This window comes from Miniopterus natalensis, chromosome 1 (genome assembly GCF_054644295.1).
Source record: "Miniopterus natalensis isolate mMinNat1 chromosome 1, mMinNat1.hap1, whole genome shotgun sequence".
In the NCBI taxonomy this organism is placed as follows: Eukaryota; Metazoa; Chordata; class Mammalia; order Chiroptera; family Miniopteridae; genus Miniopterus; species Miniopterus natalensis.
In genome coordinates, this window is record NC_142081.1 from 196978181 (window position 1) to 197049758 (window position 71578).

Here is a 71578-nt window from a genome sequence, read left to right on the forward strand (position 1 = left end):
ACGGAGCCCCTGGGGACAGGGCTCCACGCCTGACTTCTCCCAGGCCCCGGTCTCCCCGGGCTCAGCAGGTACTATTTTCAACCCTACCTGTCGTCCAGACTCCTCACAGTCTAGATGCAGCGATGGAGAATGTCTGTCCTTGTCTCTGGTGCCTGCCCTCTCAGGGCCAGCCTCCTGTGCTCCATGTCACCTCTCCTCCAAGTACTTGGAAGTGATTGGCTTTCCTCTCTGGCCTTTCATCTCTTTATGGACTTTCACAAAACAGCATGGCCACCTCGTCTGAAATCAAGTCTGGAAGCTGCCATTGGTTAACAGCATAAATTAGATCTAGCATTTAACCCTTCTGGGTTTCTGTTTTTCTGTTGGTAAAATTGGGGGTCTGAATGAGTAGTTAGCTTAGTCCCATTTCTGATCTCTCCATAATTCTAGGGCCTCCCATGGGTGTGATCCAAGTTGCTCGTAGCATACGTTTTGCCTCAGCAATAATGCATTAAGGGAAATGGCCTGAACCGAAAAGGTCAAGTCTAAGAGGAGGGCCCATGTCCCTAAACTCAAAGGTCCTTTTGATTTTAAAGAACCAGCCTGAGTGAGTGGGACCTAAGCTCCTGGATTCTCTATATGTATATGCATAGCATTTAAAGTACATTAAGATGAAGGGACTCTAGGAGCCCTTTCGGTCTCTGGCCAGCTCAGCTGCATGTAAAAATAGCATGACTGTAAAACACAAAGGCCGAGTCATCAGCTTCTCCCTCAGGCACCAGCGTCCAATCTCTGACATCGGAAATGACAAGCAGGATTGACGCTAGTCTCATGACATCAAGCACTTTCCCGGGAACTACAAACCATGGCCTGGGGTCATCCACCAATGGGCCATCAGTACATGTATGCAGGTGACTCTTAGTCACTGGTACTTACAAGTTTCTTTTTATATGTGCAGATGAGCACAGAATTTTAATATGATGATGGCAAGGCTGGTGCTAGGAAAGGAAAAGAGCCCTAGTGGAAAAAACCTAATGCCTGGGGTGACCCCACTGACATCACCAATATCTATTATTGTGTTGAAGGTCACACTACTGGCTGCAGGTCTCCATTAAGGGGCCTAGGACATTAGATGCTTCTCCTTTGGCGGGAGGTCTGGGAGAACCAGGCCTGGAAGATACAGGTGTAACAGAACCAAGGCGGAAATGCCTCCCAATGAGAGTGAGGGAGAGATCAAGACTTGGAACCCTGATCAATAGAGAATCAGAATTCGGACACTGGGAGGGCAGGAACCAAACACTCAGGCCTGGTTACAGAACCAAGGGAGCCAAAGGGTAGGTAAAGAAGAGACCCGGACCATTGAATGAGGTAGGTGAGAAGGTCATGCTGCGCAAATACTAGAGAAAAATCTCTATTGTCTGAGGTTGGATATTAGGTGGCCTTTCACATCCTGGTATTGTGGTACATGGGATTCATCTAAGGTTCTATAAGTTGACTCAACCTGCCAAAAAGAGACAATGGGTGTGTTTTCTGGGCTTCATGATGTCATGGGCTTCCAGCTGAATTTGGTTTCTATCACCTGATTTCATGGAATATTAGTTTCATATTGCTGAGTAACAATCTGCAACAAACTTAGCTGCTTATGAAACACACATTTATCATAACACAGTTTCCGTGGATTAGGAGTCCAGGCCTGAATTGTTGGGCTCTCTGCTTCAGAGTCTCATCTGAAAACTGCAATCAAGGGGTTGGCCAGGGCTGCAGTCTCACTTCAAGGTTCAACTGGGGAAGGACCCCCCTCCAGGCCCATGTGACTGTTGGCAGCATCCACTCTCTCAGGCTGTTAGACTGAGGACCTCAGTGTCTTGCTGACTGTCACTTAGAAGCTGCCCTCAGTTCCTTTCTTTCCTCCACAGGGCTGCTCCCAACACACATCCTTCTTCATAGCCAGCGAGGGAGAGTCTCCTAGCCCAACAATGTTACAGCCTCATGTGATATAATCATGGACATGCAATCACATCTATCACTTTTGCCATATTCTAGGAGTTTGATGCAAGTTAGAGGACACAGCCACACTCAAGCAAAGGAACTTAGCAACAGCATGAATACTAGGAGGTGGAGATCATGGGAGCCGAGTGTCACACATAAATAAAAGATGCTTGTTGGTGCTAGATCTCAATGCTACCCTTCTGTTCTCCTGAATATAAATAAAGACACCGTAGTATGTGATTCAGTCAAGTACAGGCTCCTGGACCAGATGATGGGGTCCCTAGTCATGCCAGAGTTGATGGGACCTGGTAATTCTCCTGTGTGGTGGCTCGTAGCTGAATGCCCAATCTCAGAAATAAAGCCTTTCTTTTCCCAAACAGACAGGACCTATGAACCAAGTAAAATGAGGTGGAAAATTTAATAAAGAAAAGCGTTAGGATGTACATTTGGGTTCCCTAAACCCACTGCACAAGTTGAGGCAGAGCTTGGCAATAAAGGCTTGTAAATAAGGCTTAAGGGATTGGGTTGACTCCATATGAGTCAGCATCGAGAAGTGGCTGCCAAATACAGCAAAGGCTCTGTTAGCCTGTGTAATTAGTCCAGATAGAGGGCTGGCCCAGAGGAGGTGACCCTTTCTCACTTGTGGTGCTCTGACTCCACACGGGGGCTGAGGCTAATTCCATACCCCACATCCTAGGAGAGACATGGGTAGGTTAGAGCACCTGCCAAGGGGCGTCCCCAGGAGGTGGAGGGGGCTGGACTCGTGGAAGACAATGAAACAATGATGACAGAAATAGTCCATCGGTAACTGCAAACTCCCGAAGTGGGTAGTAGCATTGTCTTAAAACTCCAGAAGGCTGTACTACAGATGAGGCATTGGAATTTTTACATGAACCCAAGGAACAGGGCCAGTGCCCGTAATGGAAGGCCCGGAGGATCGGATTTCTGCTCAGGGTGATAATCTCCCAGCGGGCAGAGCTGCCACAGTGAAGGACAGATACTCATCCCTGGAGGTCTTCACTGAGTCCTTTGTCACTCAACAAACATTTATCAGTTCCGCCGCCTGCCAAGCACCTAACTAGACAGATGCTCACCAAAGAAGGTGCCTTCCCTGTCTTCAAGAAACATCCCTTCAATAAGACGAGTGAACAAAACAGTTTCAAGGAAAGACTGGATGTGACAGCAGGTCCCCACCCTCAGACACTTGGTTCTTGCTGGTGTCCCACGCAGCCTCCTTTCCAGCTGAGTCCCCGTGGCTCCACGTGGTCTCATCCTGGGAACCGGGGTGAAGGAACTTGAAATGGAAGAAGAGAAAGAAAGCTGGAAATGGTTTGCCTTAGAAAGCTCCCCCGCAGGCGAGTTAGCCTGCTCACGTCTCACGGAAGCACGTCACGTCGCCGGCCCCCAACACCAGTGGGCAGCGAGGCACCGTCTCGCCAGGGGGTAGAGACACACAGTAGGCGCCAGTGCATAACCCCCACAGCGAGGCCAGAGCAAACAGCAGAAAGACACAGTAGTTTCCTACGAGACCCTGGGAGACATTCCGTGGGAGCCGAGAGGACAAGATTTTGTGAAAGACACGACTCTTTCAAAGGAGCCTCCATCAAGGATGGGGGAGACCATTTGGGGGACACTCTTGGGCCAACCACTCTCCCTCTCTCAAATCACTCTAATCACACACTCAGGGGTGGGCAAAAGTAGGTTGGCAGCTGTAATACAAATAAATAATACAATAATAAAGAACAATACAAGAATAAACGCTGCGTTTTGCGTGCTCACAGCGCTATACCTTGTGTCCACGCCTGGACACTCTTAATAGTGTCGCACGTTCCGGGGCGCAGGTTGGTGGGCCAGTGAGCTCTGATCTGCCTGGGCCGCTTTTCTTGCCCAGAGAGACAAGTGAAAAAATATAGAAACTTTGCACTGCGGGAGGGAACTCTACAGCCATTGAAATGAGGCGAAGGGAATTTAACAGCTGAGAGGCTGCCCCTGGGAAGGGCCAGGTCATCCGGGGGGAGAGGGTGAGTCCAGAGAGAAGCGCGAGACAAGACGCTGAATTTCATTGGGGGGCCAGGGGGACGGTGACAGCAGCTATTCTCCGTGAGAAACAACAAACGGAAGGTTGTCATTTTGGGTTGTAAAAGACGAAATTATGGTTCTCCTCACGCTCCCCTCCTCAAAAGAGAATTTATTTAATGTATTTGTGAAAATTTCACACATGCAGGCAGAAAAGCAGGCTGATTAGAGTTTGTTTGTTTGCCATTAAGAAATGCTCTCTGCCTTGGCCGCGGGAGCAGAGCCCTTCCCTTCCCGACGGGGAACAAGAGGAATTGTCCCCATTTCCCCGAGCACGGCTGCTGGGCAGAGGGGAGCTGGATGGGGCAGAGAGGGACACGTAGCCTAAAAGGCTTCACTGATCACACTGCACATCCTTTAATTTTTAATGCACTTTATGTCTGAGTTCGGGGAGGCGTTGTGTTTGTTCACCTACTGGTTCAACATCATTCGGCTGAAACTTTGGGAATTAATATGCCAAACGCCAGCTGCACTGTGCAGTGCGTGAGGTGAATGCGGCTTCGGTAATTTTCAACTTGAATCGCACCTTGCTCTCCTCAGAGGAAAAGAACAGGGTTTTTGTTTGGTTTGGTTTTTTTAATAGTTTTAAATTGATTTTAGAGAGGAGAGGAAGAGAGCGGGGTAGAGAAACAGAAGCATAGATGAGAGAGAACATGGACTGGCTGCTTCCTGCACGCCCTTACTGGGCATTGAGCCCTCAGCCTGGGCATGTGCCCTGACCTCTTGCTTCATGGGTTGACACTCAACCACTGAGCCACACCGGCCAGACACGAACAGGTTTAATACCTTAAAAGTAGCGTGGGGATTGTAAGAAAATGACAGCAGCGATTCTTTGTAAAGCTACCCCTGGAGCCCCAGGTGGACACCATTAAGGGTGACTGTGGTGAGTTCCTGTCCTTCTGGAAGGGTAAAGTCACTTTGTCCTAGACGAAGGCAGGTAAATGGAAGTTAAAAGGCCTCTTGCGAGTCCTGTGTCCACAACCTGCCAGCACTGTGATCTTGGCAATCACCACAGTAAACGTCTGTTGAGCACTTAACCTACGCACCCAATGGTTCTAAGCTATTACGTGTATTGACTCATATGATCCTTATAACAACATTATGTGAGATAGGCATTATTAGTCTTCCCATTTCATAGATAAGAAAATGGAGATACAGGGACTTGCCCTAATATATAAAGGTCTTCTATAAATCAATAACAAAAAGATAAACAACATAATACAAAAATGGGCAAAAGACATAAACAGGCACTTCATAAAACAGGATATCCCAGTAGTCATCAAACATAGGAAACTGTGCTCAACTTCATTTGCACAAAAGTCCAAATTAAAACCAAATGACACAGTACTGCATACTTAACAGAATAACTAAAATTAAACACAATGCTTCCCAGGGCTGGGAGGAAGCAGAGTGATGGAAACTCACATGCTACTGCTGGGAGTGAGTGGGTTTAACTTCTTTGGAAAACATTCTGGCATCAACCACTCAAACTGGGCAGGTAACAAGCCACTCCCAGGTGTAGAGTGAGTGCAAATATCTCCACCTGTGAACCAAAAACCATGCACAAGGGTGATCGCGGGAGCCCGACTTGGGAAAGTCCTAAGCTGGAAACAACCCAAATGCCATCCACAGTGGGAAGCCTGAGGGCATTTAGGGAACTCATAGAACATCATGCCACTCGGAACAAGGCGCTCGGACTCCATGCCGTGAGTGACCGGATTTCATACACAATACTGAACGAAAGGACGGAGCAGAGTGTACTGATTGGTTGCATTTAAATAAAGTACCAGAGTTAGCGAAACTAAACAAGCTAGCCATCTTTACATTAGTTTACAATAATGTAAAGTTTACAATAGTGATACTTGATCACTTTAAATATAAAATGCTATTATTTTTTCATTTACGGGCTACGTTGTCTGAGCGTCAGTGCATTCTGTGAAATACGTATTACTACCATAAAGTAGAAAAGCTACATACGGCTAGCTCCTGCGAGTGTCATTGCAAACCCTTGCATAAGAAACGTGTATCAAAAATGGGGAAAGAGAGACTTCTCAGAGCTTTGGCTTTATTTTAAATCTGGAATTGAACCAAGACTTAGAAAGGGGGAGGCAGCACTGTCGATTGTCAAGGACAACAGTGAGTGCCACACTCTAGAGGACTTCAGTGGGGACTCCAAGAAAAGTCTCATGTGGCTTGAAGCTGAGAGTTCAGGGTAGACGTGAGAGTGTGAAAACCACAGTACAGACGCTCCTCGGACCTTCTTAGTGTGCAGAGGGCAAGGAGCTCATGGTGATTATTAGACTGAATGGTAACTTTTCTGTTCTTGCATGTCTGTGAGCTCTTTCAGGTAAGGGATTACATTTTATTAAATTTAATAAAATAAATAACTTTATATATTCAATTTATTTTTATAAATCTTTGCCCATATACCTACCACAGGGCTGCTACATAAGACACACCCAGTGTTTCAACGAAAGTGACTGGGCTGGAGCTGGAGAGAGAAAAAGCTCTCTCTCTCCTCTCTCTCTCTCTTAATTCTGCAAAGAGTTTGAACCTCCCAGTATCCTTGAAAAATGCCTAAAAGAGAAAAGCATCAAGACCTGCTCATCAAAGCGTCAGTCAGCTTTAGTCCCAGCAAACCTAGAATCAAAGGGTGCCCCCAATTTCCCATGGTCCTGAGGAATTCCAGGGGGGGGCAGGGTCCAATGCCGTGCACAAGGGGGCCACTTCGGGCCTGCAGTATTGCAGTTCTTTGGGCAAACTCAGGCACAGGATCAGAAATCAAAGCCGTGTGTTGTCTAGAGTTGTTTATCCAACACAAGAAAGGGGCTATGAGGCTGGGTGTGAAACTGCATTTTTATCATCTCGCCTCACCTGATTCAATGAGACATTCATCCTCTGCAACGTCTCACCTACGAGGGGCCGACCTCGCCATCAGATGACACAGGAGCCCAAGGTCCCTTCAGGGCCTTTCCAAAATGCTTTCATTTCTTTTGAAATCAGAAGAAAAATTAGCTTCTAGGTGGCCGAAAATATTTAAATAAATAAGAATAATATGCTCATCTTTACACCAATGCAGTCATAATATGTAATTTTTAGCTAATTTATTTATTTTGTTGAAGGATAGGTCCCACAAGGACAAAAGTTATAATTCCACCCAGTAACCACATGTGCCAGGAGTAGATGGGTGTCATAAAAGGGAGAAAAATCCTGTGTTCAGAAAAAACATCAATCTGTTAATCATAGGTGGCCGGATTGTTCTCAAGGACATACAGGTAAAGGCGGGGGAGTGGGGTGGGGCTGGAGGGGGGAGTCATGTGATGGCTGAGCTGAGTTGGGAGGAACCAGAATCCTTCACAAACCCCATGTTTGGGGGATATGACCCTCATTTCTCTCTTGCAAGCCCACTGCTCTGGCTAATTAGCAAGTAAAAGAAATAGAACTCTAGACCTCAGCACCATCAAGTTAGAGAAGTTATTTGAGGGTGCTACTTTTACACAGTGTAGTCACACCCTCTTTGTGTTGGCCAAAAGAGAGAAAAATATCTTTCAAACCCAACGCCCTCCTCTCTACCCAACAGCCCCAGGACAGTGGCGTTTCATAGCCGCTCTCATCTATTCTACACACCATCTCTTTTGTGCAGACAGGGACACACAATTACCACTGGACAACACCCATCAAGCTTCCCATACAAGAAGGACCTTTTAAAAACGCACTTGACTTTCAGGTGATTCAGCAGGAAGAGCCATTAGTGCACCATCTAAATCAGGACTTGGAAAGTTTCTTAAAATCGGATTTTTAACCTGATCCCAATCTCCTCTGCTTATAAAGGATCCCACTGGACTGCTTAATATTCGAGCTATTAACCTGAAAGATTGAAATGGCCGTTATGGGAGGAGAGGCTTTACAGGGGCGCCCCACGGACAGGAGTTACAGATAAAATCACATGGAGCCCAGGCAAGTAGGGGGGCTATGGATGCTGGCATCTGCCCCGGAGCAAGCTCTTCCCTCCCCCATCCCAGCTCCCCTCCTCCTGGCCTCCTCCGTCACACACCTGGGGAGAAGACAACCAAACATAAAAGAAAACAAGCAAACCACTCAATTAGTTTTCATGGGAAGGGCATCTACCTTGAATAAATCTCCTCCTTTGCTGGTGCCCTAATTACTCCCACTCACTGACGCCATGACTTTAAACTTCTGTGCTTTGTTTTTGTAAAATGAATAAATCATAGTTTCTAAGAAGGTTGGTGCAAAGACAAAATGGGCAACTCATGTAACCTGTCTGGCACAGTGCCTGGCACAAAAGCCTTGGATCCCTCTCAGCTGGTCTTATGACTGATTGTTGACCAGACTCACAGGTGAGTTGCTTTGTTTCCATTTCACTCCTTCAGCCTTCATCTTCTGCAGAACACAATTTGCAACTTAGCTGATATCAGCGAGTTTGGGTAGTAATAGGTCATGGGTGTTAGTCTTATCTCTCCTTGAGATATGATTTTCTGCTCCCTCAGGGCAGTGGTGATGTCTTAACTTTCCATAGTGCCTGGCCTAGTGTAGAACGTATACCAGGTGCTCAATAAAGACTTTGGTATGTTCTAATATAAACATCTACTAACACCCTCTGATTTTCCAGTTGGTGACACTGAGGAAGAGGGTCTCCAGCCATACATTGAAGAGTGATGGCGACTTTTCCAGTTGACCACCACTATGTCTCACATGAGCCCCAATTTGGACACTGACAGCTTTGAATTGAAATGGAGACATGTCTGACCTAAACCATGACTCCTTGAGGGAAGTTAAGTTTAGAAGCCCATCTCCACCCCCATTTTTTTGAGACTACACTGTGTTTCAGACACCATGCAAGATTTTGGGAGAGATAATTAAGTTATGGTCTCCATGCTCAAAGCCCTTCTAATCTAGTGGGGAAGACAGATCTCTAAGCAGATACTTTCACTAAAATGTTGATGTTATAGTGATATTCATATGCCTATTAGGAAATCTAATTCGTGCCCAGAAGAGGTCAAGGAAGGGGGCTTAGGAGAAATGACAAATGTATTGGCAGAGACATAAAACTAAATGAAAACAAAAGAGCCAATTAAAACTGTCTTATTTATCAAAACATAAGAACAGCGATCATTGATCAATGAATGTTGGCTGAAATGAAAAAATGAGAGAAGTTAAATTCCAGTCCTCAAATTCTTGTCACTTGCTAGATCTGCTTGGAGTCACTTCTTGCAAATGAAACTTCTAACAGAGACTCAGGGCTGGGACCTGCGTCCTAGTTCCTTTTGGGGACTTGCAGTGGGAGACTAAGCAGATCCTTTAACCTGCCTGTGGCTCCCTGGGTGCAAATCACACTGCCAGCCTCCCTTTGCACCTGGCAAATGAGCTGTGAGATTCAGACTCTGGGCACAAAAGCACTTTGAACTCTCATGGAAAAGTAATCTTAGCAACTTAGAACATCAAAGCCGCTCCTTATTTTGAAGAACTCATGATCTGCACTGGGCTTAGCTGCTGGTAGGAGCTTAAGGACACCAGTAATTGGGAAAGGTTTATCTTACACTACCTACCATTTGACCCACACAACCTCATGCATGGTTTTATACAGCTTCATAGAATGGGGGAAAAAGCACTTCTTTTAAAGCTAATGTAAATTTAAATGCTAAGGCTCTTTCGAGTGGAGCTTTAAATTGACTTTTTAAAAATTCATATAAATATATAAATATGTATATTTTATTTATTAAATATATATTTTAGACATGTCAACATTAGTCTAGCTCAAAGAAGTAGCCAAAGGCATTAAAACCCCTAAAGGCTTATTTTCCAAAATAAAGCTTGGCCCTGGCCTCAGATGTTTCTGGCCTTGGCTTTATCAGATGGCCAGAAAATGCTGGTCATTGCTTTGATTTCTGAAAGGGCAGCCAGCAGCATTAGCAGTAAAGAGGTCAATCTCCTATGGGAACCATTCCTAAGATGGGAGTGTTTTTAAACCCAGCAAAGTTAATGAAAGATTGGCAAAACTCAAGCGACGTATCTGAATTCTTCCAAATATTTATCTTCCAAATAGCTAAGATGTGGAAGATCTGCTGAAATCTCATCTTAAAGAATTAATGCACTTGGATGTTTCTTTGGCATTTATTAAAAACCAATGCGCTGGCCTGCCGTTGAGGTGACCTGCTTTGGCTGGGGTAGGCCGGTAAGCAGGCAGCCCAGCTTCCTAAGGCGACTCCAAACCCACGGCCCTACACATCTTAAACTTGAAGTTGCACTGCCTAAAGCTGGTGGGTTCTCACGCAAAACCTCCCGCCTACCCGACCTCGGGGAGGCGCAGGGAGGCCCCGCTTGGTTTCAGGGCTGGCGTTTGCAGTCCGTGGGCCCGCAAAGCACAGCTGGATTCCCCGCGCTGGCGGGGAGCTCGGCGCCCGGCGCCCGGCGCGCAGCCGAAGGGAGAGGGCGTGCGCATGGCGACCCGCAGCGCCGGGGCGCGGGCTCCGCGCGCGCCCCCGGGCCTCCCGCGCCCCGCCCGGCCCCGCCGCCTCCCCCTGCTTCCCGGCAGGTGCGGCTCCGGAGCATCCGAGGCTAAGGCGGGTCACCTGCTGGGAAGGCAACGCGGGGTGGGTGCGGACGCCCGAAGGAGGGGCGCAGGTCTCGGGGACCCTGAGGGACTGGAGAGCGGGGAAGAGGTGGCCTCGGGGTTCGGACCTGCCTTTTCCCAGCGGGAAGGGAGTGGACGCGACGCGCCAGGTCTGCGGCGGAGGCACAGTCACCTTCCCCAGACCGGCCCCGCCCTCCCTGCCGCGCTGGTCCCGCCCCCTTGTCCTGTCACCGGAGGAGTGGCGGCTCCTGTGGGCGGGGCGACCCCTCCCGTACCTGCGGGCGGTCCCGCGCCCGGCGGGCGGCGCGCGGCGGCGAGCGGAGCTCCCAGGGCCCCGGCGCAGCAGCGGAGCGCGCGGGCGGCAGTGGGCGCTCGCGGTCTTCCTGCGCCCGACGCGCTCCCCGCGGGCGGCCCCGCGGCCCCGCCTCCCGCCCCTCCCTCCGCGGGGCTGGTCTCCCCGCCTCCCGCCTGCAAAGTCGCTGGCGCGCTGGCAGCCACGAGCCGACGCCGCTCTCAGGGCTCTGGCTGCCCGCGCCCCTTCTCTGCCACCTGTCCCGGGGTGCCCCGAACCTCGCTCCGCCGGCCGCCGGGGCTCGACGGCGCTGCCCATGGCCCGGCCCGAGAGCCGACTCCTGGCGCCGGACGGGCAGGAGCGCAGCGCAGCTCAGGTGAGTGCGGAGCGTGCCCGGCTGGGGCCGCCCGGCTGCGGAGTGGCAAGACTTGGGGCGCTCGGGGGTGCCCCGACCTGGAGTCCGGGACTTAGGGCAAGCGCAGGGCCCAAGGTGAGTCGGGGCTGGAGCGAGTGTAGTGGGTGCAGGTTTCCCACCCGCCTCACCTCCTGCCTTGCGCCCCCCCCCAGCTCTGTGAGTCCGGAGGGACTGTTTCATTTTTGCCAGCAGGTGTCCGGGTTCCTGACTCTTCTGTTCTGGGTTTTTTTGCCCTGGCGGAGTGGGAGGCTCGATCCCGCCCGCCTCTGCTCCCCAGCACTGTCGGGGAAAGCGGGAGCGCAGGGCGCCGCGGAGCCCGGGTACCCCTTGAGCTGGGAGCTGGGGCGCGGCGGATGCCGTCAGCAGAAAGTCCTTCGGTCGGGAGAGCATCCAGGGTGGGGAACCGGGGTCTGGTTTGCTTCTGCCTTCGGTTGGAGTGGAGCAGACACGGGGCATCTCCCGAAGGGCGGGGATGCTCGTGAGCATAGAGATTCAGGCGACGGCCTGACCGCAAATAGGCCCCCCCCCATGGCACTCGTGCACGGTCCTGATTATTCCAGTTACTTTTTACCGCCCCCCCCCCGCACCCTTTCCTGCCTCTGTTTCTATTTCGAGCACCCTGGGTGGCGGCCGCGGCTGAGGGTGGGGGAGGCTGGGCGCCAGCCTGCTCAGAGCGGAGGGCGCCCCGAGGAGCCCGACGGCCCCGGTGCGCTCGCGGGCGGGGCGGCGGACCGCGCGCTGCTCCCCACCGGCCCCCCTGCTCCGAGACCTCGGGCAGAGCGGGTGCGGGGTGGGAAGCTGCGGATCGGGAGCCGGGGTGCGGGCGCCGGTGCGTGTGCTGGTCGCCGGTTTTGGGTGGCGCTGTAGGTCTCACCGCTCAAGGACTCGCGTCCGCGCTTCTGGCACACATGGGCCCCCCTCCCGAGGGGGCGCATCCCTCCTCCGCTCGCCCCCTACTTTGCGAGACCAGTGGCTCCCTCGCTTCGCCCTGCGCAGGTCTCGCTCCTCCCCCAGCGTTATCCGCCGGCTATTTTTATCCAGTACTTGTACCAAGACGCTTTGAGGGGGGTTTTGGGGAGCGGAATCCAAATCCACTGTCTTTTGAGTTGCGCTCCCAGAAGCGGTCCCCCTGCTTGCCGGGGACCTCGGAGCCCAGTGCGCCCGCTCCTCTGGCAGCCAGAGCGCTGGGAACCCGGTACCACCGGCTCCGCTGCGCCGCCCGCCGGGGAGCCGGCCCCGGACGCGTCCCCTGCGCCTGGGCGCCGGTGCCCTGGGGGCTTCGGTGGCCGCAGCCCGTGGGGCACGCAGGATGCTTCAGGTCTGACTTTTGCGTTCTCGCTTTGTAGCCAAATCTCACCTTAATTTGTTCAAACGCAATTACCAACTTCCACTCGAAGGTTAATTTCAGGAATTCCATCTTAAAAAAAAAAAAAAATGGGGGGGAGACAACCCAACTTCTGCCTCCCTGCGTTTGTCAAGCCCACCCTTCCGCGTTGGGGATTCTCACTCTGCTTTCTGCTCTCGGTAACAATTGGGAACAATTTACAAGAAGCCTGACCTGGTGAAATTCCAGATGAGCGCTTCAGTGGCCAGCCCCCGCCTTAAGCTCTGTATTTCCAGGGCTTAGATGCTTTCCTCCCTTAGGACTGCAGAAATAGTATATTGAAATGGACCATTCTGTTACATAAGGTTTCCCCAGGCTCTGGGCTGAGAAAGACCAACTTCGAAAGGAGCCTTCTGGAGTCAGTGGGTCCCTCTGACTCTATCAGCAGTTTGACAGAGGTGACAACTTTGGGACTAAGCACTCTCAAGTCAGCGGGTAATCATGACAGCAGCGTGAATGAGGATCCCTTACCGGTGATTCTTGAGCGTTTTTCCTCTGCTGCACATCCAGGCCAAGGCTGCCTGGTGAACAAGGCACTGTAGCTTTAAGATGGGAGGTTTTTTTTGTTTTGGCATGGAAAACGGGTGAGAAAGTGGTACCTTGAACTTGCAGATGGAATCAGGAACACCCCAAGGCCCTTAGCTGTGTTGGTGCGCCTGGTGTGAAGCCTCAGGTCCCACGGTCTGAAGCAGTGCTTTGCACAGTGTGGATGTCCAGGACCCTTCACTAGGCCTCTGCAGTCTAGCTGGGGCTTGTCCTTTCTTTGTCAAAAGAAGTTCTCTTACTGGAAAAGTCCCCAGAGCTCTTTGAAAGGAAAGGCCATGTGAAAGCTCCTTTTGAATTAAAATGTGATGGTGACTAGAGAGGGGCCAGGAAGATGGACTGGCTGGTGTAAAACTGCTTAATCAGTGCCCACTGCCTTTCCCAAACCACAGCATCCGCTCCAAGTGGCACATACGCACGTGAGCACTGAGTTCCCCCTGTTGGGGCTAGAGTTTGAGTTTGGAGGGCGGAACAGTCACATGTATTGATGTCCTGCTGGAACTGAGCCTGTACCCAGGGTCATAGCTCAGACACCAGGCTCCAGGCTGTGCCTCTCAGCTAGGGCCCCTGCATGAGACACAGTCCTGTCCTAGAAGAGTGAGGAGTTACAGCATTCTAGCTGCCGGGTGGGAAGAGCAGTAACTTTCCAGCCATTGTGGAGAGCCTCCATTTTCCCACTGGTATCGGAAAAGACCTGGGTGGTTCCCCATCACTCTGGCGTGAGTATTTTTCTTTCTTCAAATCCCACTAGTGACCCAGTGCTTTCTAGCCTGGCTGCCCTTTTCCAGTGGGGGGATGCAAGGGTGAGCTGGATTTGGAGGCAGCTTCTTTCCCCAGCACACCAGGCAAAAGATTTCTCTCTCTCTGAGCCTTGGGTTCTTCCTCTGCAACACAGACGGAAAGATTAGTATAAGGAAGTGAGAAAATGCATATGGAAAGCGTTTGGGCAGTTCTGAAGCACTGATGGGAATGTACAGGGTTACTTCACTAGCCTTTCCTACAAACTTTATTTTGTCTGGGTCATTGCTGATTGGAGCCTGTGTGGTGTCTGTATGAATTACAAAGGCTGAACGTTAAAGGAAGCAGATTTCATACAATAGGCCAGCGTCTCCTTGTGCACACTCGACCTGAAACCCACCAGCACCAGGCCTCACTGCTTCTCAGACCACTTGTTTCTTGTTTTAGGATCAGAGTAAAATGTTTTAAAGGAGTTTTTGTTTTGTTTTGTTCTTTTTAGCTTAATGCACTTCACATGTCTTAAGATAATATATTTTTGGAGGAAGGGGCCTGCTTGCTATTGATTAATCAAAAAAAGAAGGAAGGTTGCAGATGAGTGTATCCGTTTGGGGAAAGGTGACACAGAATCAGTTTCGGGTGATGACCTGGGTCTCCCTTGTCTAAGTCTGTCATCAGCATAAAGTACTGGCTCTCGATTGCATTTTCAGCGTTGTTCAGAGTCTGTGCCCAGGACAGAGCTAAGTGCCTGGCACCTAATAGATATCTGATGAGTATTTCTGAAATTGCGAACGGATCCCTGAACGGCATCATCACAGCCACCCTGGGCTGTGCTCAGGCAGATGGCATCCTTTCTATTTTAAAGATCCGGGATCTGCGGATGAGAAACGTTAATTAACTTTCTGAAGGTACAAGGGATTCTAGAGTGGTTCAGGTTGGTCCGTCATTCCGCTCCCTGTGCTGGCTTGCCTTCTCCCGCCCGCCTCCACCTAGAGTCCTCGAACCCACGTGGACTTCTGAGTTTTGGAAGGTGGCCAGCAACCAAACAGCGCTCTTAGGCAGGGGGCACTGCCGTCCTCTTGTGGAGAGACTTTTCAGTGGGAGGTGGGCTCTTGCTCCTGGTCTGTATCTCCAGGCCCTGAGCTGGGGCTTCATAGGGCTCCCGGGGGTCTTGAGGGACTAAAGAACACAAGGACAGTTGAGTGCTCACTGACCACCGTGGGCCATGAACGAAGTGGCACGTGCAGCCACGTGGATGTCCCAGGATATCCCAGGGGTGCAGTCCCCGTGGCATGATCTTGGCATGTTCCTTGGTGCCAAGGTTCCCTCCATCCTTGCCCCTTTCCAAGCCTGGCCTTTCATCTTCTCATTGATCCCTGGAGGTAATTGGACTCCCAGTAAACTCACTTTCTCTCTGAGTCAGCCTGATGTGCCGCCAGCAGACGCACAGCCTCTCACGATTCACCTCCAGGCCTGCCTCCCGCATGAGGCCTCCTCGGCTTCCTCTGCCTGCAGGGAATCCGCTCCCAGCTTTCTCAGGCCGTTAGAGTAACGCTTACTGGGCCATACTTTGTCAATAGTTATGTGGAACTGTGAGAGCTCTAGAAAAATGAATGCATTCTTCCAGGGAATGGCCTGAATGTAACGGAAATAGATCCCAGTGGGCATCTTTTACTTTTTTTCCCTCCACGTTGCATGTTTTTTGGTAGCTTTCCAGCAGGGGTCGCAGACTCTAGTGCATTTCAGCAGCACAAGTGTAACAGCCTTGGAAACAGGCTTGGGCCTGGGCCTGGGCCTGGGTGAGGGGGGTACTGTGGCTCAGACCCAGCTCAGGGGTCCCCAGGGGGGCCTCAGGCCCAGTATTACCAGATCTATTTTGTGTGTTTTTGTTTTTGTTTTCAGGATAGGCTGTAAGTTCACAATTTTATATAGAATCTACTGACTTTTAAGTACCAGCAGCTAATTCAATATTTTTAAAATAATACCACATGGGTCAAACAAAACGTCTCTGTAGGTAGGCCTCCTATTTGCCCACAGGCCCCCAACCTCTGGCCTCTGGTTTGGGGGGATAGAGAAGAAATTGGCTGCAATGTGTGACTTAGTGAAATCAGTTACGGAGAATGTCAAGGCCAGGATGTGTACCCAGAGTGCAGTGTAAGACTGTTCCCGTGAGTAGCCTTCACATTTACAGATGTTTGTGGTGTTCCTTTCCCTGCTCCAGTCAGTGGTTACAACGATCAACTTTATTCTTTTAACACGTGTTTATTGGGCTGCAACCATGTACCAAGTGATGTTCTACTCGCTGATGACACTACAGGGAGTAAAACAGATGGGAATCCGTGCCCTGGTGCTTATCTTCTAGTGGAGGAGACAGATACAAGCGAGATTAAGGAGTAAAATCTACCCCGTGTTAGGTAGTGATATGCTAAGGATAATTACAAATCTCTAGAGGGCCATATGGTGTCAGGGAACCGGGGTAAAAACAAGGATCTCAAAGTTTAGTCTCTGACTCACTATAACCAAAGTCAAGTTTCATGGTCCCACAGGCAAGATTTTTAGGTGGGGGAGTTTGGACCCTTGATTATATTCTGGGAGTTGCTATTGTGAGTAAACCCATGATAACAGACTATGTTCTTAATTTTAATGAAATTGACAATTGAGCACATTTATCGAGACCCCACCGTGTGCCAGTCACTGGGTTAAGTCTGGAAAGCATGAATGAACAAAGGTGGGCGAGGAGTGTGGGAAGGAGTCTTTACTGTTGAGTTTTGATGCTCTGAGCTCTGACGTTCAGCGTCTTCTCAGTCGAGCACCTGACTTGGGCCAGGAGCAGTTCAGGTCTGTGCTCCTCACCTAGAAGCCGGCACCCGATCATTAGCGAGGAATGTTTGAAGCCTTAATCCCTTTACCCGGGAAAGACATTTTGTATTACAAATTTTCCTTTTTGTATCACCAAAAAAACCGAAGTATTTAAAAAATGTGTTGTATGTGTGAAATGTACTTGTGCCCCTGAATTCTGATAGCCCCGGCTCGGACCTGCCCGGCGCTGCTGTTCAGTGCTGTTGCCAGGGAGGTGGTGCCCAAGGTGAAATGAGTTCTGGTTCTTGAAGACCCTGCAGCCTGGCGTGGCGGGCAGACACGGTAGCGGGTTTTACTAGGAGGGTAAAGGCATCGTGTCTGGGCCTCTGCCGGTGTCCTTCGCAGGCCCTCCCTGAGAACCCATCCCCTTGTCGCCCGTTGATTGCCTTCACTGCAATGCTTCCGTCCACTGCGGGCCTCTGTTACAGTTCTGTTTATCTCTCACTTCATGGGCTCCCCGCTCACTGCCTCCCCTTCAGAGTAGCGCCCCCTGAGAGCAGGATGTGGACGGGATGTTTCTCCCACAGCTTCTGCAGCACTGGCTGTGCTCGCGGTAGTTAGTTGCTGAGAAAATGACCAGGAGGGAGCATCCTTCCTGGGGGGATTTGGGAAGCTTGCAAGGGGGGAGGAATGTTTAAGGAAAGAGAGAGGCAAGGAGAGAAAAGCCAAAGGAGGGTGACCACAGAGTCAAAGTCGATGGAGCCCCGAGCCCTTATTGACACTCACTTGTCCGTTTCGGGGACTCCCATGTGGTCGGCCCGGGTGAATAGCTGCCCCTGAGTGCAGGCCTTCGCTGAGCCCGTTCTGGCCGGCCGTGCGAGAGCACTCTGCTATGAAAAGAGTGAAACCAAGTAAAGATCGATGGAAAAGATGAAACAAAAGAATAAGAAATATGAAAGTGGTAATTCTTTACTATTATATAGTGTGATGATACCCACCGCCTCCTTCGTCTCCTGTACCCAGCCCTTCAGGGGACATGGAAGCGCGTAGCATCTTCATTTCATGCTAAAGGGAGCTGAGGTCTGGAAGTCAAGCACCTATTCTCAGACCCTCAGAAAGAAAGGCTGCAGACCCTGGACCCCGGGCCGGGACTTCCCACCTGCCGCGAGTGGACGGCTCAAGGTGGAGACTCCTGAGGTCCCCGGAGGACCGAGTGGCCCACGTTTTCTATAAGGCAGAGAAATATATTTAGATTTAAAACATTTCCCTCCGTCTCCTTTATTCATCAGGAACTTCCATTTCAGCACTTTCCGGGCTGCATTTTGAGAATTGTTGCATCTCCCCTAGAATTCCCGCAGATTAGGTTCACCGTGCAGCGGATGGTTTTATGTAAATGCCCTCACTCTGTGCTTTGGAAGAGTAAATCGGAGCCCTGTCTCAGCAGTTAGGAGACAGTGGAGGAAGGTGGACTGCAGAGGCAGCTGAAATGAAACGGCGAGCTCGCCTGGCTGTGCTCAGAAAAAGAAACACTTCAGTGGCCCGGAGGGGAGGCGCGCCGGGCGCTTCCCCTAAAAACTTGCTTGCACTTGACTTAAGTTATGTCTTAAACCAGATTCTCTCCAGTGTCCTGGGTGGGAAAGGGAGAAGGCGTCAATGGCAGAGTTCCAGATTAGGTTTGGGAGCTATTCTTTCTGGGAAAGAGCATAGCTTTTGAAGGCACATCTGTCTGAATTTCTCATCTCCTGCTTACTCTGACTATCATCCTGAGAAGTAGACAGTTTTTCTGGGCCCCATTTTTTTCTTTAATCCTCCTTTAATGAGGATTAAAGGAGACCTCCAATATAAAATGGCTAGCATGATGCTCAAGAAAACTTATATTCTTCTCGTGTGGAGTTGCCAGAATTACCCAATAAATATAGGGGACACCCAGTAAAATCTCAATTTCAGATAAATGACATAGAGTGTTAGTATAGTTATATCCCAGACATTAAATATTAAGGAATTACTGTTTTTCTGTAATTTAAATTTAATAGGAAGTCCTGTATTTTATTAAATATCCGTATTCTTGTGGCGACAGTTCTGAGCGATTCCTGTGGCGAAAGCTCTAGAACCCTAAGAAGTTAAGAGAGGGGAGAGACCAGGAATCTTGAAGGGGAAGTGACTTAGCCAGGGTCTGGTCCAAGGAGAAAGGAAAGGAAGGGGCGTTTGCTCTGATGAGCTAAGGAACGGATCCGACCAAGGCAACCTTATCTTTCCCTGAAAGAAGCGAAAGACCTGTGGACCGAATCAGAATCTTCAGTGCTTTTCATAAGTGAGCCAGACTCTCTCCCGTGTCAGGAAGGCAAGCACGGGTTACTCCCAGCGCCCTTTGGGAAAAAGTATTTCAAACCCTTGAGGCCACCGGAGCAGCAGCGTTCAGCCCACTAAGGCAGCGCCCGTTCAACACAAACATTGCTGTGGGGCCGGGCGTGGGAGGACCGGGCACACACAAGGGCCCCACTGACTTCACTGAAGGGGTACTTTGTGCTTTGCAAACTCACACCTGCAACTGCTCCCTCCTCGGTGAACCCAAAGCTAATAAAACTGTTAGCAGGCCTTTCAGACCAGCTCCTCCCAGGGCGGGGACCTCAGGCTGTAAATTGAGTCCCAGATCTCCCCTAAGATGGCAGAAGTATGTTGTTCTGAGGGTGGCTGCGAAAATGGCATGTTTCCATTCCAGGTAGTAACCTGCGAACTAAGTTAACAAGACTTCTGTTGCTTGTGGACTTTTCCAAAGAAGAATTCCATGCTTTCTTCAGTAGTGAGATGCGGCTCATGCTGAAATAATCAGATTCTGTGGGGTATAATAGTACTAACTCCTCACACAGCCTGAGCTGCTTCCTAGCGGTGTATTCATGAGGGATACAGACCAGAAAGAAGGCGGAGCTGCCCAATAGTTAGCACACGGGCCTCACCAGCCAGAGAGACCCGGTTAGAGTCCACTGTGCTACTTCTCAGCCACGTACTAGGAGGTGAGTCACTTCTCATCTCTGAGCCTCAGGTTCCACATCTGCAATGGACATAATTAAAATTATAGCACAGGGTCGCTTAGTGCGCATTAAACCAAATAAGTTTTGCCAAACATTTGCACAGTGTCTGGCGCATAGTCAGCATTTAAAAAAAAAGACGCTATTAATGAGATGACGAAAGCAACGTGGGCCTCTAAGTTGCCCACTCGATGTCATGTCTCAAAGACCACAGGCTGAATCTCATGCATGGCATTCATCGAATTCCTGGAGAGTGTCTGAGTCCTTTGCCCTTTGTTTCTTTAGTCTTAATTTATATAATTCAAGCAAACCTCATGATTTTATTTCCTGGGCCAACAGAGTGGAAGCAGCAATATAGGAAAGGTGTGAGGCGTGAAAGACATAAAGTCCAGAGAGAGGGAAGGAGGGCGGGTGAGTCTGAGAAGAGAACAGGAGGGAAGACGGGGCAGGAGGCCGTCGCAAGCAGGCCAAAGCATCTGAGAGCGTGGAAATCAGCGGCATTTGGTAGCAGGGCAGTTTTCTGAAGTCCTTGATTAAATCCCCAGACATAAGCCCACAACCTCTCCCCTTCCCAAGGCTTCTCAGGACCCTGTCTTAATGCCCGTGACCTTGAGGGAAGGACACGAAGACTGGCGGTGAACTGGGAAGAATGCGGAATGCGATATAAGCAGTGTTCTTCGATGGCATAAAATCACAGTAAAAACCCAAGACAAGGGACCCGAGTGCCATCTTGTGGAGGGATCGGCCACGGTGGCCCTGTTGTGCTCCTCTGACTTCCAGAGGGTTGTTTCTTTTGGTTTGGTTTTAAATTTGCGTTTACGCATCAGCAGCTCTTACGAGGGAGAGTTTCAGGCTGGCATCTCTCCTGCCCCGACTCCTCCTGTGAAATGCTGACCCCCCTCCTCACCCCTAAGCCCCATCTTCACACGCATCCCAGGAAAGGACCGCGTCTGGGAGGCTGGAGCACGCGTGGGGCAGGAGCAGAGCAGGGTTCCTGGTGACTCAGCGCGGGAGAAACCCCCAGCCCCGCTCCCCAAGGGCGTGCGTGTGGCATTTGAGATATTAGACATGGGGGAAGTGATTTTGTTTTCCTGACTCTTGGTTCCTTATCTGCTGAATGGAATTATACTTCCCCGTGGACTTCTGCCGGGAGAACCACATTTTATAATGTATGTCAAACACCCATTCGAGAGCCTGGTAACGAGTTTCCATTACGCAGCCCTTAGGCCTCATGAGCTTTTCTCTCTGATAAGCCTGATTTCATTTGAAAAGCAGATAAAGAATGTCATCAAGGATCTAGCTGTGGAGCATCTTCCAGTCCCTCAGTCCATCTGGCTGATCTCTGTCCAGCCAGAGAGAGGGCCATGGTGGCCCCAGGCAGCCCCCCTCCTCTCTGTTCCAATGTGGGAAGAGAGCGAGGTTGGGGGGCTCTCTTCTTTCAATCAGGGGAGGAAATCTTTCTCAAAAGCCTGCAGAAGATTCCCCTGTAGGTCCCATTACCCAAAACTTGGTCACATGCCCACAAGCCAAAATCACAGAAGGGGAAACTGAGGCACACAGACATTTGAGGCAGTGGAAGAGCACTGTTAGTGGAACACAGCAACCCTGCATTGTTCCCTCTTGCCTTTGAGCAACAGTTGACATGCTTGTATGTTGCAATGTGGCTGCTCCTGCCCAGCTCTGTAAGGTCTGTTTTAGCACCACCCTCAGCTGAAATACAAACCTCGTGTTCTCTAGGCTTCGAATTTTTCCCCTCCCCGGCTCTGTAACTTCTGCAACCCTTTGCAATCTACAGTTCAGGGGTGGGCGAAAAGTAGGTTTACAGTTGTTCGTATGGAAAATAATACGATAATTGATCAATAAAAATGCAAGTATAAACTATGTTTCATGTACTCACAACAGTAAACCTACTTTCGCTCACCCTTATATTTCTGTTAATTTCTCCCCCTGACCTGAGCAAACTTTGCAAACTCTAATCAAGCCCCTGCCCTGTCCCCTGAAGCAGACTGTCCCACACCACGAACCCCCATTATTTACAGAATCAGGGCTCTTGGCCGCGAGAAGAGGCCTGAGCCCGGATACACCACTTCGCCGTATCCCCTTGGGAAAGGTTAGTCACCTGAACATCAGGCATTCCTCATGACTTTTCCTTGTGCATGTTTATACACTTGCTAATTTAATGTTTATCTGTTCAGTAGATTAAACTGTGGGAGAATGGGGGTGGATGCGAGAGCACCAAACCTGGGTCAGACCTGAACCCGGGCCCGGCACCAAGAAAGAACCGTTGGCTGGAAAAACGAAGGGCCCGGTGCCCTCCTTTCCAGAGTCCTCAGGACCCACCTCGGCGATTCCCGCAGCGCGCTGACCTGACCGTGGGCGGGTGCTCAGAGCAGGCCCTTCTTCGGCTGCTTTGTTTTTCAGGGTAAAAGTGATGGGATTCAAGCCCCCGCCCGGCAGCCACCTTCTCACGGTTCAGGCATCATCTCTTCCCATCTGCTCTGTACACACACCTCCTGTCCTGACCTCAGGGCCGCGCCCGTCGTTCCCAGATAAGTCAGGAATGTGGACTTTCCACCCCGTCCTCGCGCGGCTCCTGCGCCTCGAACCCCTGCACCTGTGCCCTCTCTCATCCCCTGCACCTGTGCCCTCTCTCGTCCCCTGCACCTGTGCCTCTCTCGTCCCCTGCACCTGTGCCCTCTCTCATCCCCTGCACCTGTGCCCTCTTTCGTCCCCTGCACCTGTGCCTCTCTCGTCCCCTGCACCTGTGCCCTCTCTCGTCCCCTGCACCTGTGCCTCTCTCGTCCCGTGCACCTGTGCCCTCTCTCGTCCCCTGCACCTGTGCCCTCTCTCGTCCCCTGCACCTGTGCCCTCTCTCGTCCCCTGCACCTGTGCCCTCTCTCGTCCCCTGCACCTGTGCCCTCTCTCGTCCGGCCCGACGTGGCCTGGACCTTACCACACACGTGCTTTCCTGATCCACCCGGCCCCGCCCCACAATAAGTAATGGTGTGCGCCCTGGCACTGGGACCTCTCCTCTGGGCGTGGCATGGGGCACTCTCCTTCCTGTCTGAAGGCCAGCGTGGCCCTGTGCCTCGCCCTGGGCCGTGGAAGCTCCGTGTCCCATCCAGCCTGGGGCTCTAGGAGTCCCTCCTGCTTTGTACAGGTTCTCGGCCCCTCCGGCCCGGTGACCCGCACCCTCCGCGTCAGCAGGTGCGCTGTGTGTCCGGGTCTCTGAGAGACTGGAGTGAGCAGAGTCCCGCCACCAACCCTTGAGGGACCAGCAGCCTAGGGCGGAGGCGCTGCGCTGTGGGTGTTTATCTCGGCTTAGCCTGGCACTGCGTTTTCCATGGTCCTGGAAGGCTACTTACCGCACAGGTGACATTGTCAGGACTGCAGGTAGGATTGGTTGTGTCCCTCGGGAAACAGCTCCCGCTCCAAAGCAGGAAGGAGGGTCAGGATCTCAACTTTATCTCTAATTCTCCAAAGGAAAAACCAGGACAAATCCGCATGATTGCCAAGTGAAATGTGGGTTTATGTGGTGGGAGGGGTGAAGGGCCTCGGGTCCTGGGAGTTCGGAAGTGAAAATACCATCATTATAGAGAGAAACACCCGTCTTCCATGACACGAGGAGGGTTTGGCTCAGGTTCCTTGAGCTCAGATGGGAAGCCATCCTTTGCCGCCCACACAGGAGTCAGAGTGACCCGAGAAACTGTTCTCTGGGCAAAGTCATTGTCAGCTGGTGTCTGTCCTTTCCGCAACAGTCAGGGTGGCTGTGTGTGCATCTTCCCTAGGCCTGCAGGCCCCTTTCCAGGGACATGTCTGCCCTTGTCATCTTTTTTGTTTAAATATACTTTTATTGATTTGAGAGAGAGAGGAAGGGAGAGGGAGATGATTGATAGATAGGTAGGTGATAGATAGACACATAGATACATAGAAACATCAATCAGTTGCTTCAGGTACCCACCCTGACCCAGTACCGAACCCACAGCCTGGACATGTGTCCTGGCCAGGAATCGAACCGATGACCTTTAAGTGCAGGTGATGATGCTCCAACAAGCTGGGCCACACCAGCCAGGGCTGCAGTTGTCATCTTGAAGGAGGCACCACCTTTACCTGTCTCTGACCCCCACCACTGTGCCTTCATGGCCCAGTGGGCTCTGGTTGGCATTGAGCCACTTGTTGGGACTCTGGTTCCACAGGCACCAGGCCCTGCCAAGTTGAACAGTCCCGAGTGTTTGGAATGGCCCTCACCTTCTGCCTTTTCTTACTCAAATGTTCTCTATGGGCCTCTACTAAAGAGGGTGCAAAGGCTTGTGCTCTCCTAATAGTTGTCCTTTGAAAACATTGGACTCAGAGCCACTTTATGCTTCCAGTCTGCTTTTTTTTTTTTTGGTCATCTCTGTCTCTCTCTCTCTCTGTCTCTCTCTCTGCATAACTCTTAAAACTCAATTTTTTCTCTTTTTCTTGAAGAGTGCTTTTTTTCTTACTTGTCAGCCACAGCAGTGAAAGATGGAGATCTGACATTGATGATGATGACATTTGGTGGCAGTTTTCTATATGCCAGGCTCTCTTCTTAGCACTTTACGTAGTAATATCTCCTTTAATTCTCACAATAATTCTAGGAAACGAACACTGTTACCATCCCTACATTTCAGGTGAGAAAACAAGGCACGCAGAGGTCATGTGACTTGCCCTTGGCCATTCAGAGGGAATAAGGGATGGAGCCAAGATTCAAATCCATGTTTTTAACCACCAGCCTCTCCCTTCTGAGCTCTTATCATTCATCTTGATGACCCTTCATGCCAGCTTGTTCCAAATAGTTTGTTATAATAAGTAAGTAATAGTTTAAAGTGTAAAATATAAATCATTCGGAAAGAGTAAATGATCATTCTGGATATGATTTAACTTAACATACAGTATTATGTTTAATCCGAAGGCATGAAAACTATACGAGGAGTTAACGAGATCTCAGGGATGGTTGTGTCAAGGGCAATGTTCAGGTGTCTGAACAGATCGAATGGCATTTAAAGATTTCAAGACCAGTAAGGTAAAAAGGCAGGCGGTCCCTGTGTAACGTTAATCCATTCGAGGTTCGTCCAAGTTTGAGTCAGAGGGAAATGAAATACAATTCGTTTTGCAGAACCTAGCACTTAAGAATTTAGGAATATTCAACTTAAATACTGGTTTTAAGATTTTTCAAGTAAGGGACAAATAGAAATCACAGTCGCGTGTGTACGTGTGGGGCGCAGAGGAAAAAGCCATGTTCTGTGGCTTTATCCAGGACTACGGCACGAACAGCAACGTTTTAACTCAGAAAAGGCAAGATTACTGGCAACGTGAAACCAGAGCCAGCTATGGCCCGCGTTTCCGTTGCTCCCACGCCTTTTTCATCAGCTCCTGGCAGGCAGGGGTGTGTCAGTCATTGTTCCATCCCCAGGCCGTCCTCAGTGCCAGTCAGTACCAAGGGCTCACGGAAATGTCTGTTTTTAAATGATCAGGTTAAACAAGGACATGCATGTCCAAAAGGAAAGACAAAAAAGCAAGCCCTTGGGCCAAACCTATGGTTTCATTTTCCGTTAACTTGCCCCAACTTGCAGCCTGTATGTGTGGCATTGCTGGGCGCCAGGCTCAGGACTTTGTGCTTGGTCCCTTTGCCAGGGTGTGTTTCCCTCCACTGTTTCTTTCCTTTTCACCCTGTTACTCAACTCCCCTTTGGCAGCCATGGGCTTGTTCTCTGTATCTATGGATCTGTTTCTCTTTTGTTTTCTTTTTTCGTGTGTTTTGTTTGGTTAGATTCCGCATATAAGTGAAATCAGATGGTGCTTGAGTTTCTCCATCTGACTTATTTCGCTTAGCATAATACCCTCCAGGTCTATTCATGTTGTCGAAAGTGGCAAGATTTTTTTCCTTTCTGATGGCTGAGTAATATTCCACTGGGTGAAATATTACATCTTTATCTGTTCACCTATAGATGGACACCTCGGTTGCTTCTGTGTGGGGGCTATTGTAAATATTGTTGCATTGAACATCGGGGTGCATATATCTTTTTGAATTAGTGTTTTTGTTTTTTTCGGATAAATGCCCAGAAGTGCAACTGCTAGAAGTTCAATTTTTAGTTTGTTGAGGAAGTTTCATACTGTTTGCCATAGTGGTTACCCCAGTTGATAGTCCCACTTGACACTACAAGGCTCCCTTTTCCGTCTCTTCCCTGACACTGTTGTTTGATGACTTTTTATGGCAGCCACTCTGACAGTCTGCTGTGTACCTAGACGTCAGGTTGTGGGCCTGCTGGCTGGTGCAGCGCATATCCCCACTGCCTCTCAGAAACTCTACCCAGTGCCAACCCCAGCACAGGCCGAGTGCCCCCACCCGCCCAGCCCTGCTCTTGCTGCAAACCTACTCAAATGCATGTCCCTGGGGGGCTTCCTGCCCAGCAGACCCCAAGTCTCCTCCCAAATTGTGCCTGAAGGTGATGACCTTTTCTGGGGAATCGCACCAGACAGGCCCGCTGCTCCTCCACCAGCTCAGTCTCTCTCCTCTGGGCTCTCGCGCACCTGTGGCCAGATCTATGCTCACACTAACCTGGTGGTTGGTTTCCTTGCATGAGTATCTTCTACTTGACGGGCTGGATTATTTCTGTATCCCCTGCAACTCTGTACAATCTCAGAAACATCCTAGGAGCTTTGTAAAAGTGTGAGCAGTCACCTGTGGGCAAAGTAGAGACTTCAGGCATCAATCTCTGCAGACTTGCCCTCCAGTCTATTTGTTTTTCTCAAGTTCACCTTATGTGGCAACTAATATCCATTTATTCCATTCATAAAAATCAGGAGTTTTCACAAAAATATCCATGGTTGAATCTTGTAAAAGCAAAAGAGCAGACCGTTCTGGTCCCTCACCTCCAACATCTGCAGAACTGTCAGCAGCTGGCTTTTTAGACAGACCGCTCACGCGGCCTCTGGCTGCAGTCCCTCTCGGTACACCTGCTTCATAGGTTGATGTCACCTGCCTGAATCCAGGAGACAGGTGAGCACTACTCCCAGGAAGATTTACACAGCAGAAACTTAATATTTCTTCTAAGGGCTATGTGTTAGTCTTCTCAGCAGCTGTAACAAAACACCATAGACCCAGTGGCTTAAACAACAGCTGCATTTATTTCTCACAGTTCTGCAGGCTGGGAAGTCTAAGACCAAGATGCCAACAGATTCAGCTCCTGCTGGGAGCTCTCGCCTGGCTCACAAGTGGTTGTCATCTCCTCGTGTGCTCCTGTGACAGAGAGCTCTCGTTTCTCTTTCTCTCCTTAGAAGGACACTAATCCCATCGTGGGGCCCCACCCTCATGTCCTCATCTAACCCTAATTCCCTCCCAAAGCCCCCACCTCCAAATACCATGTCACTGGGCATTAGGGTTTCAACGCATGCATTTTGGGGAACACAAACATTCAGCCCCTACAGGCTGGCTCAAGAAATGAGGCCACTGCTCCCCCATCTTTGCCAGCCCAGGGGAAGATCACTTTTGTTTGTACATATTTCTTTTCAGCTGCAAACTACTTAATGTTTTCTAGCCCAACACAAAAGCAGCACAGCTTTCTATGCCTTGGGGTCCCAGTGGGATGGGCATCCAGAGACCCTGGTTTCTGATTCAGCTCAGCCCCTCCGTTCTTGACTTTCGGGTTCCTGTTCTCTGCCTGCCTCAGTTTTCCCTTCCGCTGGGATGGGGACAGGACGAGATGATGGCTCACGGCCCTTTGGCCTCCGATGCCCCGTGTGTCTTTCCTGGTTATCTCTGGGGAAATACATGGGGTTCAGGGTCGCTCACCACCCACGGAGCGGTGTCCACCGTCCACCCCGTCCAGGAGGCTGCCGTAGTCAGGGCACCTGTGTGGAGGTCGGGTCTCACCAGGAGCTGGGCCTGAAGCCCACGCACTGGCACGCACCGAGGCAGCCGCCCGCTCCCCGTCTGCCGCCCCGGCCCCCTTTCCACTCGGCTGCACCCAGTAATGAGAGAGGCCCGCCGCCCTCCTGTCACGGAGCTCCACGTGCGCTGCCTCTAATGAAGGATTTATTTAGGTCACCGCGGCCTCCTGTGCACAGCGGCGCGGATTAAACACGTTGGCAAGAGGCAGCTCCTCCCCGTGTTCCCTCCCAGACCACGCACCTGGCCGCCCGTCACTCACGCGGGGGCCGTCACGAAGTGTGTCCCTTCTAAACAGAGAGCCTGGATGCTGTCCAGGTGTCACTGTCCTTTCTTCCCCGAGCCTCGGTCTGGTTGAGTCACTGCAGTAGTTTGGATCGTGAACAAATGAGTCTGACTAATTATCCCTGGATCCCATTTATACCACACGGTCTTCTTTTTTAGGGACAGAAATAGCTCCGTGATTTGAGGGCTTGCCACGGGCCAGGCAATATGCTAATGTCCTCAGCATCCACACAGGCTGTGCTATTTATCCTCGCGGTTGGGCTGTGGGGCCAGCACATTGGACCCAAGGCTCCGAGTTTCCATGCTGCCTGCAGGATTGTAAGCCCTAGAGCTGAGGCTTGAGCCAGGCTGGGGACTCTAAGTCCTCTCTGAAATCCGTCAGCCCCCTTTGAGGATAACACCAACTCTGAGGCCAGACCCATCCCTCTCTATTTTGCCTTCCACAGTTGTTTTCATCCTGCAGTTGAACACAAACTGCCCACGCCCAGCCTGCGTGCTCAGTGGTTCAACGCCAATGTATGAACCTGGAAGTCACGGTTCGATTCCTGTTCAGGGCACATGCCCGGGTTGTGGGTTCAATTCCCAGTAGGGAGGGTGCAGGAGGCAGCCGATCAATGACTCTCATCATTGATGTTTCTCTCTCCTTCTCCCTTCCTCTCTCTGAAATCAATTAAAAATATATATTAAAAAAAAAAAACTGCCCAGCAACAGTAAGAAACAAAAACCAAAACAAAATCGGCCTCCCCAGCTCAAGGCCGAGGTGATTAGAATGCAAATCCAAATGGGCACAGGCATTCCAAGCTCATGGGACCCTCACCATCCAAGGGCCCAGGGTGGGCAGCCTGTTTCCCTGGGAGCTTGTTAGGAACAGACACGCAAGCCTCTCCCGACCTCTAGGCTCAGAATCAGCACTTAGAAGTAGATCACTAGGGGACTGGAGTGCACGGTGGAGTTTGGAAAGCTCTGGGCTGGGCCATCGTAATGAGGCAGCCAGAGCTCCTGGGAGGGAAGCTTCAGTTACCTGCCACCTGCAGCTCCTAATCCAGATCCTTCTGCCCTAATCCATCACCTGGTTTGGAGAGGAAGGCTGCCTGAGTTGACTTCAGACTTCCTGTGGGACAGGCTGCCTTGTTCATCCCCATGGCATCCTGGAGTCTCAGAGGCTCAGAAACAACATTGTGATTTATTTCTTGTGGCCCCGAATCCCTGCTCCTGTCCCCGCACCATGCCACCTTCCTTGGCTTGCCTGGGTACCTCCTTCCTTCAATCCTGGGAATCCTGTTCATTGTCCAGTCACCCTTTTGTTACATGGAACCTCCCAGCATTGTGGGGACTCAGGGTGCATGGACAGGCGGGAGGAGGGAGCGTCTGGAGACCCCACCCCTTTTCCAAGGAGAAAATAGGCCAGTTCCACTTCTTTGTCCCAGAGAGTAAATGTGGCCCAGGGAAACCTGTCAGCATTACATGGACTGACCTTGGGTCCTCTCTACCCCGAACTGTCCACCCAACCTCCTCACAGCAATCACCATAGTAAATCCAAACAAAGCGAATGTCAACATTTGTTGAAGGGTATTATGTATAGGCCATTTCTAGAAAATAAATATTTATGTCTAGATTGACAGGCACAGGCTTAATCTGTTTCTTCTTTCTTGGTTCCCAAGATGACCTGCAGGAGGGACATTTGACATGACTGTAAAGTGTTCATAGTAGTTGTGCAAGGATGAGAGTGAAGACATGTGAGACTCTTACAGCCGAACAGATAACCTTATCCTGTTGATAGCTCCCAAATCGGTCAGATAGGGAATGACAGGTCTGTTGTTCAACTGTCTTTAATCAGGTTTCAGTACATTCTAGAAAATGAAGTCACTCAACACCCTGGGCAGCTGGGAGAGAGGCAGGCCCTGCTGAAAGTAGAAGGAAGCTCTGGCCCTCTCTGCCAGCGTATCCTGCTCTCGCTAAGCACCCCCTGTCTGGGACGCACTCCCACTGCCCAGGGGAGGCCTCACAGGCACAGGAGAAGAGCAGCGGGCTTTCGGTGGCCTGCAGAAGTTTCCTTTTCACACTTCCTGGGTCTGTGACCTTGAGAAGGTCATTCAACTTGAATGGCGTGGTTTCCTCTTTGTCACGGGGAGAAAGGCACTGCACTGTCCATTGGGCGTGGGGAGTCTTGTTTAACCACCGTGGCATCCGTAGGAAGTAGGTTTTAGCCCATTTGGCAGAATTGTATGTTGAACCCAGACAGGTACAAAGCTTATCGGAGGTCAGGTAGCAATAAGAATTCTAGCTTGGATATGTCCAATTGCAAAAACTTCTCTGTTTTTCCACTAACTGCATTCTACCTTCTTGTTGCTTAAAAATGTAAAATAAAATGAGACTCACTGCCTCTTGGTGGTGAGCAAGTATCCGAAGGGATCATTTAAACCTGAGTGCTTACCGCCTGGCACAGTGGGCACTCAGTCAGTAACCTCTCCCTTTCCCACCTGTTGTTAAACCCCTTCAAGGATGTGTGGTCATGTTTTAATCACCCCTGTTCTCTGGGGGACATGCTTGCCGGGGACAGCTGTATGTCTCTCGTGTCCCGGGCTGGGGAGGTGTCCGGCAGAGGAATCAGACACCACTGTTCCCGACGCACTGACTGTCCCTCCCTCCCATGAAATACTCTTGGTATTCCTTTCTATCCATGAAACTTCCAAGAGTGGCACTCGGAGAATATATTGTAGTTAATTACATTTGAAATCTAGGTCATGATGTAAATCATGGAATGAGAAGACTTAAGGACAAAATTAAAATATTTTTGAAGGGTTGTTTCACTGCTTCCCCTCCTTTTTTAATTAAAATATTTTCTAGACTCTCAGGTGACCCTGTCCAACTACCATTAGAAACGCTGAGCCCCTGGTTCAACATCTGGTTCCTGCTTGACTCTCTAGGCATGAAAAACTCACTGCCCCGATGCAGTCTTTCTCATAGATGAGCTGTTGAGTTTCCCTGTTTTTAAAGTTGGTTTTTTTCCTTCCAAATATGTTTTTTATTGATTTCAGAGAGAGGAAGGGAGATGGAGAGAGAGAAACATCAATGATGAGAGTCATTAATCTGCTGCCCCTTGCACGCCCCCTACTGGGGGTCGAGCCCGAAACCCAGGCCTGTGCCCTGATTGGAAATCGAACCGTGACCTCCAGGCTCATAGGTCAATGTTCAACCACTGAGCCACACCAGTGGGATCCCTTTTTATTGAATTAAAAGTCTTTCTCAGGCCCTTCGGACATGTGCCTCACTTTCCATTGCAGTTGACACATCCATTCAGCAAGTAGCATCTCCAGCACCCACTTGTCTCGGAAATCCCCCGGCCCTAGGGGGTGTCCGGGGGCCGGGACCCTCACAAGGAGCCGGCTCTGAAGCGGCATCGTCAGCTGGAGAGGCGGACAGCAACGAGCAGATAGGATTTCGGATAGTCTATGAGGAATGTAACGGATGGTGGGAAAGAAAGTGATTAAAAGAAAGCGGGGGGGAGGGGGGGGCTCCTGTGGCAGGAAAGTCAGTGTTTGAAATCAAATATGAGTCACAAGGAAGAGCCAGCCTCAGAAACCTGGGGCCCAGCACCCTGGAATGAGGGTGGGGTAGCGAATGCCGAGCCCAGGGCTGGAGTGAGCTCCTTGTGTCAAGAGGAACAGAAAGGCCAGGGGGGCTGCAGCTGGGTCCGAAGGAGCAGCGTGAGGCCGAGGGGCAGGCAAGTCCCATCCTAGGGCCTCCAGGGCCAGGAGAGGAGTTTGGATTTCATTCCACAGGAGGAAGCTGGCTCTTGATGGCCACTGTGTGTGTGATATATTTTATGTATACATTTAGATGTACATATGTGTGTGCATGTATACATACACACTGATATATATGTGCATATAACTTGGCTAAAGTTTCATATATGCATATGCTGTGCACATAGATCTCTCTCTGTGCAGCTCAGACATATATGGACTCCTCTCTCTCTCTGTTTCCCTCTCTGTCGCTGTATGTTTATGAGACTTTAGCTAAGCACTTGTTTTCCATATAGCTCAAATATTAAGTATCTTTGGAATGTAGGAGGCTTACAATAAGTAAATACATTTTTAGAAAGTTTAAAGTAGAAATGAGGAGCTTTTAAACTACTAACTGCCCAGTTTTTGTTTGTTTTTTTCTATTTTTGAAAGGACAAGCTATTAGTTAGTCTCTTCACTCTATGACTACTGGTCATTCCCCTTTAAAAGAAAGATCTCAGATGTGCCCTATGCTAACCAGGATGCCACATAGCAGGGTGGAGAGAAGAGTCAGACACTGACATTCGGACCTGGTCTCTGACTGTCACTCAGGTGTGGAAGGCTTGGGACCTGGAGTTAAGACCTGAGTCTGAAAACAGAGCAGTGAGATGGAGATAGCACCACCTGCCAAACAGAGGGTAGGATCTAGTAGCTGCTCTCTCCCTCACTTCACCCGCCCACCCCCTGCACAGGTGCACACATGCACAGACTCCTGCAAGCACACACATGCACGTGTGCACACACACAAAAATAGCATGTAACAGGCAAGCGCAGCTGGTCCATCCTGTTGACCCAAATGAGCAGTTGAGAAGGAAATGGAATTTGCCTGAAACATACTGAAATATTCAATTGACTAAGCCAAATGGCCCATTAAATTGAGCTTATCCAATCAGCAGAACCAACCTGAACCACATCTTGTTTCGCCAGCCATCCTTAAAAATTTCTCTTTTTTCCCCAAAACAATTATGCCACCCGCTCTTGCAAGTCTGTCCTCCAGCATTCTGAGCCTCTGAAGGTTTCCAGCTAGTTAACTGCCTGCTCTTTAATATACATTTTTTTCCCAAACAGTTAATACAGTTGATATCTGAGGAAAGTAGATCAATTGGTTTGTCATAAAAATGGAAGCCCTGGTTGTGATTCTCTGTTTATAAATTCCAGACAAGTTTTTAACTAATTAAGTGAATTTTAAACCTGGTCTAGAGAAGTGATGGGCCCTCTTGGTGGGGAACTTCTTGCTGGCTCTGGAAATCCCACGGCCCCCGAGCCTGGCCTGCCCCTATGCCATCCCTGTGTTTAGACAGGGATTACTAAAAGTTTGCAGTCTCTTCTTTCTGAGAGAGGGTCAGACATGGATCATTGCTTGTCACATCCGGAAAACATGAACCACGACTCGCCCACCTTTGGGATCTCCATGCCATCCTGCCCAGCAGTGTCTGTGTGCTTGAGGGGCTTTAATGCCCAACTGTGAAAAATCCCAGATGGGTAGAGAGAAGGCGTAAAGGAGGCAGTTTGTGGGAAGAGAGCCCTGAGTTTAGAGTTTTGCATTTGGACTCTGAATTTTGAAATGGACTGAATGTTGGTGTCCTTGGGCAAGACTCTCATCTGTAACTGCCCTGCCTCCCTACCTTACACTGTAGGGTTGTGATGACAAGTCACCTGAGCAGGCTGCAAAACCACTTTATAAACAGTAAGGCTTTGCAACCATGAAGCTTTCTGCTCTTTCACCTGTTTATCCCTCTAACCCAACTTCAAACATTTCCTCCGCCATGAAGCCCTCCCCAGCTGCTTCAGGCAGAATGAATGAGCACATGCCCTCTTGGTACCCTGCCTAAAATGTAATCATAACGTGTATCGTGTCGATGCCTGCAGTCGGGTTGTATCAGCTCACCTTTCCCACGTGCCTGCTGCTACACAAGCCTCCCCAAAACTCAGTGGCTGAAAATCACCCTGAGCCGGGGTGGCCCTGCCGCACCTGTCTCTCCTCTTCACCCTGGGACCAGGGGTTGGCCAGGGTGCATTCTACTCATGGCAAGAGGGCAAGTGGGGACCCATGAGGCCTCTTGCTGCCTGGGCTGGGGACTGGCGCGTTATCATTTCTATCCACACTCCATTGGCCAAATTAAAATCAAATTGTTGGAGAGCACATCCCCCTCGCAATGAGGCCATAGCAAAAATTAGGTGCTGGGCTCGGTGAAGAACTGGAAACTAAACAATCAGTCTTTCCTATCAGGAGCCCCTGGTGGACGGGTGGCAGGACTGTCTACTCCTATATTACCTGCCCCTTGGCCTGGGGCTGGCAGGTAGATAGTTCACTGATGTTTGTCGAGGTTCCAAAGAACTTCCCAACCCTTTCCTTTATAGCAGAGTTTGGCAAACTGTGGCTGCAGAGCCAAATCTCTCTCTCTCTCTCCCTCTCTCCCTCTCTCTGTCAGCAAACATAGAACGAAGCATGTAAATTGTTGAAAAACAAGAGAAAAATAATATTTAATGACACACGGAAATTATGTGAAATTCAGATTTCAGTGTCCATAAATAAAGTTTTATTGGGACACAGCCACACCCATTCCTTTGTGTATTGTCTATGAGCGCTTTAGAGCAAAGCAGCACACTTGGGAGTTGGCACAGGGACTGTATGTCCCAAAGCCTAAACCATTCCTACGTGGCCCTGCAAAGAAGCTTTGCCACCCCCCCGCTTTATAAGATCAAGACCCTGAGAGACACCCAGGGAGGTGGGTGCCCTGCCCAGGACTACAGAGTGGTTCAGCTCCATTAAGCCTATGGATTTGGGGTTAACATTTTCCCTTCTTTGTTTCCTAGTAATTGGCTGCAGGCGACACCCATGTGTCACTGATCAGGAGGCATTTCCTGCGGCAGAGAGCTTCATGACCCAGCGACGCGGGGCCCAGTGAAGCCACCGTGGGGTCCAGCATGGCCACGCTGCTCCTGGGCGCAGTGCTGCTGGTGGCGCAGCTCCAGCTAGCGCCTTCCCGCCCTGGAGCACCTCGGGCAGAGCCGGGCCAGCAGGAGCTCGTGGGGAAAGCGGCCGCCCCGCAGGACCAGGCCCTGGACGGCGCGCCGGCCCCCAACGGCTCGGCCAGGCAGCTGCCGCAGACCATCATCATCGGCGTGCGCAAGGGCGGCACCCGCGCCCTGCTGGAGATGCTCAGCCTGCACCCCGACGTGGCGGCCGCGGAGAACGAGGTGCACTTCTTCGACTGGGAGGAACACTACAGCCAAGGCCTGGGCTGGTACCTCAGCCAGATGCCCCTCTCCGCCCCGCACCAGCTCACCGTGGAGAAGACCCCCGCGTACTTCACGTCCCCCAAAGTGCCTGAGCGCGTCCACAGCATGAACCCCGCCATCCGGCTGCTGCTCATCCTGCGGGACCCGTCGGAGCGCGTGCTGTCCGACTACACGCAAGTGCTGTACAACCACGTGCAGAAGCGCAAGCCCTACCCGTCCATCGAGGAGTTCCTGGTGCGGGGCGGCCGCCTCAACGTGGACTACAAGGCGCTCAACCGCAGCCTCTACCACGTGCACCTGCGCAACTGGCTGCGCTTCTTCCCGCGGCGCCGCCTGCACATCGTGGACGGCGACCGCCTCATCAGGGACCCCTTCCCCGAGATCCAGGAGGTCGAGAGGTTTCTGAAGCTGGCGCCGCGGATCAACGCCTCGAACTTCTACTTTAACAAAACCAAGGGCTTTTACTGCCTGCGGGACGGCGGCCGGGACCGCTGCTTACACGAGTCCAAAGGCCGGGCGCACCCCCAGGTGGACCCCAAGCTCCTCAGTAAACTGCACGAATATTTCCACGAGCCAAATAAGAAATTCTTTGAGCTCGTGGGCAGAACATTTGACTGGCACTGATTGGCAGGCAATAAGCTAGGCTCGGAACCTTTCCTACTGTAAGTTCGGGGTGTGCACCCCCGGGGGGGGGGAAGAGTTTTAAAAAAGGCGTTTAAGCTATAATTTATTTGTAAAATCCATAAATTACTTCTGTACAGTATTAGATTCACAATTGCCATATATACTAGTTATATTTTTCTACTTGTTAAAGCGAGGGCATTTTGTATTGTATTTCATGGTTGTTAACATTGTGTAATACGTCTCTATATGAAGGAACTAAAATATTTCACTGCAGAAAAGAAAAGAAAAACATTCTGGAGATGCTGTCTTCTTTGAATATAATTAACTTGCCCCTGACTCAAAATAGTTGTCTATGTTGCACTCGTTGGAGAACCCGTAACCCTTTGTTACTTCAGAAAAAAAAGGTTTTGCTGGCTACTGCGTTCGCCTTTCCTCCTCTCTTTCCTTCATTGCTCTTTTTAATTTTTAGCGTCTCGCTGTGTTCATCGTGTTTATTTCTTTACTTGCCCTGGAAGGTTTATGTTCCCTGACGCCCCCCGCTAGTCTTGGAGGAGGCAGTTTCCCCCGCTCCGGCTCCAGCGGGAACCCGAGGGGGGATGTTAACCCCGTGGAAACACAAGGTGGACAAAGCGATGCTCAGACGGGAGACACGGTTAACGCCCAGCAAGAAGCCCCCCGTGGTGCGCCTGTGATCCAGAGAGTGCTCGCATTTACTCCCCATCTCAGCAAAGGGCAAAACCCACAGTAGAGGGGTTTCATGCAATGACCTTCAGAACGACCTTGGGACTGTGTGCTGCCCCAGGTGGCAGTGGGCCTTGGCAGAGCCGCTTAGAATAGAAAAGAGGGATTGTGAAATCTGCGTGTCCCTGTCTTGTAGATTCTGGAAAAAAAAGCTGACTAAAGGGAAAGCCTTTTGCTTAGGTTGGTGTCTGTTGATCTATTTCTGAAAGCTCAGGATGCATTTATAGACATGTATGCCATCTGCTTTGAGACGTAGATATGTGCATGCTTAAAAATCACCTTTTAACTTGGAGTCCTGAAGGTGGAAGAAATGTAAACTCCCAAGGGTTCAGAGCTAAAAAGAGAAAAGCACAAAGCAGAGGGTGGCACAGAAGGAGCCCCGTATCCCTGCGGCGAGAAGTGACAGCCCTGTTTCAGTTTGGCTTCTGCCCCCGAACAGCTGGGTCATTGAAAGAGCCTCAGTTTTCTCATTCTGTCTCCCTTCAACCAGCCTTTTACAGGATTAAATAAAATAGATTTTTTTTTTCTCATGAAAGCAAAACATACTCATTACAGTAAAGTGAAAAATATGAGCAGGCCAAATAAAGCCATTTCCTGACATAGTTTATACTGAAGGCAGAGGAGTGAGATGGACATTATTGATATTGTTTTCTACATCCAAGAACTCACTGAAATGTTTCCCCAAGCTACCTCGGGAAGTGCAGGAATCACTATGGCAAGTTCAAAACAGAGGAAACAGCACAAAAGAGATGAGGAACGTGCCCAAGTTCACTTTGTGAATAAGCCAGGGCCTGGAGTCCTCCTATAGCTAAACCCACCTTTTGTTTCTCTTGACACATCTCTTTCTGAACTCAAAATAAAAGGTCCGGACTGAGAAGCAGTCCTTCCCTGCTTAGCCTGGCAGATTCTTTCTCTTTGCCAAAGGTCTTCCATCCCAGGAGGTGCGTGTGAGTCACAGGGAAGGGTAGCAAGAGCCCGCGAGCTCAGCAGTGCTCGCAGGAAGTGAGTCACCTTGGTTCAGGTTCAGCATCTGCGGCCGGGCCTGACCTTACCATGGCCCACGCCCCCCACCCCGGGCACTGCCCGGATCTCAGAGGGAAGCCCTCTTCTTCAGAACCCACTGAGGTCACTGGCCACCAGCTCCCCCGAGGGCGTGGCCGAAATCCTTGCAGCAGGCTCCCCCCTTATGCTGCAGTCCCCGGGGTGCTTCCCACTGCAGCAGGTCACCAGATCTTGTTTTCATCAACCCGGTGTAAGAGCTGAAGCAATGAGGGGCCCAGAAAACTTAAATCAAGTTTCCAAGGCTGCCCAGGAATTTGCTGACAGCGGAGACCCCAGCATGATTTTTCCAACTCCCAAGAGGATGGCCTTTGTAAAATACCCATGAATGCCTGTGTCCTCATGGGGATGGTAGGCTTGAGGCATGGAGTGTTGGGCTCAGAGGTGGTGGGTAGGAACGGAGGAAGGAAGGCCACACACCAGGAACATGAGCTAGCTGCTGGGGCTGGCACAGTCGATGGTGGGGGTGGTCCAGTGCAAAATGATCAGTGGGAGTGAATTCAATACTTGCTGATTTGGGGATGCGGGGTCTTGACTGAGAATGTGTTCATAGGGGTCAACCATCGACAATGCGTTGGGGCCTCCTAGTGGCTACATCTGTTTGGAAGGTTCAAGGAGTAAGAGCCATGGCTCCAGACCTAGCCCTGGAACTTGGATATAATCTGAAAATTCAGATTCAGAAGATGCCCTGCATTTGACCTTCATAGGGGCCCTAATGCCATGACTCAGGAACCAGATGAGCACCTGGTCCCTCCCCAAACACACCTAATACCCATTCTATTAACAAAGAGAGAGATGCCAACTGGACAGAGTGAGTTTCCTGCCCAAACCAGTCCAGGCCCAGGGGGCTGCTAGGTGGAGTCTTTTGGAAGAGGCAGCTAAGAGCAGCTGAGTGGATCCTCAGCTATTATATTTAGAATATTCATGGCACTTGAAGCTTCTGAGTCAAGACAGCCCCTGCCCCCCTTCTCTCCAGGAATCAGATAGCACTGAAATTCACTGCTAACACTGGTTATCAGCTCACAGCCTGCATATGTGCTAGTTCAGCAAAAATATTGTGCCTCCAAGCTCAGGGTGCTGGCTCTTTCTATACCAGGAGACGAACGGGAGGAGCAGAAAGAAGAGGCCGAGGCCAGGGTGCCTGCTACTTATGGGAAAAATCAGAGATCACGACCAAGACTTCCAATGTTCATTAAAATTGTATATTTCTTTTGAGCCCCCGCTCTGTGCTTAATATGTTTTAAGTCCTTGGGATATAAAAGAAAATGCAACAACAGGAACTAACACTTATGAACTATTCTGGGTTTAAATTTAAAAACACACGGAAGGTCCAGGAAGGCTGGGAAAATGACACTGTGAACTGGCCAGAGCTTTCTCATTTAATTTAGGAACAAGTACTGAATTAAAGAGAGGAGGAAACTGAGGTAAGAAATGGACCTGCCCTCATTGCTCTCAAAGAAAGAGAGGACTACTACTCATGCCAGCGGAGTAGTTATCCCGGAGATAGGGAGTTTTGGCATTGAGGATCATAAACAGAGGGTGAGAAATGACAGGGACGTCACTCACAATGCCATTACTCAGAAGTAGTAAGAGATGAACAATCTTCCCAAAGGTCGCATGGCAGAGCTATGACCAGATCCCGTAGAACTGATGGGCCACAGGGACCCTGCTGTTTCCAAGGGAAAGCTTCTTGGAGGATGTGCTGCGGAGCCGGGGCACGGAGGGCGATGGGTGCAACCAGAGCAGGGCATTCTGGACAAGGGCAGCTGGAGGAATCAAGACAGTGGTGAGGGGGAGGAGAAGGGAGGTAGGGGACCTGCAGGCAGACACCTGTCTATCTGGCATGCAGAGGGGTTAAACGCACTGAGAACTCACTGTGCCCCAGACCTGCGGCCTTGACATCTGCCTTCCAACTGGTGGCAGCTTACTTAGCAGGCACCCATGCGTCTCTGTCTCCTGTGCAGGTGTGTCTGTCACATAAAAATAACTATCACTTATTGGGCACCAGCTATGTGCTTGGTATTTTAAATATGTTGCTGCTAATCCTCATGACAGTTCTAAATAGGAAATGGCACGGTACTAATTTTACAGAGGCAGAAGCTCCAAATCTGAGATTAAAGGCTTTGCCCATGATGGCAGAGACACTGATTGTTAAAATGGGAATTTAGTTTCCAGCATCCTCATTTTGCTACAATAAAGTCTATGCAGTCATGGGGAGGGGGAGGAAGACGTATTGCGTGAGCATCTGTCTATTAGGCAGAGCCCATGGGGGAAATGATGGCATCCAGGATGTGGGGGTGCACAGAAAGGGTTATACCACATCAGATCTTCTTCAAGCAAAAGACTGGCTGGGCCTGGATACGACTGGTGCATGACAAAGCATGCTCCGTCCTCCGAGGAGTTCATTGAGGAAGCCTGAACTTGAGCTGGAGACCAGAGCAACGCAAGAGCTCTCCAAATGGCCAGCAAGCAGCAGGAAGCTACGGACACTCTGGATGAGTTGCCTTTACTGAAGTCTTGATATAGGAAATGGCCTTGGTTCATCACCCTGATATCATCATCCATTTTCCCTCAATCTCTCAATTAGGTGACCTGAGCGACAAAGCAGCTAGAGCCAGGAGACCTGGGGGTGAATCCCCGCTCTACTGATTGATTAGACCATGTGGCCTTAGGTTCACATTCTCAGAATTTCAATTTCCTTGTCAATCTCAATGGGCTGATGTTTAACTTAACTCTGCTATGGGGGAAATTAAATAAGTTCAAGTAGGTGGAAACTATAAGCTTGGCGGGTATGTGGCTTAGTGGTTAAAGGGCTTAGGACTTTGGTAGACAAACCCAGGCTGGTTTTGAACCTGAGAGCAGGCACCCACTGCCTTTGTTTCCCCATCTACTTCCACTATGGGGCTGCAGCCGTTGCTAGGAGTTCCCCATCCATTTCCCATTTAGCAGGGAAGTGCTCCCACCCTGCCACCAGAAGAGTTGGCAGCTAATGGTTCACCCTTTAGTTGGCAGGAGCTGCCTTAGCTGGAGGGGTCTGGGAAGTTATGACTACTCTGTTCTCCACTTTCCTCGGGGCTGCCTGTGACTAATGCCTGACTGATGTGAGATGAGGGGTTGCCGATGTAGGGTAGCAGCCCAGCATCCTGGTCTCTGGGCAGGACAACCTCTGTGGTACAAATCATCAACCCATGTTCCAGAGCTCCTCATGGATCAGGCTGGGGCCAGACCTCTCCTTTATCCTATGTCTTTATTGCTTTACCCACATCTTCTGTAATCCCCTTCCCAGCAAATGACTTGCACAAGAATATAGAAATCTGCATCTAATGTTTTGCTTCTAGGGCATCCAATCTGAGGTAGTCAGCTTGCAAAAATGTCTATTCTCCCTGAATTTCAGAGATGAGAACTCAGAACTTACTCCGAATACTTTCTACGCTGTATCTTTGTTGTGTAATTACTGTCCAACTCCCCACCGGACACTTTGCTACCCAGGTAGAAGCCAGAGATTCACCCTTCTTTGCACATAGAAGATACCAGCCAATAGTGTTGATCAATGTCATATTCCCCATTTACTAGTGTTTTGGGTGCAGTGAGGAAAATGATAAAGGCTACGTAGACTTGGTTTCCAGTTACTCGTGGCTGTGTAGGAAACCACCCCACAGCTTAGTGATTTAATGTAATAATCTAGTATCTCTCATAGTTCTGTGCAGGGCTGGGAATAGCTGGGCAGCTCTTATTTGGGTGCTTACCTGGTTGTAACCAAACACTGACTAGGACTGAAGTTGTCTGAAGGTTGGACTGGGTTGGGGGTCCAAGTTGGCTTCGTTAATTACATGTTTCAGGCCTCGGATGGGGTGACTGGAACACCTGGGACCTGCCTAGGCATCATCCTCTCTTACTCTCCATGTGGCCATTTGGGCTTCCTCACAGCATGGCAGACTTGGTGTCACTGGTGGGACTTTGGATATGGCAGCTGTCTTTCCTCAGAGTGAATGCCCAAAGGACTCAAGTGGAAGTCACAAGTGTTACATAGTGAGACTACTGCCATGTTCTATTGCTTCGATGGGGCCAGCCCAGATTCAGTGTGAGGAAAGGACCCCACAAGGAGCTGAAAAATAGGAGGCGTGGTTCACTGCAGGCCCTCTTTGGAGACTAGGTCCTACACCTGGTTGCTCCTTGACAAACAAGTGGACAGAACACCTACCGAATGGATCTCTGGTCATACTTAAATACAAGTGGAAGCTCTCATGAGTCCATTATACTAATGCAAGCTGTCATTATTATAAGTCCTTGGGCCTGCTATGTAATTTTAACTATTTTCACCTAAGGCATTTAACTATGTTCAGCCCAATCATTTGATCATATGTGACAGTGAGTAAGTGATTTTGCAAACACCTTTTCTCCCATAAGTAGGATACAGGCATGGACACTGTGAAGCTTTCCTGAATTTTATTATAGCGCAACCAAACCATATGAGAAAAAGGTACACTTTGCACACTGCAGACTGGGGTCACTTTGGCGGACTTTGTCTTGTGTAGGCACAACCATGGTAGACCTACAGACCTCTTAGGTAATTTGTCAAACATGAATGAGTGTTGCTGAGGCTTTTAATACCGCATGTTGAAAGCTGAACACAGAGCTCAAAAAAGAAAGCCTGGCAGATTCCATTTCCACTTTCCACAATTTGGAAGTTCTATCTTTAGTAGCAATTTACATTTTCCACACAATTAAAGACTGTACCTACTTCTAATTTACACTTCAAGTATCCAATCCAGCTGTGATTTGCATTTTTTTCTCTATCTGTTTATCTTCTTCCCAGTATGAAAGCTGGGCTTTGAATCTTGACATAACACTGGACACATTCAATTAACCATTTCAGAGGGTCAGTTGGCTCATGAGTGAACTGGGAATAAGACTTCATTTAAGGAGTTATGGTGCATCTTAAAGGCTGTGGACAGCCAGGCACACAGGCATGCAATGCATGTGCATTCATTGTTCTTCCAAAGCACTTTCCACGGACACATCCGAAGGGTCTCAGAATAGGAATTCACTGCTGTTATCAGAACAGCCCTTCAGCCACCACTGCCCATTGTGAATGTCAAGGCCAACACATTCAAAGTCAATGGATTTTTTTGTGTGCCTCTAAACATAAACTTTCATATAAATCCAAGCCACTGACAAACACAGTTTTTGAGACAGTTGTCTGGATGATAAAGATCTTTATGTTTTTCCAAAATATTCAAATAATGAAGAAGAAAAAAAGAGGCTGCGTGATCTCTTTGTTCCTTCCTTCTCTACACATGACAGATGCAGAATAGAGGCAATTTGAATAGAAAAATTTTTCTCCTAATCATTTGGAAATGTACTCATTTCAGCAAGTAAAGCTCCCAGCTGTTTTCTAAGGACATAAAATGACTATTTTTCAATTAGCTGTCATTTCTCTCATTTTTCACAAAATTACTCCTTTACAATTCAGTTTATCCCTTCTCCCAATGTATGTCCTACTTAGTTACCCTTGGCCCCCAGGGGTTATAACAACTTAAAAAAAAAAAAGAAACTTGCCCAGCTGGCGTGGCTCAGCGGTTGAACATTGGCCTAAGGTCCAGGAGATCACGGTTCGACTTCTGGTCAGGGCACATGCCTGGGTTGAGGGCTCGATCCCCAGTAGGGGGCGTGCAGGAGGCAGCCGATCAATGACTCTCATCATTGATGTTTCTGTCTCTCTCTTTTCCTCTCCCTTCCTCTCTCTGAAATCAATAAAGACATTTTTTTAAAAAGAAGAAACTTAAAGGAGTTTTCAAACTGAAGAGATATTTAGCCACGCCCATCTATTTATTAAAATTCACTTATTCTTACTCACAATCACCAAAAGGCAGAAGCAACTCAAGTGTCCTCCAACAGATGACCCAGTAAACAAATGTAGTCTCTCCATGCAATGAAGTGCTAATCACCACGAAAGGGAGTGTTGTTCTGATGCATGCGGGGACATGGAAGGGCCTTAAAACATCACTCTAACTGAAATAAACCAGACACGAAAGGTGGCTATCATATGATTCCAACCACATGGCATTTCTAGTGTGGGAAAGTCATAGAGACAAAAGGCAAATTGGAGGTTATCAGGGGCCGGAGAGGGAGAGAGTGATGAAGGGTGCCGGTGAGTCAGCGCAAAGTTTCTGAGAGATGGGGCTGGTCAAGTCGGGCTTGTCTTACTCAGTTCTCTCCCCAGGTCACTCTGTCCTGTCTTCCCTTTTCATTGTTTGTGTCTTTTGTTCTGCACCTTCTTTCAGTATGTTCCATGAGGCCTCTCATGTATGGAAAATGGGGACTAGGGGTTCAGACAAAGTCCCTGTCCTGGAGTAGCCCACGGCCCAGTGGAGGAGACAGAGGTGCCCATCCTGCAAGCCCTGTTAGAGTGGTCAACAGAGAGAGGTGGCACAAAGGTGGCCTCGTGGTCACCTAGGCTGGGGAAGGCATCACAGGACAGGGCCATTCGACCAGAGTTCGCCTCCATGCGGCCACTGGCCACAGCCCCTATTCTTCAGGGGAGTCTTGAATATATACTCTCCTTCCCATCCCTCCCCCACCAGTGTTCTCAGTGATGGCTGCGTATACAAGTCCTCGGCAGGGGAGCTTTTAGAAAGCACAACCGGACTCCATCTCCCGAAGATTCTGGTTCACGGGGTGAAGCTGAGTCTCAGGAATCAGAATTTGTTTTAGGTGCCACAGCTTTTTCTGAAGCACACAGAATGACTGAACCTTTGTTCTGCCATTTGGATCTGAGGGGTCCAAGCTTGGGAAGTGTCCCCATGTGATGGGATAGAGGCAGTGTCCCATCGTGGTTGAAGACACAGATCAGTGTCAGGCTGCTGGATTCAAATCTCCACCTCTCTTCTTTCTACCTGTGTGACTGTGGACAAGGTCACCTAACTCCCACAGCCTCACGTCATCAGCATTAAAATGGCAGTGATAATGCTACCTCTTCAATGTGCAATTTGAGAGCTGAATAACTGAACACATGGAACCCTCTAAGAACTGGGCTTTTCAAAAAATATATATCTTTATTAATTTCAGAGAGAAGTGATCGGTTGCCTCCTGCATGCCTCCCACCGGGGATGGAGCTCGCAACCTGGGTGTGTGCCCTGACTGGGAATCCAACTTTGATCTCCTGGATGGTAGGCCAACTCTCAACCTCTGAGCCACGCTGGCTGGGCAGCGCTGGGCTTCTTAATTCAGTGCTTAGTAAGTGTTCACCATGATTGCTCCCTCACTTTTACCCAGAGCTCTACTCAAATATCACCTCCCTCGCAGGGGCTTCCCCTACCCTATAACTTTCTATTTCTTTTAGTCTCCTTTATTTTTCTTCAAATAACTGATTATTATCAATGATATATATATTTGTAGATTAAATGTGGTTTTTAAATTTTCTCCCTTATTCCAATTTTATTGTGCCAAATGTAAATTGTTCAATTATTCTATAGGTATTAACTGAGAACCTACTATGTGCCAGCCACTGTTCATGGGACTGATAATGAAGCAGTAAATAAATGGACTATGGACTAAGTTCTTTCCATCACGAAGCTTTTTTATGTGGCGTTGACTTTTTGACCTTCCCCACTAGAATCCCGTTTTCATGAGGGCAGTGACACTCTGTCTTCAGTTCATTCCTGAATCCCCAGGGCCTGGAACAGTGCCTGCACAGGAGGGCAAGCCTCGAAGATCTCTTACGGACAGAGAACTGGTGACGGGATGCATCTCGCATTTCACCCTCAGGATCCCCCGTGGTCAGCTGTGGAAAGTGAGACCCAGAGACATCAGATAACATCCTCAAGGACACACAGCCAGAGAAAGACAGAGTCTGAATCCGAACCCGGGTCTTTTAACCAGCAGCTCCATGCTCTATCTACTGCATCTGTTGAGTACAGCACAGGCTTACCGATCGGGGACTAGAAGAAATAAGAAAGGATGGGCAGTTAGTGTCACAAAGTCTCTACGCTGTGGGCTCCGCCACACACTCCGTGTAAAATAGGTGCTGGGATTTCTAATCACCGAGGGGTTTAGATACCTGAAAAAACAAATCACCTTAGGGCTTTTGGAAGAAAGAGAAGGTTTGGGGGGAGAAGAGACAAAGTAGGGCACTTCTTTGGCTTTTGGCTCACCTCGCATGTTATCCTGGGCCAGCCCCTGGGCACTTGCTGTTTCTGACCATCCTGGAGGGATTTCTCAATAGTTTCTTGTGCAAGGTTCTTACACATTCCTCAGTGGGGAGCCAAGATCCTCCCCACCTCCCAGCGGGAGCCTCCCTCCCGTTCACTGCCATCCCCCCAAACCCCTTGAAGAGGCCCAGTTCTCTGGAAGGTGGCCAGATGCTCAAAGAAACGCTGTGCTCTCTTCACAGAAATGCAGTGACTCTACACAGCCGGGCAGCCGGACCCTCTGGTTTAACCTGGGAGGGCTCCCCTGGCACCTGAGCTGCTGTCTATCGAGACAGCAGGGGCTTGTGAACCTGCCAGACAGCATTTCGGTTCCTCTTTTGCTGGCTCTGTGGTTTTAGACAAATTCATGCACCTCTCTGAGCCTCAGGTTCCCTGTTCTGAAGAAGGTCACAGAACTAGACGGCCTTTAAGTTCCTGGCAAGTTCGAAAATGCTTTAACTCTGCTAAGGTAAAACCCAGGAGAAGGAAGCGTTGTCTTTTCTCCTTCCCATTTTTCTCTGTCCCCCCCCCTCCACTTTCCTTTCTGTCCTTTTACTCTTTCTGTCTTCTCCTTCGCCTCTTTTTCCTGTGCCAAAATTTTAGGTAACTGGCTGTTCTCACTGAAATGAATACCTTAAATGTTTGAAGTCGCTCTGGGCGGGAGCCAGAAAAATCATCTCTTCTGAGCTGTAACTGTTTCGTGACGTTCTTGGACCAGAAAACTGAGGGCTCCTCTGTGGCCAGGTTTCCTCCGTCCCAAGAGCCCTCTGTCCGCCGCTCTCACGCCCTGGACGGTCTGCCCGGCACCCCCCCGGCTTGGGCAGAGGGGTTCTGCGAGGCACACGTGTTTTCCACTCCACACGAGACACTGGTCTGCGATGTGTGTGTGTGTGTGTGTGTGTGTGTGTGTGTGTGTGTGTGAGGGGGGTGGCTAAGTCAGGTTGGGGTGGTCCAGGACTGGGGCCTGGCAAGGGACTGCCGTGACCCACGGATTTAGAATGTTCTGAAAACTGTGCCTTGTCATCGGAGAAGGCGTCTGGAATTTGTTTTCTGAGATTGTGCATAGGAGAGAAGTCATGGAAGGTGGGAGCTGAGGGAGCTGGTTTCGGGAGGGATTTTGCGGAATTCTGGGTGGAGCAGCCACACAGACAGCGGGAGCAAGTGGCATGGGGGACAAACAAGTTTGGGGGTTCAAAGCCTTTGAGATTCTGGGGTGTTGCTATGGTAGAAACCTTAGGTGGTAGAAAGCAACCTAAACTTAACCAGATTAACAGCCCACAGGTGGTGACAATGAGGTGGTAATTGTGGGCACGTGATCTATGCCTTTTGAAGACCCAAGAAAGAACTGGAACTGAGAGCATTAGAGGAAGGGAAACCCTGCCATCAGGCTAGGAGGGTTCCAGGGCACTATCATTCTTTATTAACTGTGCATGTGACCTTGCTTGGACATAGAGTTAATGTCTTTGTCTTTGGTGTATTCTGTCTCCTTGAACCCTGACAATGATCCCTTAGAGGAGGGGAAACTGAAGCTGGGGTTTGAGCCCAGGGCATCTCCGGCTATGGCCAGTGTTCTCCCCATCACGCAGCACTGACTCCGTCTCCAGTTTGCTCTGCTCTGGTCCCTGTGCCCCCTCCTGTGCAGTCTTTTAACACACGCACACACACACACACACACACACACGACCCTGTCACGTCTGTGCTTGGTTCCCACTACACGAGAGCTAGTGGGTCTTCCCTGCTGAAGACCTTGGCACATCCATCGCGCACAAAGCAACAACTATTTGGACTCCTTCTGCTTGGTTCCTTTCCCTGTGGAGAACACTTAGGGGTTGGAAACCTTGCTCTCTTGCGTGGAATCCGTGGGGGCTGGTACCCTGGAAAGGGTTTCAAAGGCAGGGAAATTTTTTTGTGTCTCGGGCAATCTTGTATTTCAACAGCCTCAAGTTTTGCAATGTGCTATAGACAGTCATTAATAAACAAGAGTAGTTTTGAGGACAAGATACACGGCAGCTGCTACGGGATGGGAACTCCCACGCGACGGCAGGTGACGCGCGGGGCCCCGCTTCCCCAGCCGGGCGGCCTGCGCGCCGAGGTCACCCTGCTGCTGGCTGCGGCCTTCACGGGCTCGGATGGCCGCCCACGGGCAGAAGGCAAGGCTGCCTTTCAATTTGGGGTTTTTGCAAGCTGGGCCCAGCTCTACTTTCCTGCCCTCTTTCTCTGCTTCTCTACATTTCTGACCGCATCTTAAGCCACGGATGTGCGGGACACACTAGCCTGGATCCCAGCCCTGCCCTCGTTTTTTGTGCCTCCACAACTTGCTCAGCACACTGGCCTCCCTTTGCTTTCCAGCAGTGGCACATGCAGCTCTCAGCCCCGCGATGCGCCACCTCTGGGACGTGACTCCCCCCGGTTCTCCCAGGTAGAGCCCAGGCACTTTATAAGATATGGTCTGTGGGCCGGGCCTCAGCAACCCGAGTCCTGCTCCCTCCGGGCCGAGTCCCCAACCAGGCGTGCAGCCTGCCCCTCACCCGGACTGGCCTCTAGCACGCGCCCAACAAATGTGGCTTGGAAGCCTCTTTGCAGTTAATAGATGCCGGTGCTCATACTGAACAGGCACTGATGGATGTCGGTGTCCCCCCCCCCCATTGAACGCTTCCTCTGGCCACGTGGAGGGGGGCGTGCTTCTGAACCCAGGGGCATAGCGAGGACTGTTTCTGAAGGGCTTGCTCCGGGGTCCGTTGGCTGGCTCACCCCTTAGTCACCCGGTGAACAGTATACAGTGAGCACCACTCGGCAGGCATCAGAGCACAAGGGAGACCGAAGAGAGCTCCCCACGTCTCGGGCTTGGACTCCAGCTGGAGGGGCAAAGGGGAAAAGCGGAACACACACGCACACGTTTCAGGGGTGGCACCGCTCTCGGGCAGCACCCGGGACGCTGCGATCGCGGTGGGGAGGGCGCCCCTGGCCGGGGTATCAGCAGCGGCGATGGTGGCTGGGGGGTGCCCGGCGAGCCGGGCCTGAGAGAGGAGAAGGGGCCAGAGCAGGAAGGGTGGGGAAGATGCTTCATAGCAGAGAGCAGAGAGAGAGTGAAGCCCCGAGCTGGGAAGATGTGACAGTTCAGACGGCACCTGCAAGGCCCTAGTAAGGGCACGGCTGTCACTGTTACCCGTCTCCTAAATCCCCTCCTCGGGCCTATCTCTGCAGCCCAGCTGTGCTCAGCACACACTCCTCACTTTTTAAAAATCTGGGCACAGAGCACAGCCTGGCAGAGAAATAGAGTGTGTTTTGTCCAAGGGCCATTCTCTGTGGCTCGTTCTGTGGGTGGGAGAACTGGGGATGGGAACCGACAGAGGGCTCAGGGTCTCCCCCTCCCTCAGCATCATCTCCCACTGTCCGCCCTATGACCCAGATGAACAAATGATGCGGGTGCCAGCCCTCCTCTCCCCTCTGGTCTGTGCCGCACTCCTGAGTTATGGTTTGTGTATTTTGACTCCATTCAGTCACAGAGCTCACCAGCGTCATCTCATCAGGCTCCTTAATTTAACATAACGCAGTGAAAGCTCAGAGAGGTTGAGCTACTTACTTGTGGTCACACAGTCATTGAGTAGCAATGCTTGGGCTAATGCATGGAACAGGTGCTAAACAGTGGGAAAGTCACTTCTCGTCGACTGTCTTCCTCAACGGTCCTAGGTGCTAAAGAGCTGAGCTGAGGGAAGGTAATTAAGTGGCTTTGAACAGAAATTTTTAGGGGAAAATCTCTTTCTCCTTTCCGCATCTCATGTTGTCTCTAGATGCATATGCCTTTCAGAATATACACCCCCCCCCCGTCATAGGCACTTTTGGGGACCCTGGTTGATGGGTGTTGGATTTTGCTTGAATATTTTGCGAGCATCAGACTCACCTGCGTGATATCTTGCACAGTGGCCTGCACTTCACAGCTGGAGTCTCTGGGCCAGTAACCATTTCTGTAACTGACTGAGCATGAGAAAAACCACACACAGAGCCAGAGGGGCTGGAACTGGGGCTCAGAACTGGGGCTCCCGCAGCTGGGCTTCATACCAAGGACCAGACGCAAGCTGGGTGTCCTCCCTCCCTGGCCCGTGACATTTGATCTCCACATTTTGGAAAATAAGAAACTGAGGGGTGCTGTGGTCAACTTTAAGAGATGTACAAGCAGAGCAAGGAGACTTTTCATCAAGGCCCATAATTCCGGGAGGGAGAGAGAAATGCATACTACCCAAAGGTAAAAAATAATTACTACTCAAAAATATAGCTAATGCTCAGACACTCTAAGAATATTTTAAGTTAACTGTAATAAAATGAATGGCCGCTTCACCTAGCAAATTATGAAATATTTATGTGTATAATCTGTATGAGTGTAATGTTTAACACTGATAAGATCTGTCAATGGAACATGATCATACAACTTCAAGTGCAAATGGTAAAAACATTCTAGAAAGGAACCGAACAATATGTGCCAAGGTCCTTAACAATGACTAGTCTTTCCCTGACTGATTCTGCCGCAATGAATATATTTTAAGGAAATTACAATACCTGAAGCAAAGGCTTAAGAACAAATGTTGCATTAACGTGATATTGTAGTAGTTACATCATAAAAGCGATATTGAAAGCAACAAAAGTGTCTATGAAGATATATATATACTATATGTTTATACATATAAAATAAAAGATGATTACTATAAAACATAGAGAATAAGAGAGATTGCTTCATATTTTACAAGCATCAGCTCCTCTGGCATAAAGTCAGGAAGGAAATCCTTGTCTGGGGGCAGCACTCTCTGACGGTTGGTGGTGTAAGTCCCTGGGTCAGTAATCATTTCCCTAACTGCTCGGCACTAAATGGGACCACAAACAATGCCAGCAAGGTTGGAACTGAAACACGAGCAGGGCTGACATTGATGACAACCTCTTGCTGGCCAAGATGTGGTTCTGTGGAAGTTCTTACACATGTCACAGCACCGGGTATGGGTGACTGTTCAAATATTTTCACATCTCAGCTTAATTCTGAGAATGAAACCTAAGAAGGGAAATTTTACAAAAGTCAACACGGTTAAGTCTTAACTTCCAAAGACATTCGCTGTAATAGTACTTATAATAGCCGAAGCTTGTACACAGATCAAATAGGACCAGCCTACATATCCAGGGACAGGCTGTGGGAGGTAGCCGGTGGCACGGACGCACCAGGGCGCATAATGGCATATCTCGCAGCCTTAACGTAGGATTTGTCAGAAAGCCACATGAAATATGAGAAAATGCTTATAATGTTAATTGGAAAATGTGGGATAAAGAAAGAATATATAATTACCATACGTGGGAAAACAACACTCTGTTCACTGAAAGGACTATTATTATTAAATTATTCAGAAAACGGTTACTTGGGGGGTTGTGAGCTTTAGGACCCATGCTCCCTTTTCCCGTTTTCTCCCCTCCGCCTCCTGCTCCCCAGCTCTTTCACCGGCCGTCTACAATAAAATACAATAGCATGACAGACGTCCAGCGTGTCTTCCGGGGAAGCTTGAGCACAGTCAACTGAGGACAAAGGAAAGGCTGCGACACTTCACTCACCACCCTCAGAGCGACTGTCCCGGTCATAGGGGGAGGCACGCAGGGAGCGTGTTTTTCTAGGAAGTGGTGACTAAACGTGGAAGCAGATTATTGAAGGACTTGGAGAGTTTTTTGAAAGTGTACAAAGCGTTGTCGAGTTCAGTAGACTATGTAGGGACAACAGCTTTTAAATTTGATGTTTCACAAAATATCTCAGGATTTTTGTCACACAGCTTCATCCGTGAAAGTGGCAGTGTCCAGATATTGGGGGTTCTGTGAAGATCCACCTTGTGGATTTGAAGGGCTTCTATTTGGAGAGATGTGTGGGACCCTTTCTGCCTGACTCCAGAGGATGGGACAAAGGGCCCCTTTGCATCCATCAGGAAGGTCGTTCAGTTGGTTAGAAGCAGCCTGCAGCAGCCAGGGCCTGGGCGAGAAACAGAAGGGAAACTGATAGTGGGGAACTTAAGGTGGGCTTCTCGGTGGGACCAACTCAAAAGGTGTGGGCCACCTGCAGGGGAAGGACAAGGGCAGTGTAGTCACCTGGGCTAATAAAATGAACAAGATGCGACAGATGCCAGCTTCCACGTGCTTGAGAGAAGTAGTGACTTCCATCAGGGACCCACCTGTCTTACAGGACCCTTAGGGCAGGACCCAAGGAAATAATCAACCTAACTTCTCTCTTCCCATCCCCCCACATCCTGTTGGATGTTGGCTAACTCTATTGACCAAATCCAACAGGCAGCAGGAACATAGTTTACAGTGATCACCCTCATGGGGGAAAGTGTAGGGAGGAGACGAATGGAGTGTGGATCCCGGGTGAGAAAAAAGAGGAGAGGAGAGGAATGGCTGACCCATAAGACAGTGTGGTTTTCATCGTGACTATTGGTAGAGAGGCTGAAGTATTAATTCTTAGGGAAATCCAAGTAGAGCACAGTGTGTGGCCCAGATGGCTTAACATTTTCCATTTAATTCAGAGACTTGGTAATGTTAAGGTATCTTAACGGAACCAGAAACATGAATAGCCAATGTAATGCAATTGTGTATGGTGGTCACCAGCCTGGAGCCAGGAAAATTGAACCTCTCTCTCTTACAGAGCAATAACCTTTCCAAGTGTCCACAGTGATTATCTTTGGAAGGTTTTGACAAAGCAATAAAACCAACAGTATATTTCATTGAAGTAAGGGGGCTGACGCTCAGCAAACACAACCTGAGATGAATAGGTAATCAGAGTTCTTTACATTTGTCCCCCCAAGACCAGGTGTGGGAGGAGCACATTTTAATAAGAACCCATGTGCACAAACTGTTCACATGTGCCAGGCACTGAGCCAGGCAGTTTATATGAACTCACTTAACCCTGCCAACGGTCTTCTGAGCTCTGCGCTATTGCCGGCAGCCTCTTGTCTATCACAGAGGCAGCCAGGGACACGACTGCTCGCATCTCTTACCGTGGCAGCACAGTTTGCTGATGGTCCCAGCGGCTGCCCCTTTGCACCCATTACCATGTTTGCTAAGACCACACTTCCCTTGGGTCACTCCCAGCCCAACGACAGAGCATGGCAGGCCCTCCACCCCCACCCTGAGAGAGGCAGGACTCCTCTAACAGCTGGCTGGCCCAGGAACCCCTGTGAGCCTGGCTGAATCTTCCTTAAAGTGGGCCGCTCACAGATCCTTCCCGCTCAGCTCTTCTGCCGCCCTGGTCCCCTTTCCCAGACACCAGGCCCGCTTGGGCTCTGAAGGCTCTCCTGTTTCCCGGCTCCCTGTCTGCTCTCCTGCTCTGCGCCCTGCCTGCCCCTCCTCTTCATTCATATGTTGAAGCTCTAAACCCCATGTGGCTCTATCTGGAAATAGGGCCTTTAGGAGGTGAATAAACTTAAATATGGTCCCCAGTGGGGAGACCTAATCTTAGCAAACGGTGGCCTTATAAAAAGAGGGAGATTCATTCTCTCCCCTCTCTCTCTTTCTGTCTCTGTCTCCGAGAAAGCTACCATCTGAGAGCCAGTAGGCAGGCTCTCACCAGAAATCTAACTGCCTGGTACCTTCACCTTGGACTTCCCAGCCTCCAGAACTTTGAGAAAACAAGGTTTTGTTCTTCAAACCGCCCACTCTGTGGCCTTTTGTCATGGCATCTCAAACTGATATAATTCACGTCCCCAATAAATGTCTTCTTACAGGTCTAATCCCATCTTGGCACGTGGTTCTCAGTGGACCAAACTAACTCCTGCACCGTGAGGAGTTTCAGGTTCAGGTGTCTGCCTAAGCTCACAGACTCAGGACGTGGCAAAGTGGGGTGAACCCAGCAGCTGGGCTCCCGGTCCCCCGGCTTATTCACGGAGCGACGCTGCTGCTGGCCTTACTGACTGGCCGAACTTGCCCGGCAGCACCGTTTGGACGCCTCTCCTCACTCAACAAAGCGTCTGTGCTCTTATCTATGCGCCCGACTTGAAGTCAGGCATCTGTTGTGTCCTGAGACTTCACTCCAGTGAAACATCTCTGGTACTTTCATTCCTCGCGATGGCACAGGGCTCAGATGCCTCCTCGCTCTCAACTCTCCCTCTCCCGAGACAAGTCAGACAGATGTGAGTGGAAATGAGGTTTCAGCATGTCCCAGCTGTGAAACGTCAGATGCAGAGACTGCCCTGAAACTTTGTTTAATTACATAAAACAATGAGAATATCCATTCCTGACGCAGGGGTCACTCAGAGGACTGAGTTAACATTTAGGGCCTAGGCCATCAGATGATACCTAGAGCCTTTTATAAATAGTATTCCCACCCTATTTGGACTCATCTTTTGATTTATTTGTAGAGGCTATTCATGAACCTGTTGCCTCAAAAGTGCATGAAATATTCTCGCTTGCCAGGGTCGCCTTTCTGGTCCTCCCCTGTCATGAGATTTCTGATGGACAGAATCAGCACATTCTGTTTAGAAACCGTGCCTAGATTTGACATGTCCCCATATAGCCCTGTGAGCAAGAGAAAACATTGTGATTTCCCAGCTTGGTTGCCTCATTCCCAGAATTTCTCATGAACTTGGTCGTCGAGTTCCGACTGGAACCTGAGTTACTGTCATAGCCTCTTTCAGAAGCTGCTTTTTCCAAGAAAAAAATGAGTCAAGGACGCTCTGGTCTTTTTTCTCATTACAATCTGGTCTTCAACAAAGCGCACCTCACTCTCAACTATTTGATAGTTCTGTGTTTCAACCCATCTATAAAAGTTAAGAACAAAATTTAAAGCCATCTTTTTCATTGAAAATGAGAAGTGTGTGTTTTCCTGGGAATACAGTGCCCTTTAGAGTAACATAGGTGGGGATTTCTGCTGCTAACAAGCTGTGTCACCTTAGACAGTTTCCTTAACTTCTCTGCATCTGCTTTCTGCAGCTGGGGAATGAATGTGACTTTCCCTTTCCCGTTGAGAGGATTGAAAGAAATGATGACGTGAAGCGCTTGCCTGAAGACACGCAGAAGCACCTCAACAAATGGTATGGATGGGTGTTGGGCAGGTGCGAGCCGATATGTCATCAGTCGGTCACCCACCGCCACTCTCCTCTGCCCAGAATGGTAAGTGCTCTGAGCTCTTCGGTCTTTCAAGAACTTCTAGTAGAGACTGTTTCATTTCCAAGGAGGTCTGGGATGGCCTGTGGAACTTGGAAGTTCCCTTCATGATTAATACCATTAGTAGACGCTGCTTTGAGTTTTTGGTCTATTTGTTTATTTGCATTGTTTTAAGAATTTAAAAGAATTATTATCTCCATCACATACAGGTTTTGTGGAAAAATCAAATTTTAGGTCACACATAATATTCCTCGGACTATTTATTGCCTTGCTCATCTGGTCTCCAACGGTCTTTGTTGGAACATGCCAAAACATGCCAGAACACCTGGACAGGCCCACTGGATTGTCCCTCAGTTGTGAACCTGCATGTGAAATACGACTGCAGGTACTGGTCACTGTCACTCTTAGTTCTGGAAGAATCATACTATTCTCTGAAGGACAGTGTGCCTTACTGAATTATCGTCTTAATAACAATGTTGTTAAATATGTCATCATTTCTGAAGATACTTTAATTTTTGTTCTCTGGCTCACTTCCCTTTTTATTGAATTTATTGGAGTGACATTAGTTAATAAATCTATATAGGCTTTAGGTGTACAATTCTACAATACATCATCTGTATATTGTATTGCGTGTTCACCGCCCCAAGTGTCTCCTTCCATCACCACTTATCCCCCCTTTACCCTCACCTACCTCCCCCACCCCCTTTCCCTCTGAGTTTTGTATTTTTGACTTAATGCCTTTACCTTTTTGACCCAGGCCCCACCCCTCCCCTCCCCTTTGACTGTTGTCAGTCTGTTCTCTGTCTCTATGAGTCTGTTTCTATTTTGTTTGTTAGTTCACTTTGTTTGTTTGATTCCACGTGTAAGTGAGATCATATGGTGCTTGTCTTTCTCTGGCTGGCTTACTTCACTTAGCATAATACTCCCCAGGTCAAGATTTGGAAGCAGCCCAAGTGCTGCTGTAAACAACAAAAACAAAAACGAAGGAAATCTTACCTTTTGTGACAGCATGGATGAGTCTAGCTCACTCCTGAATGTGTCTCTTGGAGTGACGAGCTCTGACGTTGACAAGCGTGTGCCTGTGACTCCCCTTGGATCCTTCATGCTCCTAAGCTGGGGGTCGGCCCCTGAGCAGGTGGCTGCATCACAGTGAGATGAGCTCTCGGCTGGGGTGGAGTGCCCAGGACTGTGCTATGGATACAGTTAGTGGCTTTCATGAGCCATGACATTTCTACATACAGTGGTATGTAGACTTCCTTTCCACAAGGTTCTTCCTCCAAAAAATTAACTAGAAGGTAAATATGACACTTATTTCAGGCTCCTGAGAAGAATCCACAAGTGTCAGCCTCCGGCTGCCTTTCTGACACCCCAGATCCTGAAGGGACCCCAGGACATCTTTTTGGAACAAACCCTGTCCCTGCGTCTGAGCCACTTCTGCTCAGGGCAGGAATGTGTCAGGACCTCAGCCCCCATGCCAATGGGAGTCTAGCTGAGTGGCAGTGATCCTGGGATTCTGGCTCCATTACTTATTAGCTCTTTGAACATGGGCAAGTTACTTAATGTCTCTGTTTCTCAGTTTCCTCATCTGAAAAAGGAGAAATAATATCTATTTTAAGAGCTTCTTTTGAGGAAAAAACAGGGTATTACATGTAAAGTGCCTGACACATAATGAACTCTCATTACTATTATTTTTTCTCTCCTTCCAGGTGGCTGAGTCAAAACCCATGGACTCTGCCCCATTCTTGTACAAAGAACAAGGACCTGCATACTGGATTGGACTTCACGGGGCCATGCTGGGCCTCCTCACTGCTTAGTGAATTTGGAAATTTATTTCATCTGCAACTTACGATTCTCTTTTGTAAAAGGGCTCCCATGCCACCACTAGCAGTGTAAAGATTGCATGAGCTGATTCAGGTTAAGCGTTTAATAAAATCCATGGGCAGTATTGACACTCAATAATTTCCATCAAAATACATGCAAACTGAGTGAAACAGAAAAGCTTGTAAACAACAATACGCTGAGTCTGCCTTTTAAGAACCCCACCTCTGTGCGCACCTGCGAATGTCATTCTTTCACCCCTGCGGCAGTGAGCTTACTGATTCATTCACTGGCAGGGGTTTGGTTTCCAGCCTGTGTTTACGGGCCGTGAATCTGAGAAGCCGAGCCCTCACTTTTCCTTGGAGTCTGGAGAGAGCAGACATCACCCCCTCGGCTCTTACGGGTTTCCATAGAACATCACAATTCACAGGGGCACGAAATACACTGAGATGTGGAAAAGTGAACCTCTGCTAAATAAACATCCATAAAGTGGAGTTTACTCAATGAATGTCTGTGCTAACTGAACACGCATAACATAAAACCTCATTGAACAGGCACAGAATTGAACCAGCCTCTAAATTCATTAACCAGTGAGTACACTCATCCAGTGACAAATTCAGCTTCCCGGAGTTAAAAATGAATTCACAAATGGCTTATTATGGTGATCTTTCCTCATCGCAGGCTCTTCACGTAGGAACGTCGAGTGTGGGGGAAGGAAGCATTTTCTGCTCCCCCCTTTCTCTGCCTCAGTGATACACGGAGGCTTCAGTGGAGACTCGCGTGTAAATGGTACAGTAGGGAAAGGACACGCATGTTTTTGTTTTGCCGGGTTTTTGTTTGTTTTTAACATTTACTGAACGTCAGTGACCGCATTTACTTTGCATAGGAATCCTCAGAACTCATTTTAATTGGCTCAGGTAAGGTCCCAGGCCGCAGTTGCTCTGAGCTCAAGGACTTGACCGAGGCCCTGTTTCCGAGGCTGGGCTGCCCGCTCTACACCCAGTGGTGCGGGGGCCTCAACAGTGGGAGGGGGCAGCTGAGCAGTGGGGGGGGCAGCTGAGCAGTGGGGGCAATGGGGGCGGGCAGCTGAGCAGTGGGGGGGGCAGCTGAGCAGTGGGGCGGGCAGCTGAGCAGTGGGGGGGGCAGCTGAGCAGTGGGGCGGGCAGCTGAGCAGTGGGAGCAGTGGGGGGGGCAGCTGAGCAGTGGGGGGGGCAGCTGAGCAGTGGGAGCAGTGGGGGGGCAGCTGAGCAGTGGGGCGGGCAGCTGAGCAGTGGGAGCAGTGGGGGGGCAGCTGAGCAGTGGGGGGGGCAGCTGAGCAGTGGGGCGGGCAGCTGAGCAGTGGGAGCAGTGGGGGGGGCAGCTGAGCAGTGGGGGGGGCAGCTGAGCAGTGGGAGCAGTGGGGGGGCAGCTGAGCAGTGGGGCGGGCAGCTGAGCAGTGGGAGCAGTGGGGGGGCAGCTGAGCAGTGGGGGCGGGCAGCTGAGCAGTGGGGGCGGGCAGCTGAGCAGTGGGCGGGCAGCTGAGCAGTGGGGGGGGCAGCTGAGCAGTGGGGGGGGCAGCTGAGCAGTGGGGGGGGCAGCTGAGCAGTGGGAGCAGTGGGGGCGGGCAGGGCTGCTGGGCCAGAGCCGGGCTCAGGTCAGGAACCCCTCCTGCAGGCCTCGGCGTAGGTGCACAGACTCGCTGCCCAAGCCTGCTTCCCGTGATGCCCTTCCTGTCGTCCTCATGTCACGAGCAAGAAGGCTGAGAGTGGCCCACAGCAAAGCACAAATATGAACACGATTTACCCCTGGAACCACTCGAAGCTGACGTTAAGGGAGCCTGAGGCCTTCTCCCTCAACGCGAGCTGGAAGCGACGGGGTTGGTTTCCTAGATCAGAAATAAGCGGGCATTCAAGGGGACGAAAGGTGAGTGTGGGCCAGACACTCGGGGCTGTCTCTGTGTGTTCACTCCCCTCGATCCTCGTACATAAGGAGAGGAAAACCCTCCCTCCTGCGATTTTTATTGACCAATTGGAGTCGCCTGGAACAAGGAGTCACAAGGAGCCTAAAGCTGAGATAACAACTGTCACTGGTTGAATCAGGTGTGACACCCAAGAACACGCCTTATGTCCTAACGCCTGGACTTCAGAACGCGGCCTTATTTGGAGATGGGCTCTGTGTGGAGGTGATCAGGTGAAAGCGAAGCCATCAGGGTGGACCTGGATACTGTATGACTAGTGACCTCGTAGAAAGGGAACATTTAACATAGAGACAGACACAAAGAGAGGGGAAATGATGTGAACAGAAAAGGGGAGACGATGACAAGTTAGTTTGCCGGGGCCACCACAGCAAAGCGCCACGGACTGGGGGCTTAAACAGCAGCGGTTCACTTCCTCGCATTCTGGAGGCTGGAAGCTGAGATCGGGGCGCCGGCAGGGTTCATTTCTCTTCAGGCCTCTCTCCGTGACTTGTGGGTGACCATCTTCTCCCCGTGTCTTCGCATGGTCTTCCCTAATCTCCTCCTTCAGTCATACTGGATCAGGGGCGACCATATGGCCTCATCTCTAAAGACCTCACTCCACATAGCCCCATTCTGAGGTGCTGGGGTTAGGACTTCAACATATGAATTCTGGTGATCAGGTGACCCCCAAGCAAGTCATCTATAAACCAAAGAAAGAGAGGCCTGTGACAGATACTTCCCTTACAGCCAAGAGAAGGAATCCACTGGCTGACTCCTTGCCCCTGGATCTCTAGCCTCCAGATCTGTAACAAAACACATTTCTGCATGTAAACCGTGGGGTCAGTGGTACTTTGGTAGAGAAGCCACAGAGAACTAATGCAGCAGCGTCCACCTGGAAGTGCCTGGGTGGGATTTTCAGCCGCCAGGTACAAAGGTATATAAATTGAGTTATAGAAAAGAAAGTTGCCTATTTTTGCACCAAGTATCATAAATGCTTCTAAACAGAGCACATTTCTCCATCCCCTTAAACATGCCTCCCATCTCCCTGCACACCCTCCTGTCCCCTATACTCCTCCACCTGAGCGACAGATACGTTGTCCTGCACTAGGGACATTTCGTGTGTCCCTGCTAAGTCCTTATGAGGTGCTATGGGTTGAACTGTGTCCCCCCCAAATCAGTATGTCAAAGTCCTAAGCCCCAGTACCTCAGAATGAGACTTTATTTGGAGGTTGGGTTCTTACAGAGGAAATCAATTTAAAATGAGGTGACTTGGGGAGCCTAATATGACTGGAAAATAAAGGGGAAATTTGGATTCATACAAGCGTGGAGGGAAGATTATGAGAAGAGACACAGGTAGAAGACGGCCATCTACTAGCCTGGGGGAGAGGCCTGGAGTGGGTCCTTCCCTCACAGTCCTCAGAAGGAGTTGACCCTGCCAAGACCTGATTTTGGATTTCTGGTCTCCAGAATCGTGAGACCAAAGATTTATATTGTTTAAGCTGCTCAGCTTGTGTCATTTTGTTGAAATGGCCCCAGCAAAAACGAATACAGCAGGGCTCCTGCGCCTTGTCCCAATCTGCCCATACCTGCCCTAATCCAGACGCCTCCTCTGCCTTCCAAACTCCAGGTTCATCTGGCCTCAGCATTGTCATTGCCTCCAACTGTCAGCCACTCCCAGAACCGTGCGTGCCCTGGAGCAGGCCGGCAATAAACACTCTTGGAATGGATTTCACAGGGATTTCACTTGCAAAGAGCACAGGTTGGAGCAAGAAATCTTCAAGAAAGTCATGGAAAGTTCTACTGGTCCTGCCTAGGTCCCTCATCAGAACAATGTGTGTGCTAATAGGAGCACAGGTAAGGTTGTTCTGAATCTTCCAGATAGAATCAAGAAATAGCTCTAGGAAAAGAGACCAGCATGGTCTTTGCTGTTTCATTTTGCATTTACCGTTGGTTCCTGACAACTCATCAAATAAGAAACGTTTGTAAAAGATAATTACAGGGATTATGTTTTATTTCTAAATAGCACAGTGGACGGGAAGACCTGCCCTTTCTGGTATCTTGGAGGCCTTGGAGCATGAGACGTTGCTGAGAACACTGAATCATTACAACTTATGTTTCCTTACATTATTCTCCCGGTGCCTGTGCCTAAGTAATATCGCAGGAGTGAACATGGCCAGGTAAGCTCGCACAGTGTTTACCTTCCCGAATCCCAGTTAATTATATTTCCCAGAGTAACTAAATATGTTGGAATTGGTAAAACCTGGCTCATTTAAGCTTTTTTAAAAAAAATTTATTTGATGTTAGAGAGGGGAAGGGAGAGAGAGCGAGTGAGAGAGAAACATGGATCGGCTGCCTCCCACACGCACCCAGATCAGGGACTGAACCCTCAGCCTGGGTATGTGCCCTGACTGGAACTGAACCCGCTACCTTTTGGTGCGCTGGACGACTCTCCAACTGACTGAGCCACCCGTCCAAGGCAGCTCATTTAAGCTTTTTAGAATTATAACATCTTTTTAACTATATCTTTATTGATTTCAGAGAGAGGAAAGGAGAGGGAGAGAGAGAGAGAAACTTCGATGATGAGAGAGTCATCAATCAGCTGCCTCCTGCAGGCTCCCTACTGGGGATCAGGCCTGAAACCCAGGCATGTGCCCCGACCAGGAATCGAGCTGAGACCTGGATCCTAGGCCGATGCTCAACCACTGAGCCACACCCGGCCATTTTTGATGGATTTTTTTTGTAACAGTAAAGCATCTTTTCCTGTGTTCTAAGACAGGTTCTTGGAAAATCATTTTCATGTTCACTTTCATGTCCTGGGGGATCGTCACATGCACTGTTTGCAGCCCTGAAGCCAGGAGGACCCCAGGGACATATTTAGGTAAATGAGACCTTACCTCTGACCACTCTGGGCTTCTACTCTGTTTGGAATTCCAGAGTTTTTCTCAGAGGCAGGTTACTTACAACAGTGGAGAGCTCGTGCATGTCGAAATGCACATTATATTTCACAGGAGTGTGTCAGAGGGAAATGGTTTATTGTCACCGTAAATCGTAAGCACGGTACCTGGCACGTGTTAGTTCCCCTTCCCTTTAATCTCTTCCCGAACTGATCAGAAAGTAGATTGTCCGACTGGTTGGAACCGTGAATAAAAATAAAACTTAACACGTGCTCAGTGCCAGCCTGACTGGTAGTCCTTTGAGGGTTGTAAGTGAACTATAGTTTCTGAAATTTCTTGGCAATTTAGAGGGTGTGGACGTGTGTGTGTGTGTGTGTGTGTGTGTGTGTGTGTGTCCCCTCCTCAATTCGCAGCCTGCTGGAAGGTGGGTGCTGAGCTCTGTGCTTCAGGCCAGAGCTGGGATTGGATCCCGCTGTATGAGTTTGCTGGGGCCACCAGAACAAAGGACCGAAACTGAGTCACTTTAACAAGAAAGCCGTTCATCATCTCACAGCTCTGGAGACCAGAAGTCCAAGGTCCGGGTGTCATCGGGGTGGGGGTGGGGTGGGGGTGGGGTTGCTTCCTTGCCAGGACCGTGGGACAGAGCCTGCTCCAGGCCCCCTACGAATGTCTGGTGGGGTGCTGGCAGCCTCCCGCTCCCCGGCTCCCACGGCCTCGCCCGACCCCGACGGCTGTCCCCGTGTCCGCATGGCTTACCTTGCTCCACCAGCCAGCGCCTTTTCTCTGGCTTCGGTCTCCTTCGTCTTTCTGGCATTCACACAGGCTCATTTCCCTTTATTTTAACCGAAGACCCCAGCAGCTCACACGCCACCTGTTACACCCCCTGCTTGTCAGGAGGCTTCCCCCAGGGTTCCCGCTCGGCCGCCTCTGTTCCCATCTCCAGCGCCCGCCTGCCTCCGCCCAGGGCCTCTGCCTTTCGGCTCTTCCTGCGCGGAGGTCCGGCGGCCTTTGGTCTCACCCACGGCCTTCCCTCCACTGTGAATGTCCCCTTTCTTCGTCGCCTGTCCAGGGGCCTGGCTCCCCCTCGGTCCCCTCCGGAGCCAGGCAGGGGGGACCCCGCTCCTTCATCGTCCAAGCACCGGGCAGCGTCGGGACCACAGCGCGCCCTCGGGGAAGGAGCTAACCGACCCCCATTCTTCCAGCCGGGGGCCCGGCTTCTGCTGTCCGACGTGCGGGGCCCTTTCAAACAGGCGCATGGGCCCTGGAGCCTTAATCCCCCCTGGGCGGCACCCAAGCCCGGGGGCTGTTCCTTGGAAAGCTCCATGGGCTCCGTAAAAGGCTGGTCCTGACTCTGGATCTCCTGAGTCATTGGAGGCAGGTTTCTTCAGTTCTGGGAGCACCTCGGCCAAGAGCCATGCTTGGGAATCTAACCCATGGAGGCTTTTAATTTAATTTAATTTAATTTAATTTAATTTAATTTAATTTAATTTAATTTAAAATTTATCTTAATTGTTGAAAGCATTACAGATGTCCTCTCCTCCCCCACTATTGACCCTCCCTAGGCCTTCCCCGCACTATTGTATGTGTCCATGGGTTATGCATTTATGCATGTAAATCTGAGGTTTTCATTTCAGCTCCACCCTGTAGTAGATGGTGACACAGATCAACCAGAGTTGCGGCTCCATGTCTGTAAATCGGTGAGCATGACAGCCACGTAGTAAATACCGACGTGATGCGCTTCTGCCACTATTAAGCTAAATGAAATGAGATTACGGACAGCCAACCCTGCTGTAATGTGACAGTTGAGTGGCTAAAAGTCATCACACTAGGCACGACCGGGCTCAAGGGGAAAATGGAGCTATTGGCACAACACGTAAAAACTTCATCGCTGATGCATTTTAACAAAACAGAGACTTCATAAGGCCAGCAGTTTTAAGAGCATAAAAAATAGAGTACGGCCCTTGACCTTGCCAAGGACCTGCAGTTTGTAGCTTGTGAGCGATTGTGAAGTGGTAGAAGGAGTGACATGAAACTGGACGGAGAGTTGTGACTCGGATGTGGGTGGGAGGGTGACTCCTGCCACCGGCAGTGGCCTGGGCAGCTGGGGGACTGTGAGGTGTTGTGTGTGAGCATTTTGCATTTTCCTACCTGGCTCTGTTCAGGTGGACGCGATGTTCTTTCTTTATGTAGTGTTTCTGGTGGACAAAACTCAGCTAAGCAAGCACAACATATGCGACCAGCTCAGATTGTTCCCTGATGTATCCATTGAGTTGAAACACAACTGTGTCATAAACATGGGCCTTGTACCCTAGCTGGCTGTGAGTAGGTGCGAGCAGCACCTCTGGCCTGCAGTGAACACCCCGTGAGTGGTTGCTGTTTCTCTTTTCCATCTCATGAGAGCCTGGATTCAAAGTCCTGAGCTCCAGTTGGGCTCTGCCCTGAGTAGCTGTGAACTGGGGCAGGTGACTTTATCTCCTGAGCTCCAGGAATCTCTGGACCTGTTTCTTCATCTATAAAGAGGAGACCACCACCAATCATCATCATCACCATCATCGTCGTCAATGATTGTCATCAGTCATTACCATCATGATTATAATCATCGTAATGAAAAGTCCCCCTTCATTGGGTTGTTCTGAGAATTAATTGTGTCAGCACATACAGCAGGCAGACACTCAGAATGTGGTTTTCATTTCTTTTCTTTCTTTTTTAAAACAATATGTTTTTATTTATTTCAGAGAGAGGAAGGGAGAGGGAGAGAGAGAGAAACATCAATGATGAGAGAGAGTCATGGATCGGCTGCCTCCTGCATGTCCCCTGCTGGGGATCGAGCCTGAAACCCGGGCATGTGCCCCGACCAGGAATCGCACCATGATCTCCTGGATCCTAGGTAAATGCTCAGCCACTGAACCACACAGGCCGGGCTTCTTGTCTTTTCTAGGGGGTCCCAGTACCTATGCTCAGCCATGTGGGAAACACAGAGTCAGGGACAGCCCTGTCCTCATGGAGCTCATTGTCTGGCAGGCACAGGAGCCCAGTCCTCACTCTCCAGCCGCTCCTCAGAAAATAGTCCCCTTTGGCATGTGATGAGCCCCTTTTAAGGTTGTAGCTGTTCTGCATCCACCACAGGACCGGCCCTTGCCATCTTAGTGTGCATGTTTATCTTCCTCAATGGGCCAAAAAGGCTTGGAAAGAGACTCATAGGTACAGAGAACAGGCTGACCCTGTCAGAGGGGAAGGGAGTTGGGGGGCTGTTTTGAAAAAGGTGAAGGGATTAAGCAAAGAGGAAACTCACAGACACAGACACCAGTGTGGTGATTACCAGAGAGAAAGGGATGGGGGCAGTAGGAGAGGGTAAGGGGGATACATGGTGGTGGAAGGAGGCTTGGCTTGGCTTGGCTTGGCTTGGCTAGCACACAATGCAACGTACAGAGGATCTACCATAGAATCGTATACCTGAAACCGGTATCATTTTATTAATCAATGTCACTGATATAAATTTAATAATTTTTTAAAAGATAAAGAATTAAATGACGTGATGAAAAGCACATTCCTCATAGATGTTTAACCTCTCTCAGCACTACAGTCGTTAGGGAGCTGAGTGGAGCACACTGCTGGCGGGGCTGGCCGACTCTGAAAGGGAAGGCCTTTCAGGGCTGTAATTCTGCCCTGAGAAGGAAGTGACTGGGGTCCAAGAAAATGAAGGACTGCACCGGCCACCAACATTTTATTCACAATGTCCCCAAAATGATGCTTTTTGAACTGTTGAGCTTCTAGCAAACCTGCCTTCTGTTTTAACTGAAAGCTGTGATGGACCTGAGAGCTATGCAGAGTCATGTCAAACGGTTATCCCGTTTTATTCTTCTATACGCAGTCACTACGCCGCTTGTGGGAGACTGATTTCAATAATGGTCCCGACTTGTTCACGCATTCCCGATGCACACCCACCCCCTCAACAACTCTTGTCCAGGCTTGGCCAAGTGGCTTGCTTCTGTCAGAAAACTGTAGCACCCAGGAGGCAAGCCTTGAAAAGTGCTTGCACGTTAGGGCCTGCTCTCTTCCCTTTCTTAAGATCCTGAGCGTTGCAGGCTTGAAACAGCCTATTAGATGATACAAGGCATCCAGTCCAGTTGCCCTATCACCCTAGATGGCATCATATGTGAAGTCTGGCCATCTTAGACTATCCCGGCCCAGAAAACCACCAGCTGGCTGTTGACCACTGATATGTGAGACCAGCTCAGCCGATCAGAATCACCTGGCTGAAACCCAGTCTGAATTGCCAAGCTTCGGGATCAGGAACTAAAAAAATATGTTCTTTTAAGTCACTGAGTTTTAAATGCACATCCAGAGTATATGTGTTAATTTTCAGCTCTACTACCCACTGGCTGCATGACTTTAGACAGATTACCTGACCTCTATGTGCCTCAGCTTCCCCATCTACGATACGGAGTTAATGATAGATTTATCATGACAATTTAAGGAGATTAAATAGTATGACACATTTTTAATAGGATGTGTTAACTATTAGAGCACAAAATCACTTGTTTGTTGGAAATATTATTTTCCACAAATAACAAAACCAAATTTGAACTAACTGAGGCAAAAGAAGGATGTCTTGTAATGACACACGTTTATGGAAACTCAGACCAGAAAGAAGCCAGAACATGGGAAAAGCTGGACACACACACTCATACACCACTGTGCTTTCTTCTGATTGCCGGCAGCTTTCTCTTTCCTGCGGTCTGGATGGAGCAAACATGGCCACAGTCAACGCATTCTCGGTTTACCTCTTCTCAACTTAAGATAGAAACCAAGCTCAGGTTGACTACGATTTAATATCCGATGGCCAGCTAAGTATTCCTATTGGCAGGTTTGGGGCCAGGCACTCATCACTGACCTAATCAACTGTGGCCAGGAGATGGGTGAATTTGCACAAGGGGACATGTCCCAGAGAAACCATCCAGATTGAGGGGCAGAGGGGAGATTCTGCTCAAGGCTCAAAGGCGAAGGAACAGACCCGGGACAGGTGAACAGTGAGAGAACAGTCGTTTTCTCAGACAATGCCTTTGGGGCAAAATCTAAGGAAAATCTTTCCTTCATTTTACTTGATTTCTCAATAATTGACACAATTAACCAAATCCCCTTGAAATACTGTCTTTCCTTGGAGGCTGAGACATATTTCTTTTTTTACTCTTCCATCGCCCTCTCCATGCCTGAGCTCTGTGCGTCCTCTCATAGTTGAGTACTGGAGTTTCTCAAGACTCCTTTTCTGGATACTTCTGTAGGTATATTTTCCTGCGGGTGATCTCATCCACCGCCAGTTTCAAAAGCCCTCCATCCATGCCCGGACCACTCCAGACCTGCATGTAGAGTCCCCGACTGTCCGTTCGGCCTCTGCACTTGGATCTTCTCGCCAGCACCTCAAACTGAGCCTGGCCAAAGCAGAGCTCAGGCCTTCCCTTGCGACCTTGCTCCGGGCCCATTACTCTGCCTCTTGGTATTTTACGCACGTGCTCCAGAAACAGGCGTCACAGAGCAGGAGTGATTGCATTAGGGTTTCTCCTTTATTGAAAGCCCCATTTATAGTAAATGCAGAAAGATGAAAGGAAATTCCTTGAACTCACAGAAATAATTTAGTGGAAAAGATCCCATCAAATGCCAAAAAGGATAGTTCATTTGGGGTCATTAATGTGGGTTAGTTTCTGCAAAGCTCAGGAGAAGCCCGGCAGCGTAAGTACAAGAGACGTGCAGCCTCGTAGTGTGTATATTGCCTATGAGCTTTCATAAAGATTCCTACATGTGTGACCATTGCTCCGTGGTGTCCAGGGTGCTGAGGGACATAAATGACACAGCTAATGAAGTGGCCGAACTGGGATTTGAAGCACTGCCCATCCAACTCCAAGGGAGACGTGTCAACAAAACACTGAGGGCGTCTCAGAGGCAGGAAGTTCACAGAAATGTCTAAGGCATGTTTGAAGAAGTCCTCCAGCCCCTGCACATAGTGTGTGGTCCTTAGTAGGAGCACAGTGCTGTGTGCTGACTGAGTAGGAAGCTGCTGCATCCTGGACGTTCCCATGACCCATCCTGGCATCAAAGTGACCCAGTAAGGGCGGAGGAGAGGGTCCCGCAGGCTGCTTCCCGGGGGGAATGGAGCTGAAGGGGAGATGAATTAACACTCTGGGCGCATCCCTTTCTGAGACTGAGGTTTTCATTCATGGAAAACATGGAGGAAAACACCTTTGCTTAGGAGACCCCAACACATTTTTAAAAAATGCATACATTTATTGTAGAGGAATATATATGTGATTATTGGGGCACAACATGAATTTCTATTAAGGGAAATAAATATTAGCATTTAAATGACACTATTTGAATCCTAGGATGACAGAGTTGGAAGGTAGCCTGACAGTAATCTAGTTCAACCTCCACATTTTGCATCTGTGGAAGCAGGCAAGGAAACTGCGGCCTGGGACAAATCTCTGCAGGGAGAGAACTGTCTCACCTCGGACCCCAGAGTCGCATGCTAACCTCATCTCTCCTGTGAGCTTGTCAGAGCAAGAAAAGTACTTTTCATACATCTCCTCATATGCCTAGAAAAGGAATCCAATCCCAAAACTAATGACTTTTCCCTTAAAGGTACTTATTTTCCCAAAATGCAAAATAATTAATAACAAACGCATAGTCATTAAATAAACTGAGAAAATACAAGAAGATCTGATGAGAATGAGGATGATTATGGTGCTAACAATAACAGTAATAATAATAACAATAATAATAATATCATCCCTAATCCTGTCTCCTAAAAATAGTCATTATTATTATTTGGGTGCATATTTTCTTTCATTTCTTCTAAAGACATAGGTGCAAAGGCACAGGTTAAGATGGGCTTTCATTTGAGGTAGACAAGTTTCAGAGCAGCAGCTGTCTGACCCTGGATGTCGGTTCCGATGTCTATACTGTGGAGTCCAAGGTATTAACAGCACCTGTCCAATAGGGTTGTGAGGATCTGAATGCCTCAGTCCATTCTGGGGACATGTAAAGCTCTTAGCTGTTGTTGGTTTATATGCTTTACAGCTACACTTGAAAATATAGCATATATTAGCATCTACAATATATCTTGATATATCCACATCTAACATCTATAGTCAATTGCATGTTCTACTGCATTTAAGTTGTCATTTATGATAAAATTTTCATAATATAACATTCATATTTAAGTATCATCTTTATGGCTAAAAATAAAGGATATGTGTAATCAACCCTCTTTGTTGACAATTAAAGTCTTTCAAAATGTTTGTAATTGCAAATAATGCTATGATGAATATGTTTATATCTACTCTCTTTTTAAGGATATGTTTCAGAAATGAAACTATTTCATCAAATATTATGGATATTTATAAAGCTTATGATGCACATTGCTGGACTGCTCTCCCAAGAGTTTACAACAGTTTACACAGAAATTAGCAATGCATGAGATTTTTCATCTGTCGGTGCACTTGAAAACATTTCATACTGACCTGCAGAAGAAAAAAAAATCCTTGCAAATTTGATACTATCTAAGCAATGAGATGTCATATTGATCATTTAAATTTTGCATAACTTGGATGACTGGTGAGTTTGAACTTAACATTGCTCTTTAAACCAATACATTTCCACTATGGGAAAGGTACTTTTCTTATTGATTCACTTGTGCTACCTGTTCATTATTGATAACAACCCTCTTCTATGTTTGCTCCAAATATGATTTCTCAGCAATAAATTGACACTGTATTTTATAGACTGTAGGGGTCTTTGTTCATTACTTTGTTTTAATTTATATGTGCTCTAATTTGAATATTCTGATAAATGTATCTACTAAATACAAAATCATTAAGATTTAGGAGTTATATATTTCTGATACGTATATTTTGTTCCTCTGTTTGTTTAGGCCTGGGTCAGAGTCACTCTCTTTTGATTGATATTTGTCCCCATTTTGGTAACTAATATGATTAATTCTCTACATGGACTTCTGCTTCAAAACAAATTTCTGCTATTTTTACATACTTTTTTCTTACAGGATAAGTTTGGATTAATCTTTCCTAGTTAAGCAGACAATCTGTCATGATCTTGATAGAAATTACATTCTACTTTAAAACTATTTGAAAATAAATAATAGTTTACAGTCTTTACTCATCCAGAAGTATGCTCTGTGCTGATGATTAAAGTATTATTTTACAGTTTTCAATAACATTTTGTAGTTTTCCACAAAGAGCCTTGCGTATTTCTTATTGAAGTCACTTCTAAGTATTTTATTCCTCTGACTATGGTTAGTGGGATATTTTATGCTGAAGTATTTTTAAATCCATGTTTTGTTGAATATATGCCTACCATTCTTTCCCTTTACTGAACTCTCATGGATTCCAAAAGTTCTTGAGATGATTCCTTTGGGTAGGAAGGACCTGCATTGGTTATCTTTTGCTGCACAGCAAGTTACCCCCAAACTGAGTAGCTTTAGACAGCTACCCTTTATCACCTCACATTTTCTGTGGGTCAAGGTGAAGAATCCACACAGCTCAGCTGGGTCCTTGGTTTAGGATCCCTTTCAGGCTGTAGTCCCCATGTCGGGAGGGACAGCCTCAGTCACCTTGAGCCTTGACAGTGGGGTAAACTTCTTCCAAGCTAACTCTCTTGGCTTTTAGCAAGATTTATTTCTTTGTGGACTGTTGGGCTGAAGGCCTGTTACTTGCTGACTGTTGAATGGGCAGATTTAGTTTATAGCAATTTGGATTTCTCCATAGGTGGCTTGCTTCATAAGAGTGTGTGTGTGTGAGAGACAAAGGGGGGGGGAGATGGAAGTCACACCTTTTTATAACCTCACCTAAGAAGGGATATCCTTGCCCTGTTCTGTTGGTGACAAGTGAGTCACTGTGTCAGTTGCAACCCACACCCAAGGGGAGGGCATGTCACATGCAGTGAAAAGCTTGAGCATGGGGACCACTGCGCGTCAGTGCAGAAGCGGCCCACCGCTATAGCTCTGGAGTGATTTAACAATGGAACAAGTCCAACTATAATTTTAGCTCCAATTTATCTACCGCATCTGCTGCCAGTTAATCAAAACAGCGGTTCACTCTCAGCAAAGAGCACAGAGATGGGACAGCTCCGCGGAGCAAAGCCCAGCTGCTGTCTGAGCGCCCGGCTGCTCTTGCCCAGCTGCCAGGCTGGCCTGACCGCGTGTCCCCGGCCGCGCCAAGCCCGAGGACGGCTCGCCATCAAGTGCTCACACTGGCCCAGGGCACGGTTCTGTGGGCACCACTTTACTCTCCGTACAAGGCCAAACGGGGAAACGGAGTTCGGGGAACACAGTTAAAGACTTAGGCATAAAACTGCAGTTCTATAGAGAACGGTGTTTTGCTCCCCGACCTCCGCACCAGAGCTGAATTGTGCTTTATGAGGGAAGAATTAAGTCGCTGTCTCTCTCATTTCTTTTGAAATAGAGAACGGAAAGTTCAAGGGGTCTCTCCAGCCTTGAGAAGTTTTTGATCCAGGCCTCCCTGAGCCCTGCGCGAAATGGCACTGAAGGCTCGGGGAGTCCTTTGAAGCGAGCGCTGTGCCCCACCCGCGGGAGAGGGAGAGGGAGAGGGAGAGGGGAGGGGAGGGGAGGGAGAGGGAGCCGCCCGTCCCCTCTGGCAGCAGCGGACACTGTCCCCGAGTCGGGCTGGAAGGCGGGTGAGCGAGGTGGGCCGGCGCTTGGCCGAGCCGCGGAGTTAAGGCGATAAGGAGCTTCCCGGTGTTGCCGATGTGGCCCCTTGTTACCATAGCCACACTGTCATGTACATATTCCCCAAACTCAGCACAGACTCCTAACCCCAGATTTCTCCTTTTTTCTTGAAAATTAGGAGGTTGAATTTAGGAATAATGGGAGTGACTTGAATTGGGTAAGAAAAGAAGGTGCAGGGGAGGGGCTGCTCCGTGGGGTTTGGAACCCAGGCCGGTTTGAACCCAGCTGCTCCGCCCCGAGGTCGCTGTCTGTAACCCTGGCCGACGTTGCCTTTCTGAGTCTGCCCCCCTATCCAGCAATGATAACACCTTGCTCAGAATTTATTCATCAACACGCATTTATTGACAGCCTATTATGTGCGAGGCATTGTTGTTTATTGTAGAGCTACGGCAGTA

The 71578-nt window shown here is 49.3% G+C and overlaps 1 protein-coding gene across 1 annotated transcript; it reads left to right on the forward strand.

Annotated features, from left to right (window-relative positions):
- Nucleotides 1–11172: 11172 nt before the first annotated feature.
- On the forward strand, nt 11173–35973 carry HS3ST1 (heparan sulfate-glucosamine 3-sulfotransferase 1). The gene is made up of 2 exons (XM_016203727.2): nt 11173–11304; nt 34626–35973. The coding sequence occupies exon 2, from the start codon at nt 34737–34739 to the stop codon at nt 35673–35675; it is 939 nt and encodes a 312-aa protein (XP_016059213.1). The 5' UTR covers nt 11173–11304; nt 34626–34736; the 3' UTR covers nt 35676–35973.
- Nucleotides 35974–71578: the final 35605 nt, after the last annotated feature.

Excerpts from the sequence above, each read along its gene's own strand:
- HS3ST1 (XM_016203727.2), top strand. The coding sequence starts at position 34,737 with ATGGCCACGCTGCTCCTGGGCGCAGTGCTGCTGGTGGCGCAGCTCCAG.